The following is a 72,089-nucleotide window of genomic DNA, read 5'->3' as shown; positions in this document are numbered from 1 at the left end:
TAACTTACACAAAACATAAGGAAAATGAACAACCCACAAAAGCCCCAACTTTCTCCATGTTTTAAATCTGGAGGTAGTCACTGCAGCCTGCCGCAGTCTCTCAGTGACCTCACAAAGGACTGCTGTGATGTGTAACGCTCTGGGCTGCCATCCTAGTGCCTTGTATTTCAGGAAGGTCACAGGATGTGGTGACTGAGCCTGAGGAGTGTGGAGAGCCTGAAAGCACTCGGCTTCAGTCACACTTACTAATACATTTCCTCCCATCCCTCAGGCTGCCAGCTCTGATTTTTGTTCCTTTTTTCTCCAGCTCCCTGGAGTGCCCTTTTCCACATTTTCCCTTTCCACCTAAAATGTTTGATCAGATTTCACCATTAATATTTGTTTTTGTGCTTCTAGCAGTTGATGATGTTCAGGAATGTAGCTGTGGATTTCTCTTAGAGGAAGGGAAATGCATGGGTCTGAAACAGGGATTTGTACAGACATGTGATGTTGAAGAACTAGAGTCACCTCATCTCACTGGGTAAGATTCAGAATTTGAACTTAGAAATTCCTGCAATTACTTTAGTTTATTTTTAAATAACTAGTGGGCATTTGTGACCTCTTCTTCTGGGAAAATGGAATGCGTTTTGTAAAATGAGCAGTAACCAACATCAATGAAGACCTGCATCCTTGGCACAGTTCAGAAATGCTCTGTGTCTTTTTCTAAAAATTTGTATGATTTTTCTCTCTTCTTTAACTGAAGTACCAGGTGCAAATTTGTAGCTCTTACCCATGTGGTCTTTTTTTATATATATCTGCTTGGTTGAACTTTGCTTTATCAGTCAGATATGTTCTATTTATTGGGGAAAGGGCAACAACTCTGGATTGTTTTAAAGAATGAGTTGAGAGGACCTTGCCCGTGAGTGTGGGTAGCAGTCATTGGGTAGCCATCATACAGGATAGCTGCTGCTTAGTGAGGCACCAGCACCCCCGAAATATCCAGCTTGAGTATTACTTAACTGAAAAAATCTCTGTTAAAGGCCTGAAATTACACACTGAGCCTTTTCTGAGAGAACTTTCTTTTTACTCCAGATGCCTCTTATTACAAAAAGGTTAGGTGCTATTCTTTTTCTCCCATGTCATTATATTGTAGGTTATTGGGATCAAGGTTCTTCAGGTCTTTTTTAAAATTTTATTTATTTATACATTTCTTTATCCTCTACTTTGTAGCCTTAGTTCTCATTTGACCTACTACCTCTTGAATTTTTCTTATTTTATGTTCTTTACCCTTGATTGTACATATCCTTTATCCATTCTCTGAAATAATATATACTGATTTTCTAATTTCATTTTAGGTTTAGAAGAGTGAACAAAGACTATATGATATATTAACCCATTTTGGGTCATAGTCCCAGAATTTGCACACATGTATGTAAATATAGTACAGAATATTTAACATAGTTATATAACATTTAATAAAATTATAGTAATAACTTTATTATAATAAATGACAGTAATGTGATTATAATAATATGTGTAATATCTAGCTTATGATTTCTAACCCATTTAATGTCAATTTCATTGAAATATTCACAGAATTGAAAACTTGGGAATTAATGGGTTAAGAAATTTTTTATTCTTTTCTGTAACTGGAACATGCCTATACATTCTGTACATTTCTGCATGAAGGGCTCTATTAAGGAAGATCCAATAAAGCAAGTGCTTGAAAATTAGGATAATAGGCTAAAAGGGTTTCTGATTTCAGTAACAAGGAAGTGGCAGAATACTGGTTAAATCTAAAGGATAGGGTGGGACTGTAGCTCAGTGGCCAGGCACTTACCTAGGATGTGTGAGGCACTGGGTTTGATCTTTAGCAGCACATAAAAATAAACAAATAAAATAAAGGCCTGCTGTCCATCTACAACTACAAAAAAATTAAAAAATTAAAAAGACTAAAGGACAGACAAGAGAATTCAGGTTCAGAAAAAACAAGCCCTGGTTAGTCTAGTTTCCCATACTTTTAATGTCTAATGTGTACTGAAGGTTGATTATATCATATTGAATTAAACACAGCCTTAATTCTTTAACTTGTTTTTCTGTTATTGATGTGGTAACAGGGCAATCTTTTTTAAAAATTTTGGGGGGATTGGGGAGGTACCTGGGACTGAACCTGGGGCACTTTACCACTGAACTACATCCCCAGACCTTTAATTTTTTTTCAAGATGGAGCCCCACTAAGTTGCTGAGGGCCTTGCTACATTGTTGAGGCTAGTCTCAAACTTGTGATACTTCTGACTCAGCCTCCTGAGTCACTGGGAGTACAGACATGTGCCACCATAACCAGCTGGATGATCATTTTTTATTGAATCCCTCAGATGAATATGAAGAAAACAGAACTTTATGTCTCTCATCAAATGCCTCAGGTTTTTTTTTTACATTTATTTTTTATCTTTTTTCATATGGTTCAAACTTTGGGAATTTTTCAGGCATTTACTTCTTTTTGCTTTACATTCAGTTTTACTGTCTACACCTACATCGGGATATTAATGCCTTTTGGAGAGTAAAGCTCTATTTACCTTCTTATCTTGCAGACATACATTCCAGGAATCAGATGAAGAAGTTATAAAAAAATAACAGTAATATCACTTTTGAAAGTGAATTATTCTAAGGGGAAATAATGGAAATGTGTTGAAGCACAATCTGGATGTTTATGTTCTAGAGGTGATATGGAAGGCAAAAGTCAGTTTCAAACACAACAGGACAATAAGGAGGAAAAAATGCCTACTATGAACCAGGACATGACTCGTACTCAACACCAGAGACTCAATACAGCAGAGAGACTGAATGAGTTTAAAGACTGTGAAAAAACCTTCTTTTCTGCTCCAGACCACACTCAACATTAGTTAGTGCACACTGGTGAGAAATTCTGTGTAAGCATCCCGGGAAGACATTTCTTACTGATTCAGAATTTCAGACAGTTCACACTGGTAAGAAAACAAATGTGAAGAATGTGGCCAAGCTTTTAGTTTGCAATCAACTCTTACTGGTCAGAAGAGAATTCATACTGGGCAAAAACCTTTTAAGTGTAAAGAATGTGGGAAGGCCCTTAGTTGTGGCTCAGACCTTACTCGACATTGAAGAATTCATACTGGTGAAAAGCTCTATGAGTGTAATGAATGCAGAAAGGCATTTAGTCAGTGATCACATCTTGTTAACCATCAGAGAATTCACATTAGTGAAAAACCTTATGAATGCAAAGAATGTGGGAAAACTTTTACTCGTGGCTCATACCTATCTCAACATCAGAACATTCATGAAGATAAGAAATCCCATGAATATAAAAACTTTAAGAAAAGCCTTTAGTTCTGGAACAGAACATAGTCAACATCAGTTAATTCACACTGGTGAAAAATTCTGTGATGATAAGGAATGTCAGAGGATCTTTGTTCCTGACTCGGAACTTACTCAATCTCAGATACATCACTATCATGGGAAAACTTATACATGTAAAGAGTGTGGCAAGTGTTTTAGTTCATGTGCAAGTCTTAGTAGTCATAACAGAATTCATACTGTGGAGAGAGATTTAAAGTGTAAAGATTGGTTGCAGCTCAGACCTTACTCGCCATCAGAAGATTCATACTGGTGAAAAGCCCTATCAATGTAAAGAATGCAGAAAGTCCTTTAGTCAGCACTCACATCTTATTAACCATCAGAGAGTTCACACTGGTGAAAAGCCCTATCAATGTAAAGAATGCAGAAAGTCCTTTAGTCAGCACTCACATCTTATTAACCATCAGAGAGTTCACACTGGTGAAAAATCTTATGAATGTAAGGAGTGTGGGAAAGATTTTACTTGAAGTTCACACCTGATTCAACATACTGCATAGAAATCACATGAACATAAAGAATGTGGAAAGGTCTTTAGTTCTGTCTCAGACCATACTCAACATCAGTTAATTCACAGTGGTGAGAAATTATGTGAAAATAAAGAATGTGGAAAGACTTCTTTTCCTGCAGAGTTTACTGAACATCATACTTTTCACATTGGTAAGAAAAGATATGAATTTAAAGAATGTGGCAAGACTTTTAGTTTGAGATCAAGTCTTACTTGTCACAGGAGAATTCATTCTGGGGAGAAATCTTTAAAATGTAAGGAATGTGGGAAGGCCTTTAGGTTTCATTCACAGCTCAGTGTCCACAAGTGAGTTCATACTGGTGAGAAATCCTATCAGTGTAAGGAATGTGAGAAGGCCTTCAGCTGTGGCTCAGACCTTATTCGGCATCACAGAATTCATACAAGTGAAAAACCCTATGCATGTACTACTGTAGAGAAGCCTTTAGCCAAAGACCACATCTCTTCAAACATCAGAGAACCTACACTGGTGCAAAATGATGAACAAAAGACTGTAGGAAAGCATTTACTCTGGACTTACACCTAACACAACTAAAGAAAATTCATACTGGTAAGAAATCACATGAATATGAGGAATGTGGAAAAGCCTTTAGTGCTGCCTCAGACCAATCTCAACATCAATTGATTCCCAATGCTGAGAAATTCTGTGAAGAAAAGGAATGTGGGAAGACCTTGCTTCCAGATTCAGAACTTCCTCGACATCAAATTGTTCACAGTGGTAAGAAAACAAATGTAAAGAATGTGACAAGTCTTTTAATTTACATTCAAGTCTCCATGGTCACAAGAGAATTCACACTGGGGAGAAACCTTTCAAATGTAAGGAATGTGGGAAGGCCTTCAATTGTGGCTCAGAACTTTCTTGTCATCAGAGAATTCACACTGGTGAAAAGCCCCATGAATGTAGTGAATGCAAAAAGGCCTTTAGTCTGCAATCGCATCTTAATAACCATCGGAGAATTCACACTGTTGAAAAACCTTAAGAATGTAAGGAGTGTGGGAAAGCTTTTACTCATGGCTCACACCTAACTCAACATCAGAAAAGTCATACTAATGAGAAATTGTGTCCATGGAAGGAATGTGGAAAGGTCTTTAGTTCTGCCTCAGACTATATTCAACATCAGTTAATTCACACTGGTGAAAAATTATATGAAGAAAAAGAATGTGGGAAAACCTTTTTTCCTGACTTGGAACTTACTCAATGTCAGACTGTTTATACTGGTAAGAAAAGATATGAATGTAAAGAATGTGGCAAGACTTATTTTGAGATCAAGTCTTACTTGTCACAGGAGAATTCATACTGGGGAGAAACCTTTAAAATGTAAGGAATGTGGGAAGGCCTTTAGATTTCATTCACAGCTCAGTGTCCACAAGTGAGTTCATACTGGTGGGAAGTCCTATTGATGTAAGGAATGTGGGAAGGCCTTCAGCTGTGACTCAGACCTTACTCAACATCATAGAATTCATACTGGAGAAAAGCCCTATGGATGTAGTGAATGCAGAAAAGCATTTAGTCAAAGATCACATCTCATTAAACATCAGTGAATTCACAATGGTGCAAAACCATATGAATGTATGGAGTGTGGGAAAGCATTTACTCTTTGGTCACACCTAACCCAACATCAGAAAATTCATACTACTGCTTTCTGGCAGCTCCATCCTAGGGACACTACCTCAGCTGATGAAAGAACTATGTGGCTCAAACTTTTAGACTGTGGTTCTGAGCTTTACCCTACAGGAGTGGGCTTTACTCCATCCTTTCCAAAAGAAGCTCTACAGAGATGTAATGTGGGAAATCTTCAGGAACCTGGCCTCTTTAGAGATCAAATGGTGCACAGACTCTGAACATAAATAGGTAATCAAAATGTGGAAAAATATTCAATAGGACTGTAGATTCTATAATAAACAAGAAAACTTCATGAGTAAAAGCAGGTCAAAGCAATTTGTGTGGAGAAGTCCTCATTGGTCATTCGTGTGTTAATGTTCCCTTCAGAGCTCGTACTGGATAAAAATGATATGAATGTCAGGGATATGGAGAGAAACCATACAAAGGCAAGCAAAATGGGAATCACTCAGTTATCTCCAGTGCTTTCAAGGAATGAAAGAACACTTTGGAGTAACACCAAGAATGTATACAAGGTGAGAAAATACTTAGATAGTTCAGTTTTGTTCAAATATATGAAATGACTTACTACATAAAAACCCTATGTATGTGATCAATGTGGGAAAGGCTTCTGAGATCAGAGTTCCTTAACAAAACACAGACTTTCAGTGTAGAGTACACCTATCTAAGTAAACAATGTGGGAAAGCCTTCAGTCACTGCAGTGCCTTTCACAAGCATGAAAGAATTCACACTAGACAATAACCTGAAGCATAGAATGTATAAATGCTTCATTACCACAGATTTTCTACCAAGTGTGAGATTGCACGATGGAAAAAACTCATATCAGTGAAAGACGTGTGGAACATCTCTAGTCATATTGGTTCTGTTCACATATGTGAAAGAACAAAATACAGTCAGAGACCATGACTAGAAAAAGGTGTAAAACTCCTCATTTGGCCCATATATAAAAATGCACACTGGATCAAAGCCCTGAAAGTGTGAAAAATATAAGAAAGTTTTTGGATTTAAGAAACAGATTTATGGGTCCTATAAAAACTCCTCATGTAGGGGAAATACTAAGAAAAAATACTATGAAAAACTTGCTTCAATTGAAATAGTGTAGAATACTGCAGAAAATGCAAAACCTAAGATGAATGTATAAAAGTTACATATATGTTGTTTATCAATGATTCAATAAAAATTTTTACTCTTGAAAATAAATACCAAAGTCAGCTGTGGCAGTGTATGCCTGTAATCTCAGTGACTTGGGAGGCTATGACAGGAGGATCCTAAGTTGGAGGCCAGCCTCAGCAACTTAGCAAGACCCTTTCTTAAAATAAAGCATAAAAAGTGGCAGATGTGGCTTAGTGGTTAAGCAAGCACTCCATCCCATGATTCAGTCCCAGCTACCAAAAAAAAAAAAAAACGAAAAAATGAAAACAAATTAAAAAAAAAACAGGAAAAGAGACTAAATATTGAGATGTTAATAATTCTGTAAGTTTTGTTTAAGCAATACTGTATGATTTCAATGAGTCAACTTTTTAAGTTAAATCAGGTTTTTACATTACATATTAAGTTGTTTTCTCCTTTGATTTTGAACTTTGTTGAATCCATGGGTAAAACACAGTGTGTTCCTCATATGCCAGCATGAGAAATGAGCTGTTAAAAATGAGTTTATGTTAGCAGGGCCCAGTGGTGCACACTTGTAATCCCAGTGGCTCAGGAGGCTGAGGCAGGAGGATTTCAAGTTCAAATCCCATCTCAGCAACTTAGTGAGGCACTTAGCAACTCTGCAAGACCCTGTCTATAAAATACGAAAAAATGGAACTGGAGATGTGGTTCAGTGGTTAAGCACCCCTGGGCTCTACCTCTAGTACCAAAAAAAAAAAAAAAAAAAAGTTTATGTAGTTTTTGGTATTTTCCTACTTGGCTTTCTGTGCCAGGTTATTACATTTTATAAGACTATACTCCATCTGTCAGTTTTCTGAACTAAGGACACTTTTTATGTGAATTTTTTACTTTTTATACTTTTCTATGTAATTCTCTTCAAACCAGATTTCTGTACATCTTATTTAGAGTATCCTGTTTACAAACAACTTGTAGATTACCAAATATTATTTTAATTACTGAGAAGACATCTGCAGGTATCCCAACATAATCATAAATTAGATCAAGTATATTAGTTTCCTATGTTTTTTCTTTGAAATTTCTAGTAATTATCATGTGCATAACTTTACATGTTTTTCTCTCATGTAATTTTTTTCTTTTCACGCTCATAGTCTCATAACTTTCATTTTGACTGCAATTTATACTTCCCTAATAATGCCAAAATATGCTGGTGTGAGTGGTCTCTTAGAAGAAGAGACCATCAGTATGGTAACTTTTGTCACATAGGATATAATGACTTGTAAAACATCTGTGCACAGAACACTTTTAAAAAGAAGAAAATTCATATTGATGAGAAATCACATTAACATAAGGAATGTGGAAAAAACCTTGATTTGTGGCACAAGTTTTGCCCAACACCCATATGTTCATGTTGGAAGGAAACCCTACCAATGTGAGAAATGTGGGACAGCCTACATCCATAGCTCACACCTTATTCAACATCAGTAAATTCATACTGGTAGGAAACCTTATGAATGTAAGTGACATGGGAAGACTTATTTGGGTTTTGTATCTTGCTCTACATGAGAACATTTATGAGAGGAAACTCTGTAAGTGTAAGGAAAGTGGAAAGACCTTGCTTTATGGCTCAGATTTTAATCAACATCAGGAAATTCAGACCGGTGAGAGAAACTATGAATGCGAGGAATGAGGAAAGACCTTTTTTTCTTGACTCAGAATTTAATTAACATGATTTTCCATACCAGAATGAAATCATAAGAATGTGAAGAGTTTATGTGACAGAGAAAAAACCATACTGATGCAGAACCTTGTGAACAGAAGAAAAGTAACCACATCTTTAGTCACACTTCATAATTTACTGAGCAGAAAATTCACAATGGTTAGAATCACTCTGCGTGGACACACTGTGGGAACACCTATAATCATGACTCAAGGTTTGTTCAACAGCACAATATTTACACTGCTGAGAAGTATTATGAACATGAAGATTTAGAGACTGTATTTTCTCCAAGCTCTAACTTTATTATTGTATAAAAACTTATGAATAAAAAAAACTTATGAATAGCTTTATTTGTAACTCATTAATCAAAGTTGGTTAATTCCTTCCTTTGAGAAACATCAAAAGTGTAATATGGGAGACAGTTTGATGTGGTACACAATTCACCCATCTGCAGAGAATTCACAATGCAATCTATGTTTAGGAAAGGATATACTGATTCATCATTAGTTATGGAATATCAAGGTAAAAGTTTAAAGAGTTGTTCCATCTTGCTCATAAGGAACCTGCAAGACACCCCAAAGTGCAAGGAATAAAACCAAGAGTCAATAAGTGAGATGCCAACAAACTAAAAAGTTTCTATCCAGCAAAGGAAAAGATTAAGAGCATGAAGGAAGGGCCTACAGAATGGGAGAAAATCTTGGCCAACTATATCTCCAATAAGATATTAATATCCAGAATATACAAAAAACTTAAAAATGACACCAAATAAATAATCCAATCTATGAATGAGCAAAAGAACTAAACAGAAAATTATCAAAATAAGAAACACAAATGTCCAACAATGTTCAACATCTCTAGCAATCAGAGACATGCAGATCGAAACTGCACCATGATTTCATCTCACTCCAGTCTGTATGTCAGTGATCAGGAATATGAATAATGATAAATGCTGGCAAGCTTATGGGGAAAAGCTACATTTGTACATTGTTCTTGGGTTTTCAGACAAGTACAACCACTCTGGAAAGCAGTATGGAGATTTCTCAAAAAACTAGGAATGGAACCATCATATGACCCAGCTGTCCCACTCCCTGGTATTTCCCAAAACATCTATAATTGACATACTACAGCAATACAGTCACATCAGTATTTATAGCAGCACAATTCACAATAGCTAAATTGAGGAATCAACCCAGATGCCCATCAATAGATGAATGGATTAAGAAATTGCTAAATTATGGAATCAACCCAGATGCCTGTCAATAGATGAATGGATTAGGAAATTGTGGTATATTTATATGCAATGGAGTTCTACTCAGCCAGAAAAAAGAATGACATTATGGCATTTTCCAGTAAATGGCTGGAAATGGAGAATATCATGCTAAGTGAAATTAGCCAAATGCAAAGACTCATACGTCAATTGTTGTATCTATTGTGCTGGAGTTAGAGTAAAATAAAGGAAAGGGGAAGAGAAGGCTAGAGAACATAAGGAACCAGAGTAGAAATTCACTGAATTGGACAAAGGGAAATGAAGGGAAGGGAGGGGGAATGGAAGTGGGAAAGACAGTGGAATGAACTGGACATAAATTTCCTATGTTCATATGTGAGTACATGACCAGGGTAACTCCACATCATGGGAAGTTATTTCTTCCTCTGGTCCACACATGTGTGTTGGCTGACTTTTGGGAGAAAGCCCCTGAAACATGTTTTCCAGCTGCAGGTTCCAGACTCTGCCAGGGCCATTCTGCCTGCCTAGGTTGTGCAGCTGGGCCCCAGGGGTGCAACTCCTGGACCTTGCCTCCATCAGGGGTGGCTGTGAATGAGGAGAATATGCTAGGGACTGGACATTGTAGGTCAAGGCTTGAGACTTCTTAACTGTGTTCTGAATTCTGTTGGGCACAGTGGAATTCGCCCCTGTGTACCCTGAGTTCAGGTTGGAGCGGTAGAGGCACCTGAACTGTAGGTACTGTTTTTGTTCCTGTATGTGGTCTGTTTTGGCTCTGTGTCTCCATTTGGGTAGCTAGCAGTGGAATTCAATTTTAAAAATATCAGAGTTTTGTGAAAACACCTGATGAGAGGGAAAGAGAGGTATTCTTACCTCAAGAAGTTACCATTTCTAGATTGGGTCAGTAGAGAAGGCGTCTTGGGATACCTGAGCTAAAACAAACACTAAAAGTTGTCTTGTTTTTCTATATATTTTGGTATTTGCTGATGTGAGTAAAACATTCCAAAACAAAAATGAAAATTTAGAGTAAGGACTTAAATGAGTTTATTTCAAAGGGAAACTTCCTATTGCAAATATTAAAGGCAAAACATAGATGGCATGGAAGTTTGAAATCTCTATGATATGTCTTTAAGAGGAGAAAAATTTAGGTGAACTGACAGCAAAGATGAAATAATTACATTAGCAGCCTTGAGCATGGTAACAATGTCAGCAATCAAAATCCAGACTAAAGCAGTTCAACTGCATTGTTTAATCTCAAAAATGGTACAGTGAACATTTTCCTAACTTTACAACTCTGCACTAAATACCAAAGTCTGACAAGATTGTCCCAATAAATCACAAATCTCAGAAGAGATGCAATAATTCCAAACAAAATATTAGCAAGTTTAATGTCAATATTATGTAAAAGTAATCATAATAAATCATGACCACTGTGGTTTATTGTGGGAATACAAAGATGTTTTATGTTGGAAAAATGCTATTTGTTGTCTGGAAATACTGGTTAAAGTAAGTCTTGATTTTTTTTAGGGCTGTGAGTACTAGGATTGAACTCAGGGTCACTCAACCACTGGGCCATATCCCCAGCCCCAATTTGTATTTTAGTTAGAGACAGGCCTCATTGAGTTGTTTAGTGCTTCACCATTGCTGAGGCTGGCTTTGAACTCACAATCCTCCTGCCTTAGCCTCCCAAGCCATTGGGATTACAGGTGTGCACCATCATCATACCCAGTCAAAAGTCTTGAAGTCTTGATTCTTAAAAAAAAAAAAAAAAAAGAATGGGAGGTTATACTCTATGAAAGTATGAATAGCTAAAAGAAACAAATAAAAATAAGAACCAAATATAAATTGATAGATAAGTGAAAAGAAGTCTAGTAGGATAGAGGAATGGCAGAGGGGAAGGAAGACAGGAGGGAAAAGGAGAGGTTCATGAACTGAAATTGATTTCCATGCATGTATGAGTTGTCAGGATGAACCCAACTACTATGTAAAACTATAAAGCTCCAGTTTAAAAAAAAAGAAAATGCAAGACAAAGTACACTTGAGATACCACTTCCTACCAGTCAAATGGTCTAACATCCAAGAATGTATTAACATATTCCATGGTAGGAGCAAAGAAAGAATTCACACATATTTCCTATGTTAGGCTAGCATCTCAAAATTATATTCCTTCCTCCTCCTCTTTGTTGTTCAATGATTTATTATGAAATTTTAAACAGAAAAAGAATATTACAGTGAACAACCATATGCCTCCTGCCTACTCTCCCATTGGTATTTCGTGGTACATTCAGCTGGAATATCTACCAATTAGATTGCTGCAAACTTGCACTGCCGAAGAGTCTGAAATACCCACCTTGCCACTTTGAGGTTGCTATATGCATGCATTAATATTTATTTGTGGACATGGAATTACCAGAAGCATCCCAGAGGATTCCTTTATGCTCTTAACATATTCCTGCCTCCTTTTTGAGAATTAAGGTGACATTCTGTAGAAGTCATACCTATCCCCTGGTAGAAGCAACTAAGGCTTTAAAAATAGCAAAATTCAAACTTTTGGGAATGAAAATCAAATATATTACTGGCTGGCAAAGAAGACTTGCCTGATGTGATGTAATACAAGACCTATTCCCTCCTTTATTTTCCAGATCTACCTATTTAAGATTTTGGAGAAACAACAGCATTACTATACTGTACACTAATCTAAACCAGCTGTTTTCTGATGGCACTATAATTCTATAATTCTATAATTATAATTATAGAATAATATATAGAATTATAATATATATAAATAATAATAATAATATATATAAATATAATTATAGAATTATAGAATTATAGAATTATTGTTCTGTCATTCTACTAAAACTACATGTTTTCAGTTAATGGAATCCTTGGTGAGACAAGTACACATTATTGATGTGGATCCATTCTTTTGTTTATGTAGCTTTAAAATAATTTCCACAGAAGAACCGGATGTGGTGGTGCACACCTGTAATCTCAGCTGCTTTGGAGGCTGAGGCAAGAGGATCAAAAGTTCAAATTGATCAGCAACTAACTGAGGCCCTAAGCAATTTAGGAAGACCCTGTCTCAAAATAAAAAATGAAAAGAGCTGAGGATGTAACTCAGTGTTAAAGTGACCCTGAGATTAATCCCCAGTATAAAAAAAAAAATAGAACACACAATGTCTAAGACATCCACCAAGGCCAGGCACTGTTGTGCTCCATGCCTATAATCCCAAGAACTTTGGAGGCTGAGGCAAAAAGATTACAACTCAGAGACCAGTCTTGGCAACTTAGCTAGACCCTGTCTCAAAATGAAAAGGTCTGAGGATGTAGCTCAGTGGAAGAACACTCTGGTTCAATCCCCAGTACTAAAAAATGGAAAAAAAGAAGGAAAAAAAGGGACATCCAGTAAGTTCCTCAATAACAGATAGTAAAGCTAACGTCATTATCTGTTTAACTTTTGCTGGTTGGGCACTCAGCTGTAGTATCATTTCTTTGAAGGAAATTCATGTTGGTCCTGGGAATAATAACCATTTCTACCATTCTTTTAAACTGGAAACTGAATACAGTGGTGTATTCAGTAGTCCTATATCCTCAGTAGGGTAAGACAGGAGGATTTCTTGAGCCCAGGAATTCCCGGACACCCTAAACAACATAGCAAGATACTGACTCCAAAAAAACAACAACAACAAAAAAAAAAACTATTAACTATTTCCTGTCTTCTACTACTTTTGGTGTTGGTCTGTTCTTCTTTTTCTAGGGCTTTGAGCTGTAGTGTTAGGTCATTTATTTTTTGAGTTTTACTTCTTTTATTAAATGTGCTCCATGAAATAAATCTTCCTCTAAGTACTGCTTTCATAGTGTCCCAGAGATTTTGATATGTTTCTTTCTTCTCATTTACCTCTAAGAATTTTTTAATTTCCTTCCTAATATCTTCTGTTATCCATTCATCATATAATAGCATATTGTTTAATCTCCAGGTGTTGGAGTAATTTCTGTTTTTTACTCTTTCATTTATTTCTAACTTCAATCCATTATGATCTGATAGAATACAAGGTAGTGTCTCTATCTTCTTGTATTTGCTGACATTAGCTTTGTGGCATAATATATGGTCTATTTTAGAGAAGGATCCATGTGCTGCTGAGAAGAAAGTGTATTCGCTCTTGGTTGGATGGTATATTCTATATATGTCTGTTAAGTCTAAATTATTGATTGTGTTATTGAGATCTATGGTTTCTTTGTTCAATTTTTGTTTGGAAGATCTGTCCAGTGGTGAGAGAGGCGTGTTAAAATCACCTAGTATTATTGTGTTATGGTCTATTTGGTTTCTAAAATTGAGAAGGATTTGTTTAACATACATGGATGAGCCACTGTTTGGGGCATAGATGTTTATGATTGTTATATCTTGCTGATTTATGCTTCCCTTAAGCAGTATGAAATGTCCTTCTTTATCCCTTCTGACTAACATTGGCTTGAAGTCCACATTATCTGAAATGAGGATGGATACTCCAGCTTTTTTGCTGAGTCCATGTGCATGGTATGTTTTTCCCCATCCTTTCACCTTTAGTCTATGGGTATCTCTTTCTATGAGGTGAGTCTCTTGCAGGCAACATATTGTTGGATCTTTCTTTTTTATCCAATCTGCCAGTCTATGTCTTTTGATTGATGAATTCAGGCCATTAACATTCAGGGTTATTATTGAGATATGATTTGTATTCCCGGTCATTTGGTTCATATTTAAAATTTTATTTATTTATTTATTTCTTTTTTGACACATCTTGGTTCCTCCTTTATTTGACAGTTCCTTTAGGATAATTCCTCCCTTTGCTGATTTGCTTCTTTGTTTTTATCTCTTCCTCATGAAATATTTTGCTGAGAATGTTCTGTAATGCTGGCTTTCTTTTTGTAAATTCTTTTAGCTTTTGTTTATCATGGAATGATTTTATTTCATCATGAAATTTGAAGGTAAGTTTTGCTGGGCATAAGATTCTTGGTTGGCATCCATTTTCTTTCAGAGCTTGAAAAATGTTGTTCCAGGCCCTTCTAGCTTTTAGGGTCTGGATTGAAAAATCTGCTGATATTCATATTGGTTTCCCCCTGAATGTAATTTGGTTCTTTTCTCTCACAGCCTTTAAAATTCTGTCTTTATTTTGTATGTTAGGTATTTTCATTATAATGTGCCTTGGTGTGGGTCTGTTGTAATTTTGTGTATTTGGAGTCCTATAAGCCTCTTGGACTTGATTTTCCATTTCATTCTTCAGATTTGGGAAATTTTCTGATATTATTTCATTGAATAGATTGTTCATTCCTTTGGTGTGTTTCTCTAAGCCTTCCTCAATCCCAATAATTCTCAAATTTGGCCTTTTCATGATATCCCATAGTTCTTGCAGATTCTGTTCATGATTTCTTACCATCTTCTCTGTTTGTTCAACTTTGTTTTCGAGGTTAAATATTTTGTCTTCAATATCTGAAGTTGTGTCTTCCAGGTGTTCTATCCTATTGGTTATGCTTTCTATGGAGTTCTTAATTTGGTTTATTGTTTCCTGCATTTCAAGGATTTCTGTTTGTTTTTTTCAATATCTTTAACTCTTTATTGAAATGATCTTTTGCTTCCTGAATTTGCTCTGTTAACTGTTGATTGGTGCGATCATTCAATGCCTGCATTTGCTCTTTCATCTCTTCGTTTGCTTCTCTAATCATTTTAATTATGCACATTCTGAACTCCCTTTCTGTCATTTCTTCTGCCATGCTGTCATTGGATGTTATTGATGTAACATCTAGATTTGTTTGGGGCATTTTCTTCCCTTGTTTGCTCATATTGTTCAGGAATCAGTGGGTCATTAAGATATTGCAGATTTCCTCTATTGACTTATAATGTCCCTGAAGATTGCTAGTATATCCCCTCTTATCCTTCAGTAGCCTGAAGTCTTGGAGGAAGTTGATAATGTGGAGCTCCATGAAGAAGCTGCCTCTCTAGGGGTGGTGACCCTCAGGTGGTGTATATTCCCTGCTAGTGGGCAGAGGTGCCTCCACTTGTTGACCAATGGTCATCCAATGGGGAACTAGGCTGCGGGCTGAGGCAAGGCCTGTTTGTGCCTGTGTCTCTGGTTTTACTGTCCCTATGGGAAAACCTCACCCGGCAGGGAAGACTCACTTGGTGGGGACGTCTTGCTGGTCAGTTCCCCTCCTAGAGGTTCCCCTCAATCTACAACTACTGCCTGGGCTGGGCTATCTTCCTCTGCAATGTTCCCAGGGGCCCGGACCTACTTCCTGGGCCTGGGAGCCTCGCCCTTCGCAGGTGAGTCTCCTTAGGCTGCCTCTCCCAGAGAATCTGCCTGCAGTCCTGGAAACTTCGCTGCGCCCCTAGGCGTGTCTCTGTGCGGCTCTTCCAGCAAGAAGCCCCCTAGCTCCTGGGACCCTACTCTGCACCTAATCGCCTGGCTATGCGGCCCCTCCTCTGAGCCGCCACCTGGAGCCCCGTACAATAGCTCCGATACCCAGAGACCCGCCACGCACCTCCTCCTCCGGACAGCGGCCCGGTTTCTGACGCAGTCACTAGGAGTCCAAGCAACTCATTTTGCATCACCTCCTCCCGCCAACTGCCCGTAGCCCTAGGCAGTCACTCCAAGTCCAAGTGACCCGCCCTGTTCCTCCTCCTCCTTCTTGGGGTAGCCCCCTGGGTGTTCAGGAGCTGTGGCTCCGAGAGCAAGTGACTCACCACGCTCCTCCTCCAGGCAGGCCACTGGTGTTCAGGAGCGGTCGCTTTTAGTCCAATCAACTCACCACTCGCCTCCTCCTCTGGCAACCGCCTGTGGCTCTGATGCAGTCACTCCTAGACCAAGCGATCCGCCACACTTCTCCTCTTCCTCCGGGCAATCCCCCGGTGTTCAGAAGTGGTCGCTCTGAGTTCAAACAGCTCGCCACGCAGCTCCTCCTCTGGCAACTGCCTGTGGCTCTAATGCAGTCACTCCTAGGTCAAGTGACCCGCCGAGCTCCTCCTCTTCCTCCAGGCAACCCCCCAGTGTTCAGAAGCAGTCGCTCTGAGTTTAAACAGCTCACCATGCAGCTCCTCCTCTGGCAGCTGCCTGTGGCTCTGATGCAGTCACTCCTAGACCCAGCGACCAGCCATGCTTCCCCTCTTCCTCCGGGCAACCCCCCGGTGTTCAGAAGTGGTCGTTCTGAGTCCAAACAGCTCGCCACGCAGCTCCTCCTCAGGCAGCCGCCCGGAGCCCCAGTGGTTGCTCCGAGTCCAAGCTGAGAATTTTTGCATCGATGTTCATTAAGGATATTGGTCTGAAATTTTCTTTCCTCGATGTGTCTCTGTCTTGTTTAGGTATCAGGGTGATATTGGCTTCATAGAATGAGTTTGGGAGGATTCCCTCCTCTTCTATTTCATGTAATACTTTGAGGAGTATTGGAAAGAGCTCTTCTTTAAAGGTTTTTTAGAACTCAGCTGAGGACCCATCTGGTCCCAGACTTTTCTTTGTTGGTAGTCTTTTGATGACCTCTTCTATTTCATTGCTTGAAATTGATTTATTTAAGTTGTGTATATCCTCCTTGTTCAGTTTAAGTAATTCATATGTCTCTAGAAACTTGTTGATGTCTTTGAGGTTTTCTGTTTTGTTGGAGTATAGGTTTTCAAAGTAACTTCTAATTATGTTTTGTATTTCACTCTTGTCTGTTGTGATATTTCCTTGTTCATTCTGAATTTTAGTAATTTGAGATTTCTCCCTCTTTCTCTTTGTTAGTGTGGCTAAGGGTTTATAAATTTTGTTTATTTTTTCAAAGAACCAACTATTTATTTTGTTAATTTTTCTAATTGTTTCTTTTGTTTCAATTCCATTGATTTCGGCTCTGATTTTAACTATTTCCTGTCTTCTACTACATTTGGTGTTGGTCTGCTCTTCTTTTTCTAGGGCTTTGAGCTGTAGTGTTAAGTCGTTTATTGGTTGATTTCTACTTCTTTTGTTGAATGAGCCCCATGAAATAAATCTTCCTCTAAGTACTGCTTTTATAGTGTCCCAGAGATTTTGATAGGATGTGTCTTTGTTCTCGTTTACTTCTAAGAATTTTTTTATTTCCCTCCTGTTGTCTTCTGTTATCCATTCATCATATAATAGTGTATTATTTAATCTCCAGGTATTAGAGAAGTTTCTGTTTTTTATTCTGTCATTTATTTCTAATTTCAATCCATTATGATCTGATAGAGTATAAGGTAGTATCTCTATCTTCTTGTATTTGCTAACAGTAGCTTTGTGGCATAAAATATGGTCTATTTTAGAGAAGGATCCATGTGTTGCTGAGAAGAAAGTGTATTCATTCTTTGTTGGATGGTATATTCTATATATGTCTGTTAAGTCTAAATTGTTGTTTGTGTTTTTGAGATCTATGGTTTCTTTATTCAATTTTTGTTTTGAAGATCTATCCAGTGGTGAGAGAGGTTTGTAAAAATTGCCTAGTATTATTGTGTTGTGGTCTATTTCATTTCTGTAATTGAGAAGGATTTGTTTGACGTACATGGATGAGCCAATGTTTGGGGCATAGATATTCATGATTGTTATGTCTTGCTGATTTATGCTTCCCTTAAGCAGTATGTAATGTCCTTCTTTATCCCTTCTGACTAGTTTTGGCTTGAAGTCCACATTATCTGAAATGAGGATGGATACTCCAGCTTTTTTGCTGTGTCCATGTGCATGGTATGTTTTTTCCCATCCTTTCACCTTTAGTCTATGGGTATCTCTTTCTATGAGATGAATCTCTTGCAGGCAGCAAATTGTTGGATCTTTCTTTTTAATCCAATCTGCCAGTCTATGTCTTTTTATTGATGAGTTCAGTTTATTAATATTCAGGGTTACTATTGTGATATGATTTGTACTCCCAGTCATTTGACTCATTTTTGTTTTTTGACATGGTTTGGTTTCTCCTTTATTTGGCTATTCCTTTAGGCTAGTTCCTCCTGTTGCTGATTTGCATCATTGTTTTTCATCTCTTCCTAATGGAATATTTTGCTGAGAATATTCTGTAATGCTGGCTTTCTTTTTGTATATTCCTTTAGCTTTTGCTTATCATGGAAGGATCTTATTTCTTCATCAAATCTGAAAGTAAGTTTTGCTGGGTGTAAGATTCTTGGTTGGCATCCGTTTTCTTTCAGGGCTTGGTAAATGTTGTTCCAGGCCCTTCTAGCTTTTAGGGTCTGGATTGAAAAATCTGCTGATATTCTTATTGGTTTCCCCCTGAAAGTAATTTGATTCTTTTCTCTTGTGGCCTTTAAAATTTTGTCTTTATTTTGTATGTTAGGTATTTTCATAATAAATTGCCTTGGTGTAGGTCTGTTGTAATTTTGTATATTTGGAGTCCTATAAGCCTCTTGTACTTGGTTTTCCATTTCATTCTTCAGATTTGAGAAATTTTCTGATATTATTTCATTGAATAGATTGTTCATTCCTTTGGTTTGTTTCTCTAAGCCTTCCTCAATGCCAATAATTCTTAAATTTGTCCTTTTCATGATATCCCATAATTCTTGTAGATTCTGTTCATGATTTCTTACTATCTTCTCTGTTTGGTCAACTTTATTTTCAAGATTAAATATGTTTTCTTCAAAATATTTGTCTGAGGTTCTGTCTTCCATGCGTTCTGTCCTATTGGTTATGCTTTCTATGGAGTTTTTAACTTGGTTTATCATTTCCTTCATTTCATATCTCCAACTCTTTAATGAAATGATCTCTTGCTTCCTGTATTTGCTCTTTTAACTGTTGATTGGTGTGATCATTTAATGCCTGCATTTGCTCTTTCATCTCCTCCTTCAATGCCTGCATTTGCTCTTTCATCTCTTTTTCTTCTCTGATTGTTTTAATTATGTACATTCTGAACTCCCTTTCTGACATTACTTCTGCTGTGCTGTCATTGGGTTTTATTGATATAGTATCTAGGTTTGTTTGGGACATTTTCTTCCCTTGTTTTCTCATATTGGTCAGATATCAGTGGGACTCTGAGATAGTGCAGATTTCCTCTATTGACTTATAGTGTCCCTATAGATTTCCAGTATGTCACCTCCCAGCCTTCAGTAGCCTGAAGTCTTAGAGGAACTTGATAACGCAGTGCTTCCAAAGAAAGCTGCCCCTAGCCTACTACTGGTTCCAGGGCTTGGACCTGGCTCTGTGTGGAAAGGCTCTCACTGGGTGGTCTGCTCCGAGAAGCTGGCCCTGAAAGGAGCCTGCTGTCAGAGGGAGCAAGGCTGCTTGGTGAAGTCCCTGGCTGTCCCGTCCTGGTCCCTGAAGCTGCCTACAAGCCGGAGCTCGCCCTGGCTCAGGGACTTGGATCTGGTTCTGTGCAGAAAGGCTCTCACTGGAGGGCCTGCTCTGAGAAGCTGGCCGTGTGGGAGAAGCCCACTGCTGGAGGGAGCAGGGGTACCTGGGGAAGTCTCTAGCTGCACTGCCCTGCTCTGATAAGCTGCCCCTATCTGGGCCTGCCACCCAGGTCGAGCTTCACCTGTTGGGGGAGACTCACCCGTGACTCTATTTTAGTCCGAAGTCTCTCAATGCCTCCCTTTCTTGAATCCTGGGTTCTGGAGTGACAGGAGATGCAATCACCCTCTAGTCTGCCATCTTGGATCACCCCGTGGAAAGGCCCTGAGGCCGGAGGGGGCAGGGCCACCTGGAGAAGTCTCTGACTGCTATGTCCTGGTCCCAGAGGCTGCCTGCGGGTCAGAGCTCTCTGCTGGCTCCGGGACTTGTGGCTGGCTCTGTTAGAGAGACTCGCACTGGGCAGTCTGCTTTGAGAAGCTAGCCTTGAAAGGCGCCTTCCGACAGAGGGAGCAGGGCTGCTTCGGGAAGTCCCTGGCTGCCCTGTCCTGGTCTCTGAAGCTGCCTGTGGGCTGGAGCTCACTGTTGGCTCTGGGACTTGGAGCTGGTTCTGTGCAGAAAGGCTCTCACTGGGGGGCCTGCTGAAGCTTTAGAATTTTCACATAAAATGGCATCATGACTAGAACATGGAATTTTGAATCTTGGCTACTCTTTTCTGTGCAAAAATGAGGTGCTAAACAACTCAGTGAGACCCTGTCTCTAAATAAAATACAAAATTGGTTGGGGATGTGGCTCAGTGGTCTAGTGCCCCTGCGTTTAATCCCTGGTGCCCACCAAAAAAATAAATAAATTAAATAAAATAAAGGCATTCTATCCATCTAAAACTGTAATTCTTTAAAAAATATGAAAACCAGAAAACATTGCAACCCTGAAAGAAAATGTTTCAACCAACAATTCTTTATCTATATGATGAAGGGGGAAATAATAACATTTTCAGATTAAACTGAAAAATTCAATGCCAGTTGACTGTATTAAATTCTATAGAAAGTCTTTCCACATAAAAGAAAATGATACCAGATAAGTTTGTGTGATATAAAAGTGTGACAGGTACCAGAAATATGGGTAGATATCACACACACCACGCTCACACATCTTCTATATGCATACTTCTCCTAGTTTCTTTAAAAGTATATGACTGTGTTATATGACTGCTTAAAAACTGTTACATGGACCATGGATATAACTCACTGGTAAAGTGTTTGCCTACCATGTGTGAGGCCCTGGATTCAATCCCCAAAACTGCAAAATTAAATAGAATATTAAAAAATATTTTAACACTATAGTTTTGGGTTTAGGATTGTACAGGCATAATGTACATAACAATGCTAAAGAAGAGGAGAATGTAAACACACTCTTGCAAGATTCTTACACTATCTGAAGCAATTAAATAATTAATTAAATTGATTAAAGACACTTTGTAGTCCCTGGAAAAGCCACACCCAAAAATTCACATAAGCAGCCAATAAATATTTGGTTTTAAAAAAATGTATGCTGAAGACGGTACAGAGGATGGAAAACCAGATCAGACAGAAAATAAAAATCTGACAAAAATAAAATTTCCAGTCATGTACAATTAATTAGAACAAATAAAAAAATAAATAAAATAAAATAAAATTTCTATATCTATAGTAACACTGGGTACAAATGCACTAAAAGCTGCAATCAAAATGTAGAGATCATCAAACTGAATAAAAAAGAACCAATGCACTGTGGATGTAGCTTAGTTGGTAGAGTGCTTGCCTGGCATGCACAAAGCCATGGGTTGAATCCCCAGCATCACAAACAAACAAGAAAAAAAAAAACCTTACAACCTTACAGTGTCACAAAAGACCTTTTTATTTTTTTTTAATTTTTTTAATTTATTATTATTTTTTTTTACTTTTCATTAACAATTATTTTAATTATATAAATTTATGGACTACAGTGGATAATTTGTTATACCTATAGAGTATACAATGATCAAACCAGAGTAGTTAACATTTTCAACTTCTTAAATATTTTTAATAAATTTTTATTATCATAATAATTATACCGATTTATGAGGTTCAATGTGATATTTCAGTACATGTGTATAATATGTACTGATTAAATCAGGGTAATGAATGTTTCCATCTCCTTATCATTACTTGGTGATTGGGGCCTTTGACCTCTTCTCTTCCAGTTCTTCATAAAATATTTAATAGGTTATTATGAACTGTAGTTACCCTAGTATAGAACATTAGAACTTATGGCAAGGTTGATTTTATTCTGGGGTCTCTTTTTTTATTATTATTATTGTATACAAATGGGATACATGTTGTTTCTCTATTTGTACATGGAGTCAAGGCATACCATTTGTGTAATCATATGTTAACATAGGGCAATGATGTTTGATTCATTATTTTTTTTTCCCTTCCCCCCCACCCCTCCCACCCCTCTTTTCCCTCTATACAGTCCTTCTTTCCTTCATACAAAAGACCTTTTTAAAATACAAAGACACATAAATAGATTGAAATGAAAAACAAGGGACAAAAGTATGCCGGGCAGAGAATAATCATAAAAAGTTAACTGTTATTTAATATCAGACAATATACTCTAAAACAAAGAATATTAATAAAAACAGAAAACTGCAAAATGATGAAAATCAATGCAGTAACCAGTTATAATCATTATTAATGTATATGTGCCTCATAGTGAAATTTCAAAGTAGGACTGGGGGTTTAGCTCAGTGGTAGAGCACTTGCCTAGCATGTGTAAGGTCCTGGGTTCAATCCCCAGCACAGGGGAAAAAAATCCTTTTTTCAAACTATATGAATCAAAATTTGAGACATTATTAGAGATAATCAGATAAATTTAAAATGATAAAGAATACTCTTTGAAATAATGGTCAAAAACTTAGACATAATCAACAATATAAATTATCTCAATATCATCAACATGACCTAACTAGCATTTATAGAACCCTACACCAACAACTGCAGAATGTACATACTGTGTTTTTTTTTTTGTGGATTTTTTTATAACTATTTTATTTAGTGTTGAATGTGGTGGTAAGGATTGAACCCAGTGCCTCACATGCTAGGTAAGTGCTCTACCATTAAGCCACAATCCCAGCCCAGAAAATACTTTTTATTTTTAAGTGCTCTTAGGATGTCCACCAAAACAGACATGTGCTGTGTCATAAAATTACTCTCAACAGATTTTGAAAACTGAAAACAAGTATATGTTCCCTCAACAATGCAATTAAATTAAAAACCAATAATAATAAAATATCTAGAAAATTCCAGATATCTAGAAATCAAGCAACTCACTTCTAAACTACCTGTAGGTTAAAGAATAAAATAAATGAGATGATTCTCTGAACTAAATGACAATGAAAACATATCAAAGTTTGTAGGAGTCAGCTAGGCAAGGTTTTGAAAGAGATGGATAGCTATACATTATTGAACCAGAAAAGAAGGTCTATACTATTATCTTAAGTTTTACATCAAGAAAGTAGGATAAAAAGAGCAAATCAAGCACAAAGTAGAAGGGGACAAAAAGATAAAAATGAAAATTTCTGAAACAATAAATTTGAGGGCTCACTTCAACCACACACATATTAAAATTGGAATAATCCAGAGAAGATGAGCATGGCCCCTGGGCAAGGATGACATGCACATTGTGAAGTGTTCCATATTTTAAGAAAAGAAAATTAATTTGAAGCTGTTTGTTATGGTACTGTATCCTTGAAATCCCAACTAATTGGGAGGCTGAGGCAGGTGTGTCAAGTTCCAGGTCAGTGCAAACAACTTATCAAAGTCCTGTTTCACAATTAAAAACTCAGTAGTAGATTGCTTACCTAGCATGTATAAGGTCCTGGGTTCAATCCATAGTACCACCAAATATATCAATTAAATCAAAAGTTGGTTCTTTACAAAGATACACAAATTTAATAAATCTCTAGCTAAAACAAATTAAGTGGATACATTGATTGAAATATACAAGAACCCCTGAGTTCATTCCCTGGTGCCTCCCCCTAAAAATTTTAAGTTGATATAAAAAGAAACAGAAAGAAAATAATCATGTATCTATTAAGTAAATAGAATCTGAAATTTAAAATCTTACCTCAAGGAAAACCTCACTGGTAAATTCTCTCAAATATTAAGAAAAGAATACCAATTCTAATAAACTTTAAAAATATATATTTTTAGTTGTAGTTGGACACAATACCTTTATTGTATTTTTTTGTGATGTTGAGGATCAAATCCAGGACCTCACATGTGCTAGGTGAGCACTGTGCCACTGAGCCACAACCCCAACCCCTCTAATAAACTTTCAATAAAACAGAGAAGGGATAACTCTGAACTCATTTTATGAAGTTACTATTACTCTCATATCAAAACCAGACTAAGACTTAAAGAAAGTACCAATCAAAATTCCTCATGAACACTGATAAAAATTCTTAGCAAAACATTAGTAAATCAAACTCAATAATACATCAAAAAATATATAATATGATAAAATAAAGTTTACTTCAAAAATGAAAGGCTTATTCAACTTTCAAAAATCAATCAATACAATACATCATATTAACAAACTAAAGAAGAAATGCTGTAATATCTCCTAAAGCAAGGGTCTGAAATTTTTTTCTTCAAAAGTCAAACAAATATATATTTATAGGCTTGTACACCACACAATCTAAGTATTCAGTTCTATTGATAATCTGAAAACATCAAGAGACAATATGTAAATTAGGTGGGTATGGCTGTTTTCTAATAAAACTTTATTTACATGAATTCTATTTACAAAGAAAAAACTTGACCACTGAAGGTGTCATTTTGTGACTTCTTTTTTTAAAATTAAAAAAAATATTTTAGTTGTTGATGAACCTTTATTTTATTCATTTATTTATATGTGGTGCTGAGAATTGAACCCAGTGCCTCACACATGCTAGGTAAGTGCTCACCACTGAGCCACAACCCCAGTCCTAATTTTGTGACATCTGAGCTAAATAAAAACATAATATTCATGAGACAAAATTCAACTCATCCATGATAAAAACTCAACAAAATAGGAACAGAAGGGAAATTGGTCACCTGATAAAATTAACATGATACTATGTGATGAAAGTGAACACTTCCCGTCCAATGCAAGGAACAGGGAAAGAATGTTCACTTTCACAACATCTATTCAACATTGTACCAATGGTCCTAGCAATTGCAATAAGGCAAAAAGAAGAAGAAAAGAGACAAATAAGAGAGAACTAGGGAAAGATGGAAGGATGAAAGAAGGGGAGGAAGGATCAAAAGCATTCCATTTAAAAAGGAAGAGTAAAAGTGTCTTTACTCATAGATGACATGACCTACACATGGAAAATTCTAAGAATCTAGAAAAAAAGCTATAATTCATAAATGAATTAAGCAAAGTGACAGGAAACAAGGACAATACACAAATAGTATTCTCACTATACTAGTAGGGAACAACTGAAGGTCAAAATTTAAAATTCAATTCCATTTAGAATAGCATATAAAAACATGACAACATAAATATAAATACTACAGATAAATGTACCAAAACATATGCAAGATATCTGTATCCTGTTTTATATTTTTTTTACAAGATACACAGTCAGGTATGGCCAAAAGAAAATACAGAAGAGAGGGTCAGAAAAAAAGAAAACAAAGCTTATTACATTTACAAGTTCCAGAGAGACATAATTGGGCATTATAAATTCCTAATATTGAAATACAGTTCCCTTTGGGCAGGGCTCTGGGGAGGTATGTGATACAACTGATTAGGTAATGTTTTATTTGTAAAACCAGAGTGCTGGCACATGAGTATGTATTTTATTATTATTCACAGCTTGCTATAATCTGGAGAAGTGGAGATATTCAGTTATTCTTAGCATAAGAGGAAACAGCATCCAAAAGATTTAATGCCAATGTGGTAGGTATAGTTTTTAAGATCTGTAGGAAAGAAAAAAGACTAGGAACCTGGAAATCATTATAGAGAAGACAAAGACAAGTAAGGGAGGATTTCAGGAGGAAGGAAGAGATCCTCCCTCAGAAAAGTTCCTCCCTCAACTGAAGATTATATTCTGCAAGGAAGGCAATGCCAGAAAGCCTCACCAGTGGCCTAGGAGGCCTGCAGAGGAGCTTCTTCCCAGGATCTGAGAAATGCCTCTTCCTGCCCTATCTGCCAAGCAGTGTGCTGTCCCATCTATCCCATGCTCACACTCACCTGGACAGAGGCCTGGCAAATGTTTTCTCTCCTCTCTCCAGGGCTCTTCCCCTTGCTCCAGCTGAGTAATGAGTTTCAGTTTAGAAAGTGGAATTTTTTTTCTTTCTTTTTTTAATTTTTATTTTTATTTATTATTGTAAACAAATGGGATACATGTTGTTTCTCTGTTTGTACATGGTGTTAAGGCATACCATTTGTGTAATCATAAATTTACATAGGCTATTGTTGTTTGATTCATTCTGTCATTTTTTCCCTTCCCCCCCACCCCTCCCATCCCTCTTTTCCCGCTATACAGTCCTTCCTTCCTCCATTCTTGCCCCCCTCCCTAACCCTCACTCTAACCCTAACACTAAACCCTCCCACTCCCCATTATGTGTCATCATCCACTTATTAGCGATATCATTCATCCTTTGCTTTTTTGAGATTGGCTTATCTCACTTAGCATGATATTCTCCAGTTTCATCCATTTGCCTGCAAATGCCATAATTTTATCATTCTTTATGGCTGAGTAATATTCCATTGTATATATATATACCACATTTTCTTTATCCATTCGTCAATTGAAGGACATCTAGGTTGGTTTCACAATCTGGCTTTTGTGAACTGAGCAGCTATGAACATTGATGTGGCTGTATCTCTGTAGTATGCTGATTTTAAGTCCTTTGGGTATAGGCCAAGGAGTGGGATAGCTGGGTCAAATGGTGGTTCCATTCCAAGTTTTCTAAGGAGTCTCCACACTGCTTTCCAGAGTGGCTGCACTAATTTGCAGCCCCACCAGCAATGTATGAGTGTACCTTTCTCCCCACATCCTGACCAACACCTGTTGTTGCTTGTATTCTTGATAATCGCCATTCTAATTGGGGTGAGATGGAATCTTAGGGTGGTTTTGATTTGCATTTCTCTTATTACTAGAGATGTTGAACATTTTTCCATATGTTTGTTGATTGCTTGTAGATCTTCTTCTGTGAAGTGTCTATTCATTTCCTTAGCCCATTCAACAAATGGTGCTGGGAGAATTGGAAATCCATATGCAACAGAATGAAACTAAACCCATATCTCTCACCATGCACAAAACTAAACTCAAAATGGATTAAGGATCTCGGAATCAGACAAGAGACCTTGCATCTCATAGAAGAAAAAGTAGGTCCAGAGCTTCAATATGTCGGCTTAGGACCAGACTTCCTCAACAGGACTCCCATAGCACAAGAAATAAAAGCAAGAATCAATAACTGGGATAGATTCAAACTAAAAAGCTTTCTCTCAGCAAAGGAAACTATCAGCAATGCGAAGAAAGAGCCTACAGAGTGGGAGAAAATCTTTGCCAATCATACTTCAGATAGAGCACTAATCTCCAGAATCTATATAGAACTCAAAAAACTCTACACCAAGAATGCAAATAATCCAATCGACAAATGGAATTTTTGTTTATAGGAAAGAAAACAAAGAGAACTCATGAGGTTACAAAAGACCCATGAATAGTGAATTCTCCAGAGCAGAAGGATTGAGTAAGGAAAGGGAACTCCAGTCAGAAATGAATCATATTTGGGGGATGAATATCTCCTGTGTTTAGAGAAAGAGAAGGTAAAATGAGAGCCCCAGCCTCTCTTTTCCAGAAAAAGAGGGCTGGAAATGCAGTGTCATACATAACATGAGTAAATCAAGCTATCTGTTTCAACTCTGTTAAATCCAGATTTACTAAAAGAAAAAAGATGAATTACTGTTTTTAAGCCCAACCCAAAGGTATAACCTTTCTCATGACAAGTGGAAAATATCCTGTGGGGCAAATTGTAGTGCTAAGGGATGCCATACTTACTTACTGATACCAGGTGGCTATAGGTCTCCAGCATCACTTCCCTGTGTAGGATCCTCTGAGCAGGGCTTAACAACCTCCATTCCTCTTGGGTGAAGTGCACAGTCACTGTCCCTGAACACCACGAAAGCCTTCAACACAAAACATCCCTGCTTATACAGAAGCCCACCTTGCCTGCAGCTTAGAATGAGAGGGCAAAAGGCTCCTGAAAGAGAACTACTCAGCTAGAGAAATACTCAGTCACCCAAAGTAAAATTCTAACAATAAACTGTGTTCAAATGGCAGTCATCTCTCTCCTCTCTCATGTCTCAATTTCCTTATAAGATGGATATTATAATAGTATTTACCTTACAGGGTCATCATCCAAATTAATTGAAATTGCTACTGGCAAACATCCTATAACTCTGAGGGGAACTAGCCTAGATGAGGCTGACATGTATTTTTACACCTTCCCTAAAGAAGGGATGGAATCTGCTGGTTTATCTGTTTTATGTTTCAGATGTGATATTAGATTATGCTACTTAATTTATATTAATGAAAGAATTATATATGGAAGTTTTATAAAATAATATTCAGATAAAGAGGCTAAAGCTGGTTTCAAGATTGAGGTAGCTTTCCTAAATTTTGTCAAGAGACCCACTTAGGAAAAATTAATTGTACATAAAAATTTTTTTGAAGTTCTAACAACTATTATTAACAATTACTAAATCTTCCAAACTGCTTTCCATATATAAGCTCAGAGGTATACATATTTTGCACATACACAATTATATTGTTCATTTTAAGGCTTATAACATTGTTTTAGATTGCTCACAATTAGTATTCTTTTACGAAATTACTTTTAATGTCAGATTTGTGTCATGTAGTTCATTTATCCAAAACCCTATTTTGGACATTTGGATTAGTTTTCCTACCTTAAAAACAAGGTTATTAAAGATATTCATACACATATCTTTATACATAGTGATTATCTTTCCATATATCCCTTAAAATACAATTGCTAGATCAATGACATAAAGTCTGAGATTTTTAAATAATTTATTGAATCACTATCCTGACAGATACTACCAATTCTAATATAATAGTTTAATTTATTTTAGAATAATAAGGTCATTACCTATAAAACAAACAGGTCATCAGACTAATTTTCTATGTCTGTACTGAGTGCATTTCATAGCTTTGTAACTCAGCCTATTATTAGAGACAAAATCAAATCATATATTTGGTGGAAGTTGGACCTTTCTTCTTTTATTGTAATGCCTTTTCAACTTAACAACATTGGCTTTAATAATAGGTAGCTTTTGTTAATCTTCCTGGCCAAATACAAATATTTATTAAGTCACTTCTTATGGTTTAAATATTTGTGCAATGCTAGATTATTGTCTACAATTTAAGGTTGACAATGCTCTAGTTTATAGCAATCCCTTTTTACAATTAAAAAAAAAACAAGAAGGGAGAAAACAGATACCTATGTAAACCCACTTAGCTTAAAAAATATTGTCTAAAAATTATGATATTAGGAGTTTCACCACTGCTGAGTGACAAATGGAGCAATAGAATGCAACAGATTTTACAATAAGGAGATCTTAAATCTCCAACCACAATATTTATATTCAGCTCTTGGAGCTCTCAGGTAAATGAAATATATAGGAAATCTGTTGGGTCCATTTCCCAGATCCACCTTTATTATATCCAACCATGTGAACTGGAGAATCAATTCCAATATTTACTGATAATATTTATATGATGGAAGGTTTTGAAGATATTCACATTACACCCATCCATGTGACAGGATTTGACTATACTGGCTATGGTATATATATATACTGACTATACTGGAAACTTATCTTTATGCTGGTCTTATGATAGACTCTCTAACTGTCTAGATGTAACCTTTAAGAAAAAGACAGCATAAGGAATACCTAGGTCAGCCAATTATACTTAGGGAACTTAGGATTGTATGTTCAAACAGTTATTGTAATGGGATTTTCTTATATAAGGTCAGATATTTCTATGAGATACCCACCAATTTCTTAATTGCTCTGTGATAGAATCTGGCACCTTTCTTAAATGGATAAAATATACAAATATCTTGCCAATGCTACATATTATCTCTAAAGGTGATGGATATGTTTTCTGATTGACTTTGAAAAATTGATGAAAGACCGTTATAATGAAGTATTTCCTTTAGAATATACAAAGCCAACAAGGTCTAATGTGGCAACATTGCCACTAAATGTTTCACTTTTAATTCTTCTTGAAAATAATTTACAAACAGCCATACTTAATCTAAACCCTCAATGCTATGAAAGATCTAAGGAACTAGGCAAATAATTAAGTTGTTTAAAACTATTTTCAGTATACAAAATAAAATTAAATGTACAATCATTCTGATTTTTGAAATTCCATGTAATTAGGACTATTCCCTATTATTTGGATATTACTTTGCACTACTGGTAATCATGTAATAAAGACCAAATTGAAATATAATGAACTGACTGATACTACACTAGAAAGATGGATAATTCACATCTATATTCTAACAGTTATTTCTTTGATGATAATTTGGTTCATATATATTTTATGTATTCCTCTAGGTTTCTATCTATTCCCACATTCATTATATCTAGGGGCATGATTCCTTCTGTTTAGATGCTATGGTCCCTGAAAGTTAAGTATTAATAGAATAATTAGGATTAAATTAAGTGCTTTTACAGTTACTATTTCAAATATCAGGGATGAGCCTTTTGCTGTCAAATTTAAACAAAGGCTTAAATACCATGGTGAGTTTAAGCATGTGTGTTGTTGCAACTAAATATCATACTTCCCAATGGGACTAAGAGATAAATAAGAAGAATCTAATGGACATTTGACATAGCAGTAATAATTGCCTGGATTTTGTAAAATTGTGTCACCACATCCAGGATATTCAAAAGATAGAATTGATCTCACGGACTCTATGTTCCTTGTAGATCAGATACTTCCTAAAATGAATGGTATTGGAATGATATGTTTGCTACTAATTCTTTTTGTGTCTTGATAATAGGTTGCCATACACTCAGAACCAAGAGCTGGGACCTTGGAGCAGCCCTCCAAACCAACAACTGGGACCTTGGAACTGCTCTCAGAACCAAGATTCAAAGCCTCAAGATAATTGCCCTTTATTTTCATTTCAAAATATTAAAAGGGTGGAGATGTGGGAAACTATCCTTATTTAGCAGAATCAGACTAGGCTGAGCCATGGGATGCAAAGACCTGTCTTCTAGCGGCTGCCAGGAAGCATGTAGTGCTGCATTGGAGAACTTCCCTGTCTCCTTCTGGAATTTGCACCCTAAGACAATGGCTTCCCTAACTCCACCCTATTCTGTCCATCACAGAAGAAACTCCTCCCAGTCCTTGCCCCCTTCACCTGTATAAATAGAGGAGAGTTGTGTGACTCCATGTTGTTGTAAGAAGCCAGAGCTGGTATGGCCAGACCCATCCTGTCCCCTCTCATAAGAAAAGAGTATTGACTCTTGTGTGTTCATTTAGTAGATAAGTTTTTTGGGTAATAGAAAAACTTCCAACATCCTCCTCTGGCAGTTAACCCTTTCCTCCTCCACATGGGACATGGCAGAGAGGATCCCCACACTGGAGATTCAATCTGGGCCAAATAATGGAATACTCAGCCCTCAAAACCTCTTTGGAAGGGAATTTTAGTTGTTATTTTATCCACTCCAACTGTAGGAAAGGCTATAGAGATAGGCTCCTGGATTCATTATGCCCGGCTCAAGCCTGGAATCATGGATTGGGAGTGCATTCCAGACCCTGCTGCACCTCTTAATCTGACCATCTGGAAGAAGGAAGCCCTGGAGAGCTTGAGTATCAGAAGGACAACAGCCATGCTCTGGTCACTCTGGAAGCTGACTAGCCTGCACACTGCCTAAGCTTGAGGAAACTACTTCAGTGACTCTGCTTCAGTGACTCAGGGACTGGCTGATCAACACATGGTGGAAGATAAACTTATCACCAAGTAAAAGACCCTTTCATCCTCTAAGATAGTTATACTGGAGTGCAGTGCCAACCCTTACTTCAAGCCCTATATAATGGTTCTCTGGTTTTTGCTAGAGGTCTACTTTTGGTAAAAAAATTTGTTTATACTTTTTTTACCTTGCTTATGTAGGTTTTCTCAGGTTTGTTTGGTGCTATTAGTTTGACTTTGTTAACTTACACTGTTTAACCCAGGCTAAACCAAACGTTGGTCTATCACTTGGTTTGGTTTCCTTTTTAGTCTTAGGGGGCTCTATCCCACTCCTGCCCCAATGATGGAAATCATGTAAACCATGTGTTGAATAAATTTATAATAATCAAGGGGTGATAAAAGACATATTTAGGACCTGCCTCACCAGATGGATGCTATAATTGAATGACTATTTGTCTCTGGAATAGACCTAGGGATTACCTTGTGTGAGGATGTAGGGCCAAGGAGAAAGAGGTCCATTGGTAAAGGAGTTGATCTAGGAGGCCAAAAAATTTGGGATGAAGATGAATGGCCACCCCAGAGGATTATTGTCACTTATGGTCCTGCTACCTGGGCACAGAATGGCAGTTGGGGCTAAAGAACACCTATTTATATGCTACACAGGATTCTTCACCTAAACACTGTACTGAAAATTATTACTAATCAGAATGCCACAGTCTTTGACCTCCTAGCCACATGACAGACCCAGATGCAAGCAGCTATCCATCAAAATTGCTTGGCATTAGATTACCTACTGGTTGAGGAAGGGGGAGTATGTGGAAAGTTCAACAGTTCAGACTGTTGCATCCAAACAGAAGACAATGAACAGGCAGTTCAATACATAGCCAACAATAAAAGAAAATTAGCTCATGTGCCAGTTCAAACTTGGAAGAGCATTAAAGCTTGAAATCCAAGCTCACTATTTGGAGTATGGTTTTCAATTCTTGGAAGATTTAAAAGCTTAATTGGTATAGTGTATATTCTGATATTAATTTGTTTGTTACTCCCATATTTGGCTCCCCTGTGCATTAAAACTATTGGGTCCACTATTGAAGCAGCCATTGAAAGAAGAACAACAACCAAGGTTTTGGCAATATATAAGGTTTTAAGTCAAGAAGATGGTAATGATGCACTTTAACTTAAAACATTAAATCATGGGAGGCATCATTACAGGGGGGGAATTATAGTGGCACACCCTCCTTCACCAAAGAATTAAGTTTCTCCAGAGACCCTCACCATAACTGTTGCTAATAAAATATCAGCAGAAATTTCTGCAAAAGAGCTCAAATGTGGCCCAACTTCCTATTTTGTGTTGCTCTGTCATGTGAGAGTTAAGTTTGGCTTGGAAATTCATGGTGTTACTGAAACCAGAATTGAGGACAGGCAGTTAGTGTAGAATAGGGAATCTGGTTAGATGGAGGAGTGCAGGTCATCAGAGTCTGGGAGGTTGTAGACCACTCCTGGAAGATTGGAATGTCAAGTGTCTCCAGAGCCCTTTTGATCACCAACATTATCTGCCTATACTACCCCTGCCAAAAGCTGCAGACCAGGAATTGCTAATTAATGTCCCCTGGGATGGACCCTACCTCCATTTGGCCCTTCCCCTGCCCACCTGTTTCTCACTTTTTTGGCATGTCACCAGCATATTCTGGGCCTAGTCACATAGGCATTAAGGAGAAAGATAAGGAGGGATAGAACATGAGAAAAAAGGAGACCCTAATCTATAAAAGATGCAAGGCATGCTCACTTCTTGGGATTCTAGAACATCAGTCATGGCCCACTTCTCCCTCCTTGGAGAAGTCTGTGTTACTATCTTTAAGTAAAACCTGCTTAATATGCTTGCCTTGGTGTGCTTCCTGGTATCATACTTCAACATCTGAGACAGCAGAACTTGTCACCAATAAATGGTGGTATAATTACTTCTGCTTTTGTGATAACATGTGTAAAAATCTCTGCAGAGGGCATTGTGGTTGGTAGTTTCCTCTTTCTTGGATGCCAGGTTTGCAGGAAGAAAAAACTTGTAAAAACCTCTGACTAATCTAAAATTGGGACATACTTTTATGTATACTTCTGCAAAAATATAGATCTCCCCCACTGGGTATTAAGTCAAAAGAGTTTCTAGACTCTGGGTTCAGAGGAAATTTTAGGTACAAGCCATTCTGAACCAGCTGCAGCCAACAGAAATCCTTCCTGCTACTTTCTCAGGTGTTCAGCCTCATTTGTCCTACATCACCAGAGGCCTCCCAAGTGAAGGCTGTACATTATGAAGCCCAGACTGCACTACATAAAATTCCTGGGGACACCTGGTTAATGAACTGCCTGCAGTTTCCAGAGGCCTCCATAGTGAGGTCTTTAGTACCAAGGCAAGCATATGGCCTACAGTTCTCACGGCCTTTGCAGTAGGTGCATGCAGGAAATTTACTGGACTACATTACCTGGAATCCTCAAGGGAAACTTCATCTTCCAGGACCTGCAGTAGTAGTGAGGGCTGCTGGGTAGAGAACTGAACTACACTACCTAGAACTCTTGGAAGTACCCAAGTGCCTGTGTTGCCTCCAACTGTCAGAGGCCTCCACAGTGAAGGCTATGGTGGGAGAAGGCAAGACTACACTACCCAGAATCCTTGGGGGCCTGCAGCTCCCATACACCTTCCTGTTGAGGGCTACATGAGTAGGCTTTGTATTGCCCAAACTCCTCAGGGATGCCTAGGCAGGCTTGTGGTGTGTAGATCCCAGGAGCCTTGATGGTGAGGTCCACTTAGGTAGGATGGACTGCACTACCCAGAATAATCAATGGCCCACAACTCTCAGAGATCTCTGAGGTCAGGTCTGCCTGAGTAGAAAGGAGTATAATACTCAGAATTTCTGGGGACTCAGAGCTCTTAGTAGCCACTGTAGTGTGGAACATAGCACCAGGCTCCTATGTCCTTGATCCTTGGAGGCCTGTAGCTCCCAGAATCCTCTATAATGAGGACTGAATGGGCAGAAAACCAGACTGTCCAGAATCCCTAGGGGTGCCTGGATGACTGTGTAGCCTGCAACTCACAGAGACCTCTGCAGCAGGGCTGCATTGTGGAATACTGGGTTGCACTACCCAGAATCCTGGGTGTAGGAGGATGAATGTGCTACTTGCAGCCCCCATATTCTTCTGGGGTGAGGGCTGTATGTGTAGAACACCAGACCCCACTGTCAGGGTCCTCCAGGTCTTCTAATCCAGCATGTGGCACACAGTTCCCATGGTCCACCATGGTCCACCATGGCAAAGGTTGCCTGGGAAGAACTCCAGACTTCACTGCCAGGGTCCTCCAGGGTGCCTGGGCCTGCATGTGGCACATGGCTCCCATGGTCCTGCAGGGCAAGGACTACATGGGCAGAGCACCAGATTACACTGTCCAGAATCCCTGGGAAATCTCAAGGAATGAGTGGCCTGCAGGTCCCAGAGGCATCCATGGTGAGAGTTGAGCAGGCAGGACAGACTGAATTATTTAGAACGTTCCAGGGCAGGTGGGTGCAGCCTGCAGCTCCCAGAGGCTGCTGGGGCCTTAGTCTGAGCTCAGGTTCTCCAAACCCCCTGCAGTGGTCACCATGAGATGGGCTTGACAGATTTTCTTAAAACCCATCATTCTAAAATGAAGCAGTCCCTGGCTAAATCACTCAGTCTCAAAGACTACACTTCCCAGAGGCCTCTCTGGTGGTCCATTTCTTGCCTTCTTGGGTGCAAGAGTGAAGCATCCAGGGGCTCCCTCCTGCTGTGCAAGTCTGTGCTTGTTGTCTGACTGCAGCTGCACTTGACCTGGTGGAGTGCAGAGGCTGGGGTCTCAGGGAGGTGGTCTCCCTTTTCTTCTTGTGTGTCACATCTCTATGGATGCCTGGGGCTCTTCCTCCTTAGAGCAGCCTGAGGGAGACAACTGCCTCAGGGACTCTTTTGGGTCAGATCTGTAGGGATGCCTCGAGTGCCCTTCTCCTCAGACCAGTCTCAGGGAGATGCCCTAGAAACTTCTGAATGAAAAGGTGGGAGGTGATGAAAAGGTGAGAGGGTTAGGAGAGAGCCCCATCCTGGACCTGAGAGCTGAGGACACCCAGGCTGTGAACCCCGTTTCTCTTTCACTCTTTCATCCAGGTTCACTGTGCAGAAGTTCTTCTCCCTCAGACTGTGATGTGGCAGGGAGTGAGGAGGAACACTGAGGGAGGGTCCTGAGCTTAACGGGAGGGGGCCCCAGCACACCCCCTTACTTGTTTTCTTAATGTTCATTTTCTCTTGCAGTGTTAAAGTAGAAGAAAAAAATAATAAAAATTAAAAGTAAATGTGTTAAGTCCACAAAGTTATTTAAGTAAAAGTATTACTTTTAACACAGTCAGAATTTATTAAAAATTTATTTCAAGTCTTTCATGAAACTAATCTCAATACCACATTTTTCTTTGGTTGATAAAGTTAGAGTCAAATTTGCAGTACATGTTTATTTTCTCTCTTGTAAAAAATATTTTTATTAGAAGACTTTAGTTATATTGAATATATTCATTCTTAGCATATATATATATATATATATATATATATATATATATATGTACTTAATAGTGGAGTCCCTTTGTATGCATACATGCATGGAATATAATTTTCTCCATTTCATCCCCAGTACTTCTACTTTATTTTCTTCCTCTCTATCCTTCTCCCATCCTCTACTGGCCTTCATATTATGTATATATTGTTTTAGTAAATTGGTGATTTATGGATATATGTGAAGATAGAATTCACTGTGGTCTATTCATATATGCACATAGCATCATTTGGTCAGTTTTCTTCCTCAGAACTCAAAACTTCCTCCCTTTCCCATCCATTCTTTCTCCTCCTCCTCTATCCCCTCTATCTACTCCAGTAACCTCTCTTATACCCTCTTGGCACCATACCCTTTTTATATTTTTTTATTTCTCTCTAGTTACTGCATATGAGCTAAAACATTTGACCCCTGACTTTCTGAGTCTGACTTATTTCACTTAGCATGATATTCTCCAGTTCCATCCACTTAGCAGCAAATGCTGCAATTTCATTCTTTATGGCTAAGTAAACTACATTTTGTACACACCACATTTTCTTTATCCATTCCTTTGTTGATGAACACCTGGGCTGGTTCCATGATGTGGCTATGGTGAATTGTGCTGCTACAATAATGATGTGACCATATCACTATAGTATGCTGATTTTACTTCTCTTGGATAAATATCAAGAAGTGAAATAACTGGTTCATATGGTGATTTCATTCCTAGGGTTTTGAGAAATCTCCACACTACTTTCCAGAGTGGTTGTACTAGTCTGCAGTCCCACCAAAAATACGTGAGTGTACCTTTCCCCCACACCCTCCCCAGCACTCATTATTTGTAATTTTGATGTTTGCCATTCTAACAGGAGTGTGATGAAATCTCAGTGTAGTTTTTGTTTGCATTTCCCTGATTGGCAGGGATATTGAACAGTTTTTCCTATATTTGTTGTCTATTTCTATTTATACTTTTGAAAATTATCAGTTTAGTTCTTTTTACTCATTTATTGAGTTACTAATTTTGTTGTTGTTAAGTGTTTGAGGTTCTTTATCTATTCTGGGTATTAATCCCTTGTTGGAAGAGTAGCTGGAAAAGATTTTATCCCATTCCAAAGGTCTCTTCTTATCTCCTGTTTCCTTTGCTGTGCAGAAGCTTTATAATTTGAAGCCATTCCTCTTCTTGAGTCTCTATTTTATTTTTTAACCTGTGTGGGTCTTGTTAAGAAAGTCAGTGCCTGTGCCAATATGTTGGAGAGTCAGGTTTCTGTGAGCCCAATCTAGCTTTTCCACTAACTTACACCTTCATTTTATAAATTCTTTATGTTGAATTGATTGATCTATAACAAATGAGACTTTAAAGTTTAGTTTTCTTAAAACAAGATGCATTTATTTTCATTATTAAAAGCTGCAACATTTGTTGTATGATCCCTGGAACTGTAAAACAGCTATTATTTTAACTTACAAAATTGAGAGAAGTATTTTAAATGTCAAAATATCATGCTGAATGTGATTGAGTATATAAGCACCAAAAATCTAAAAAGTTTACAAAAACTATTTAAACACATAAGGTGGATTTACTTATGAATGATATTCAGTTGGAGGGAAGAAATAGTACCCCAAAGGTTATCAATAGTTATGAAATATCCAGAATACATTCAACTTACAGAAAAATAACACTAGTGCTTATAGGTTGTTTTTATACACAATAGCTAAAATTTAAATTCAAAATTTAAGTGCTGCCTTATAATGTGAAAGGCAGTTTGATCGTTAAATTTGTTTATGTTCCAGTTTAAGATACTTCATACATAATAGGTATTTAATGCCCTAGAAAAATTAAAGCAAAATAAAATAAAACTAAGTAATTTAGTAAACATCTTAAAGAAAAAGTTAGATACCCTATATTTTTATGTAGAATTGGGAATAAAATCATTTTAGGTCAAATAAAATTGTTTAAAAAATGTTATCATTCTACTGGGTAATTAGGACTTTTCTAAACATGCCACTGTAGCTTTGGGCAATAATTGCCATTATGAAGTTAGGTTAAGTAAATATAAAATTAATTTCTCAGTGTATAAATCCAAAGTTTCATGATACTAAACATGCCCCTTTTCAAACCACTTGGTATATGCCAATAACAAGGAAAATATATACCTGTGTTGCTCTAAATATACTGTTTTAGCTGTCCTAAGTGACCTAATTAGATCAGGGAGGGGACTTGGCCTGGTTCTTCAGGTTTGTGGAGTTTCCACCTCCAGCTTCACTCTACTAGCTTATACAAGATCAAGTTTTTGACATCACTAACACAAATTTCATAAGGTGTGGTCCTGAAGACCACCTACATTTACATATTGACTTTTTGCTGTGTGCATTAAAGAATTTGTTGTGCTTTTCACAAATCTGATATAAGTTTTCATATCCAACACTTTATTTCTTGGTTTCTTTGGAAGAGAAAATAAAGAATAAGAGTTACATCAGGAGAAATGGACTATAAGGTGATTTTGCACACACAACTAGCCAAATCTCTTTTGACTTTAAAAGATAATGTTATCACAAGGCCAGATACATACCTATACATATATTTATAAACAAAATCCCCTTCATAAAGGCCATATTACTCCATGATCAATTTTCACAGTGACCACATATATATCAATATGTTGTTCACAATCTGATCAGTAATTCACTGGTTATGCTTTTAGAATTGATATGTGTCATTATCATAGCAGTCTAAATGCTGTACTTCCAAGGAAATGTTCAGTGATTTGCCCATGAGGACTACTTACAAAGACAGCTATTTACGTTAGCAACACAATAATCCTGACATCACACACCAAGATGACTGCATGCTCTTAAAATATTTACAGGTAGTTTGTTCTTTGAGTGTCTCATTAATACTGAAAGTGCACTTCCTTCAATTTTCTCCATATTTCCTTCAGTCTTGTTTCTGGGGAATGCATCCTTCCATTTCTACAACTTCAGGCAATCCTTCATATTTATTTGTATCCTTATTGTTCTTTATGTGCACTTCAAAGGAGTTTTTTGTCTTAACGCCCTTCCCACCACAGAAGACCCAGTTGTATCTAAATCTAAGACTAGTTATAGACGTGCTGCCCAATTCAGCAGTGAGCCATCCTGCCTCATCATTGAGTTTCGTTGCTCCATCATCATATGTTCCCATTAATACTATTCTATTCTTTATGACCTTCAGAAACTCAATAAATGGTGCAACATCTGCTCCCCACATGTCAAAATACTTAGTGTCTAATACTTCTCCTGTTTTCCCATTTGCCAAGGCAAGTTGATCCCTCTTCCAACACTATTCTTCACACTACAGGCAGCTGTGTCCAATGCCAATCTTGCAAAGAGATTTCCTAAACTTGTATCCATTTTTATTTCAAATACTTGAGAAATATCATAAAATGCCAGTAAAAACACTGCCACGGCTACCAAATTTGCAATACCTGCTACCCGCATGTTTAGTTTTTCAGGCTTTGAAACTTTTCATTAAAGGTGCTCCTGCCGAGCCCGCCTTCTGGTCTCCCTGAGATCAGTCCCTCCGGAGGCCAATGGGAGCCACCTTCTGTGCTTGCCTCAGCTTCCTCCTGGACTCCTCTGGCTTCCCCTCACCTGCTGCCAGTGGCCAAGAGGAAGTCAGCTTGCCTCCGGGCCTCCTCCCATGCTTCCCCCATGGCTACCAATCTATATTTTAGATTTTAAGAGTTCTGCAGTTCTGCCAAATATATCATTTTCCATGAACATTGAAATGATTTAAAATGATGATGAAAGTAGAATAAAAGTAAATGAGCTTTATAATTGTAATACAAAGCTGCTCCCCCTGTCCTTTCCTTTGCATCACAACCTAGTTTGTCAGTCTGAAAACTGCAATCCCCACCCTTTCCGTTGCATCACAACCTAGCTTGTCAGTCTGAAAGCTCCTCTCCCTGCCCTTTCCTGTGCAGCCATTTTCCCTACCTCCCAACTACTTGTCAGTCTGTGAACATCCTAGCTAGCTATTGGTTCATCAGTCAGCTTTCAAGTATCCTTCTCCATTATTGGTTCCCTGTTAGCCCAGTGGAATTCAACTGCTTAAGGCTAACTTCCCACCATCTTTTCTCTTGTTTTCTCTCTCCTCCTCACTTTTCCACTCTCTCTAGTGTGCACCCTTTTCTTTTCCTCTCTTTTCTTCTCATTTTCTCTCTTACCCTGCAGGGAGACAATGTTTGCTTAATAAACTCCCTTATGTGATTTCCCATGTCCAGCGTGGTTTTTGTGGGAATTTCTTACAATATTAACAATGCGCTCTCTCTCTCTCTCTCTCTCTCTCTCTCTCTCTCTCTCTCTCTCTCTCAGTACTGAGACTTGAACCCAGGACTTCATGCATCCTAAGTAAGCCCTCCACCACTGAACATCCCCAATTCTTTTTTATTTTGAGACACAGTCTTGCTAGGTTGCCCAGGCTGGCCTCAATCCTCCTTCCTCTGCCTCCCTAGTAGCTGTTATTTTAGGTGTCAGCCACCATGCCTGGCTCCTCTCCTCTTAGCATTGTGTAATGAATACCTGCAACTGTCACAGCACTTTCAGGCCAGCAGGTACAAAGCAGGTGATAGTGGCTGGCCCAGGGAACTACTGCCCCCAGATTCAGGGTGGCTGCTCAGGCATGTTGTGGCTCCACCCAGCTCCAGCTCATTTCCCTTGGGTGGAATATCATGATGGAATGCTGGAGATTGAAGGACTCTGAACTAGGGATCATCAAGACTGCTGCTCCTCACTCTCTGTGGTCCCTCTGACCTTCCACCAGACACCCCTCCCCCTCCAGGCCCACCTCTTCTGACCTGCCCCTCCCATCCTCCTCCAGGCCCACCTCTTCCAGGTCCATCTTTTCTGACCCCACCTCTCCTCTAGGCCCACCCCTTCTCTAGGCCTCCACTCCTGCTGGGCTAGGATAAGCAGGCTGTCACCTCAGTAAGCTAATTGGCAATATGTTTATAATGGGACACAACACAATGTCTGTTGTACAAATATTAATGCCCTACATTGAATGAAATACCTTGATTGTATTAGGCTTTGATATACTATAAACTAAATTTAGCAAAGTCACCTCTTTCTCTTTCCTCTAGATCATGAACATTTGAAATAAAATCAGAATTTGTGAAAGGTCGGGTAACACTTAGTTGTGAGCCCTGGTGATACCGGGGTCTTTTCCAGTGGGAGATCTCTAAGCAACAGTCCAAGCTTTTTTATGCTAATTGATTGATTTGTAATTTCCTTATTTTAGTGTCATTTTGCAATATCTGTATTTATAAGAAAATTCCCCATGTCTTCCCGGTTCCCAGTTCTGTGCAGTAGGTTCCTATTCAACTTTTAATTTTTCCTCTTTTTGGTTTTCTACAAAATTCTTAATCCTGTGAACTCTGGCTATCTTTCATCAGCAATATTTTAAAGATATACTTCTAACTTACTTTGTTTTTGATTGAGAGAATTGTCTTGTTTGAAATTTCCCATGGTAATATTAAATGATTTTAATTAATTTCTGCTTATTAAGATGTCTTAGGGGGCTGGATGTGGAGCTCAGTGGCAAGAGCACTTGCTTAGCACATGAGAGGCCTTTGGATCCCAACACCTGCCTACCCTACCCCACATGCAGAAGATGTCTTTCATAGAACCCAAGCATCAGAAGTTCCCAGAGGTATGATATTAAAAGATTATGTATTTACATATATGCATATACACCACAATACACTGCTTCCAAATTTTGGTCAAATGATTCTAAGCAAAAATTTCAAATCAGTTTTAGAAGATAGAAACAGAATGGTGATATTTTTAATGCCAACTATTGATATTGCATACTTAAAACCACTATAGATGAAATTTCTTCAGGACTCAAATCATTAAAGTATATGAGAGCAGTCCTAGCTGCTTTTTGTAAGTCTAGACATTTACTAAGAGTAAACTTTTTAAACAAACATGTTTTTTCTTCTTTTCAAATTTAGGAAGCATATGCATGTGTCTTATTAAAGCTGTTCATCAGAAAGTTTATCTTATTCCTTGCAAGCAAGGGGATGGGACTTCTAATGAGCATGATGCTTCATATATTTTCAGGAATAATTGTTGGAGAACTCTATTAAGTGTTTTGTCTTTGTTCAAACTATTGTTTAAAATGTACCAACATGCTTTTGATTTCAGAAATTTGAATTTCTTCTTTTGAGATTATGTTTTTTATTAGTACTTAGGGTTATTTAATGTGGGAAGTGCCATGATTATATTTTATTCTCATGTCAGTGCCCCTATGTGTTTATAAGATCACTTGTAGAAGGGAGTTGAGTATATCTTATATTTGTTGTGTTCACTAGAAAATTACATACACTTTTTACCCTATTTCAAAGGGTTATCATATTTGAATTAGTAGAAGCAGAGATTAGACATATTACTATTGTGAGTTGAACAAAGTACAGACTTAGTTTAATCCTTTTGAGGAGGCTGACATAATGTCTTCTGCCCTGTTCTACACCTGCTGTGGTTGTCTATGATCAGATGTCTGGCCTGGAGAATTTTTTGACACTGGAGACTTAACCCAAGGTCTTGCACATGGTAGGCAAGCACTTAGCTACATACATCCCCAGCCCTTTTTGAAATTTTATTTTGAGGCAGGGTCTTGCTAAATAGCCCAAGGAGTCCTCAAATTTGCAATCCTCCTGCCTTAGTCTCTCAAGTGGCAGAGATTACAGATGTGTGTCAAAGTGTCTGACTTGTCCTGCAGGATTTTGATGTTAGGATCTTATGTTTCCAACATATTCATAATTTCCTAAGATAGACTATATTCATTTTCTTGTTACTAGTCAATAAATCCTTCTTGCTGTCTTGATAGTCTGCTTAATGTGAACATACTTTACAATGTGACACTGCTGTTCATGATAGTCTAGCTGTGCAAGCTGTGGTAGTTCATAATAGTAAGGAGTGTATTTTGATTTTGATAGTCTGAACTATGTTTCCAGTCAACATGTTTCCTAGGAGTAGTGCTTATTTATTTTCTATTTGATTACACAAATAAGACACAAATTCTTTTTCTTTTTTTTGTGGTACTAAGAATTGAACTCAGGGTCCCCTGCATGCTGGGCAAGCACTCTTCCACTAAGCTCCATAGATCCTTTAGTTATCATTAGCAACATGACAAGGTATAGTGATAATAAAATCACTTAGAAATTTAACTAAATTTGGAGCCATTCAAGAGTTTGGGCATCCAGTTCTTTGTGGCTTCTAGAAGGTACAGTGTTTTCCTACATCACAGCAGAATCTTAGGTCACTCCTGGACAGAGCTGCCACCTGGGCTCCTCCTCACATCTCACCACTTCCTGCAGGGCATCATGGAAGAAATGAATGCTGGTGTCCTTTTAAACTCTTCTGCTTGTGAGGCATCACTTATGGTGGTTGCAATTTCCATTTACCTTTTTCTTTTATTTGACTATTTGTCCCAAACAAATATTTGATTCTATTACTGCTAAAGGGTATACATAGAAACAAAAAAGACAAAGATTCTTTGGGATAAAGGATCCAAATTCACAGTGAGTCAATTTACCATTGTAACCTTTTTTTTTTTTTTACAAAGTCACTCTTTTGAGAAAATTTAGCCATAAACTGAAATAGTCTCTAAAATGTTATTTTTTTCTCTAAAGTGATCAGGTTTTTAGAAGACTCAGGACCTAGTGAAAGCATAAAAAATATTAAGTTTGCACATATGTTATTACTTCAACATAAAACATGTAAAACAGGTACATATCTTGAATAAAATATTTGAATTATTCAATTTTATATCATAATAAATTTAATTTTATGTTCATAATAAAATATAGAACTGAGTGTCAGCTACCTGTAAATAACTGTATAAATAATTAAACAAGTAGATGTTTGAAAAAATATAACCATGTCTTAAGGTTTTATTTGAGAGTAATTTTAGTTTTATGCAGAAATTGCAAAGAAAATGCAGAGATTTCCCATGTAGCCTCCACCTGGTTTTTCCCTTGTTATGACATATGTGCACTAGCTCAGATGTGTTAACATCTTAGATGATGTGTCATAAACAACAAATACTGGTATGCTACTGCTAACTGAAGTCATCTTTCCTTTGGATTTTCAGTTCTGCCACTTCCTGTCCCTGGACTCCATCCAGGACCCCACATGACATCATGTCTCCATAACTCCTCTTAGGCTGACAATTTCTCTGAGGTTCCTTGTTCCAGTGACCTTGACACTGTTGAGGAAGATGGTTCTCCATTGGAGTTTCCTTGTTTTTCTCATATTTAGACTGGGATTGTGGGGCTGGGGGAAGCAGGTCACGGAGGTAGAGAGCTGCTCTGTTATTTTATTCCGTCAAGATGAATGTCATTTCAGTTCTGACTGTGCTTAACTGACTGAGGCAGTGCCTTTCAGGTTTCTCACTATGAAGCCACTGTTCTCTGCATGCCACATTGTCTGTGGTTCCTGTAGGAAGTCACTATGCAGTGCCCACACTTATGGAGCAGGCAGTTAGCTCCACCTCCTTGGTGTACAGTGTCTGCCTCAATCATCTGGAATTCTTCTGCACAAGAGGTTTCTGGGCAACCCCATTTGTTTGTGTGTTCATTCCAGTCTGGACATCTGGATAGTTACTTTAAGTTGTTTGTTATCCAATTCTATAGTATTTTATTGCTCAATTTGTTCCTACTTTAGCCATTGGGAGTTCTCTCCATTGGGAGTTCTTTCCATTGTCTCCTGTTGTCTTTTAACATAATTTTTGTTTTTGTCCCAAATTCTTTTCTTTATGATACTTGAAGATTACACTGACTCATATATTTACTGCCTCAGTCCTAATATTGGCCACTTCTTCAAAGAACCCTGGCCCCTTTTATTAGAAAGTGATATTAAAACCTTCCATCTGGCAGCTGAATGTGCTCATTGCACCTTGACCCTCACACCTGACAATGCAAAGAAGTGTCTGTGTATTATAATCTATACCCCCCTGTTAAGGTTTGGGTGTGAGGTGTCCCCCAGAACTCATGTGAGAGACAATGCTAGAAGATTCAGAGGAGAAATGATTGGGTTCTAAGAGTCTTAACCCAAACAGTGAATTAATCCCCTGATAGGGGTTAACTGAGTAGTGACTGAAGTGGTGGGGTGTGATTGGAGGAGGTGGGACTTGGGGGCATGACTTTGGGGTATATATTTTGTATCTGGAGAGTATATACTCTCTATGCTTCCTGATCAACATGTGAGTTGTTTCCCTCTGTCACACTCTTCTGCCATGAAGTTCTGCCTCACCTCCAGCACTAAGGAATGGAGGAGGCCTCCTATGGACTAAGACCTCTGAAACTGTGAGCCCTCTAATTATCCTTTCTTCCTCTACAGTTGTTCTGGTTCAGTCCTTTAGTCACAGCATCAGAAAAGCTGACTTACTGCCCCCTCCAATTACAAGTATGTTTATGGGAACTGTGTTTTTTACTAAGATAAACATGAGTTTATACTGATCTGCAGTCAGTGGATTCTGATCCATTATTACAGAGCTCATTCTTCCCCCCTTGCTTATCTGTAACTTCTTACCTAAGCAATGAGAAACCTGGGTCCTAACTTCTGCCATGTAATTAGTTCATTGGTTATGAGCAATTAATTAATTATTGTTCCAGATTACAGGTTGCAGGATAAAAAGGAACACACATTTGTTTTCTGTCCTCAGATCCTGGTGCAGAGCTTCTAAAACTTTCATATTTCCCAAATAATAAGGTTATTAAGATCATTTTTTGTCCTGACATTTGTCCTTTGACTTTGATTCCTTACACAGAGATCCTAAATCCTCTAGAATCTTCTGAGTGGCAGGAGAATCTTGTGCTCCAGCAAGGACTCTTGGCAGGCTCTAGGGCAGCTTCAGGTTGTAGGATGGTCATGAGAAAGACCAAGCAATGATTAACAGCTTGGAAATTTCATTCCCCCCACCTCATTCTTTGGGGAAAGGAGCTAGAGATTGAGTTAATAATCCATCATACCTACATCATTTCATCCATTTTTCCACCAGAGTCTCTGAAAAAAGTGACTTAGGGAGTTTCTGATTTGCTGAAGAGCTGCATGCACAGGAAGGGTGGTGTGCCTTAACTCCATGTGGATAGAGGCTCCTGCACTAGGGACCCTTCTGAACCTCATCTCGTGCACCTCCTCACCTGACTGTAAGTTTGTCTTTTCTAGAATGCCATAAAAGGTGGGCCATACAGTGTGTAGCCTCTTCAGCCTGGCTTATTTCACTTAGCAGCATGACAGCAAGGATTCTTCTGTGTCTCTGTGTAGGTTAGTGGTTCATTCCTTTTTATTCTGTGTTGATTGTGCATTCAGCTATGGAAGGACATTCTGATTTTTTTATCTCATCAGCATCAGCAGAGCTTCTGTGCATAGTTAAATACTGTTTTTTTTTGGACATGATTTTTCAAAGTACTTGTTTAGATGCAGGGAATTTATAGGCAAACTTTTGGGTCATAGATTAGACTTCTTTGCTTTCAAAAGAACTGGCACACTCTCCTCTAAAGTGGCTGTGCCATGTCTTCTCCCAGAAATACCTGAGAGTGCTGGTGTCCTACATCCTGCAGTTGCCATTTCTAGAGTGTAGTAGTTCTAATAGCTGTGCCATGCTACCTCAGTAGTGTTTTAATTTGTGAGTTCCTAATGATATGTAACACTGAGCATTATTTTGTATAACTATTTGCCATCTTTTAATTTTATTTGGTCAAGTGTCTGTTCAGATTTTTACCAATTTTATCTGGGTTTTTAGTTGTTGGCTTTAACAATTCTCAGTATATTTTGAGTAAAAATTTCATTTCAGAAATGTGTTTTGTAAATAATGTGTATGTATGTGACTTGTCTATTTGTTCTCTTTCTCATGGAGTATAAAATTTAATTTTTTGTTTGTAGTGCTAGAGATTTACCCCAGGTCCTCACACATGCTAGGCAAATGTTCTACCACTGAGCTACAACCCAGCCCTTTTAAAAGCTTCCAGTATGGCCTCAAATTTACAATCCTTCTGCCTCAGTCTTTTGAGTAATTGGGATTATAGGCATACAACACCATACTTGATAAAAATTTAATTTTATAAAGTCCATGTTATCAATATTTTTCTTCAGTCCATTGGCTTTTGGTAGTATGTGTTAGCTCATTACCAAGGGCTGGGAATGCAGGTCAGTATTAGAGAGCTTGTCCAGCATATGTGCAGGCCCATATTAGATTCCCCCAGTACCAGAACACACACACACACCCTCATCCCTAAATCTAAGATTACATAGATTCTCCTCTATTTTATGCTAGAAATTTTATAGTTTTCTCAAATTTTGTTTATGGATTATATTATGAATCAATTTTTATAGGATTTTCAGTTTGTGTATATATTGAGTTCATTCAATATAGTTTTCAAAACCTTGTTCAATCACCCCTATTTGAAAAATCATGGAATGCATTTCATTTCAGTTTGAATTTCCAAAATCATGACTTTGAGTAAACTAAATACAGTATTGAATTTTGTCCATTTCTCAGGAGTGCCAGGAGGGGATGCACATGCACCTCTGAACTGTAGCATCCTGTGCTGAGATCCAGCGGCTATCAGTAGGTGCACACAACCTCCTCAGACCTGGCTGTGTAATAGTATGGATATGGTGGTGACATAATGACAATGTGTTATCCATATGCAGCCTTTAATGCTAATGCATTATCCATAGTCACCTTTGATACTAATGTGTCCACATGTGGCCTCTGATACCAGTACAGTGTCCATAGTATGGCCTTGAACACTAATACAACAGCTGTCATATGCTCTTTAATGTTAATCCAATGTCTGCACTATGACTTGGAATACTAATATAAAATCTACACTGTAGTATCTAGCACCAATTTAATAGCTGCCTTTTGGCATTTAATATTAATATCCATACTGTCAATATAATATCCACATGTTGACATCTAACACAAATAGGAGCCACATTCAACCTGTGGCCTCTAATACTAATATGCCTGAATTTTGGAAATTAATGTTAATGTAATGTCCACACTGTGGCCTCAAATGATACTGAGATAATATTCACAATATGGTATCTAACATTATACTTTTACCTCTAGTAAAATAATACCTATAATGTGTTCTCTGATACTAACATTATAACTACTTTGTAACTTCAAAGTAAGTATAATAACCACATTGTGGCCTATAACACTAATATCATAGCTGCCTTGTGACATTTCATACTAATATGATATTCATACTCAGGCATCTAAGACTAATTAATATAAGAGCTACTCTGTAAACTTTCATGCCAATATTATATCCATACTGTAGCATCTGAAAGTCTTTCATATTAATATATTCATACTATAGCATAGATTTCCTGAGGTCTTTCATGTTAATATATTCATACTATAGCATCTAAAACTAATAAAATAGCTGCCCTGTGACCTTTAATATTATCCATACTCTAGTGTCTAAACTTAACACAATAGCTTCCCTTTGGACTTTCATACTAATGATATCCATATTATACCATCTAAAAACTAATATATTAGTTATACTGATATGATATACATATTATAACATGGAAAATGGCATCTAAGACTAATAGCTGCTCTGTGGCCTTTCACACTAATATGATATCCATACTATAGCATCTAATGCTAATACAATATTTACCCAGTGGATTTTAGTACTAATGTAATCTCCACAGTACAGCAGCTAAACCCAATATAATAGCTGCCTTATGACCTTTCATAATAATATGATATCTATACTATACAATCTAAAACTAATGTAATAGCTGAATTTTGGTCTTTAGTACTAATATGATATGCAATCTATAGCATTTTAAACTCCTAACAGCTGCTCTGTGGCCTTTATACTAATATATTTATACTATAAAATATAAATTCAATATAATACCTAACTTTAGTATTTAATATTAATATAATATTTATTAGTGTAGCATCTAGAACTAATAAAATAGCTGCCATGTAGCCTATAATGCACATATGGTATCTATTCCAGAGTATCTAAAACTAGTATAATAGCTTCCCTGTAGTCTTTAACATTAACATAATATTACTACTGTGTCCTCTGAAACTAATGTAATAACTGTTTTGTGGCCTTTTAATACCAATGCTGTTTCCAAACCATACCATCAGAAACTGATATAACTGCCCTATGGCCTTTCACACTAATACAATATGCATACTGTGGCCTCTAAAACTAGTATAATAGCTTTCATGTGGCCTTCAATACTAATATGAGATGCACTATGGTACCTAAAATATTTTAATAGATTCCCTATAGTCTTTAATACTAATGATATCGATTCTGTAAAATCTAAAACTAACACAATAAGGGTTCTGTGATCTTTAATATTAAAGAAATCAAAGATGTCCATTCTGTGCCATCCAAATCTCATATAATAGGTGTCCTATGGCTTAAAAGTTGTTATAATATCTATTCTGTAGCATCTAAAATTAATATAATAGCTGCCTTATGGCCTTTATATTAACAAGATATTCATACTATAGCATTCAATACTAATATAATAGATGCCTTGTGGTTTTTTATAGTAATATTACATGCATAACACACCATTTCAATCTAATATGATAACTGCCCTGTGGACTTTTACATTAATGTATATATATACTATTATGTATATTATGTATATACTATTATGTACATAATATACTATTACATTAATAGTAAAGAACACAGGGCATCTATTAGATTAGATGAGATGAGACAGTATGTATATTACATGATATATATAATATATATTACATATATATATCATCTTAAACCAATATATGTCCTTTGCCTTTAATACTAATATGATGTTCATACTATAGCATCTAATGTGAATATAGTAGCTATCCTGAGGCCTTTAATACTAATATGATAACCATAATATAGCCTTTAAAACTAAACTGATACAATAGCTTACCAATGACCTTTAATATTGATGTAATAGCTATACAACAGAATCTTATACTAATGTATTAGCTGCCTGTGACCTTTTATGCTAATTGGATATCTGTACTATAGCATCTCAAGCTAACATAATAGATGCCCTATCTTCTTTAATATTAATGTAATATCCATATGATAGCATGTCTAATATAATAGGTGCCTTGTGGCCTTAAATATTAATATAATATCTATAACCCAGCTTCTTAAATTAATACCACTCATGTCCTGTGTTCTTAGTACTAATATTATATCCATACAATAAGATCTAAAACTAGTATAATAGATACCTTGTGATCTTTAATACTAATATACTGCCACTTCTATAGCCTCTAAACATAATATAATAGTTGCCTGTTGCCTTTAATATTAGTATGATAAATATATTGTGTACTTTAATACACTATCTTTCCTGTGGTCTTTGATACTGATGTAATATCTATAATATAGCACCTAAAATTAATATAATAGCTACCTCATGGCTGTCAATATAGCCTCTATGCCATATAATCCAAAGTAATATAACAATTGTCCTATAGCCTTTTGTAGTAAAATTAAATACATACTATAGCATCTCAAGCACATAGAACAGTTGCTCTATGCCCATTAATGGTAATATCTATATTATAGCATCTTAAACTAATATGTGTATGTCCTTGAACTTTAATATTAATGTAATATTCATACTATAATATCTAAACCTGATATAAAATGTGATCTTTGTCTTTATTTAATGTATATTCATACTAAAGCTTAAACTAATGTGTGTCCCATGACCTTCAATACTAATATGATATGCATATTATAGCATCCAATACTAATATGATAGCTGCCCTTCAGGCTTTAGTATTGATATAACATGTATACTATACAGTGTGAAAGTAAAATAATAGATGTCCTGTGGCCTTTAATGCTAATGTAATATTTATACTATACCATGTAAAACTAATGTAATAACTTCCCTGTGTCCTTTAATATTAATGTAATATTCATAGAATAACATCTAAAACTAATATGATAGCTGCACTTTAGACTTAATGTTAATAAAATATCCATTCTGTGTCCTCTAAATCTAATATAACAACTTCCCTATGGCCTTTATTACCCATATGATATCCATACTACAGCATGAAAAACTGATAAAATTGCTACTTTGCCCCTTTAATATTAATATGATTTACATATTTTAGCACAAAAACCTGATATAAGAGCCAATCTGAGACCTTTAATACTAATATTATATCCATACTATACTTCTAAAACTAATATAATAATGGCCCTATGACCCTTAAAATTAATGTTATCCCTACCGTGTCCTCTAAAACTAGGTGTAATAGTTGCCCTGTGTCCTTTATACTAATATTATAATCATCTTATAGCAAATTAAAAGAGTACATGCCTGCAGCCTCTTAGATGAATATCATATTCATACTATAGCTTCTAATACTGATACAATAGCTACCCTGTTGCCTCTATTACTAATGTAATATCCATACTATAGCTTGGAAAACTGATAAAACAGATCTCTGTAGCCTCTAATATTAACATATGCATATTGTCACATCTAATACTAATAAAACAGCTGTGCTGTAGCCTTTAATACCAAAATCATGTCCTTACTGTAGCATCTAAAATAAACACAATAGCTGCCCTGCAGCCTTCAATATTGATGTAATATCCATACAATAGCATCTTAAGTTAACATAATGTATAACCTGTGGCTTTTAATACTAATAAGATAGCCATACATTAGCACCTAAAACTGATAAAACAGCTGCCTTTGACCTTTAATATCCATGTAATAGATATTATGTATCAATTACAATGTAATTTTCATTATGTAATTACCTAATAATTGCATTATGTAATTAATTAATTGTATAATATAAATGCAATATTTACACCCTGCTATCATATTTTGCTATCTAAAATTAATGCAATAGCTGACATGTGACCTTTCAAACTAATATTGTATCCAGCTGACATCTGACGTTTGAGTAAAAGTAATATTAATACAATAACATCTTAACCTGATGTAATAGTTGAATTTGGCCTTTAGTAACATTTTAACATGTATAGTGCAGAATCTTCTATGAATATTTTAGCTGCCCTGTGGTCTTTAACATTAATGTAAAATCCATGTATAGCATTTGATCTGATGAAATATCTGCCCTGTAGACTTAAACATTAAAGTAATATAATTACTATTAAAGTATTATAATAACTGTCATGAATTTAATGTTAATATTATATTCATATTGTAGCTTCATAAACTAATATAATAGCTGCATGTGACCTTAAATATTGGTGTAATATTTATACTATATGCTGTTCTTTTTTTTTTTTTTTTTTTTTTGTACATGGGATTGAACCAGTGAGCAACATCCTGAGTCCTTTTTTATCTTATTTTTTTGAGACAGGGTCTTGCTAAGGCTGGCTTTGAACTTGTGATCCTCCTGCCTCAGCCTCCCAAATCACTGGGGTTAGAAGTGTGTGCCACTGTGCCTGGTTAAACTATATGCTTATAAAACTAATATGAGTTGCTCTGTGACCTTTAATACTAATATAATTTATAAACTATAACATATAATAGTGATGATAGCTGCCCCATGGCCTTTAATAGTAATATGATATTCATACCACAGTATCTAGAACTAATAGCTGCCTTGTGGCCTTTTAATACTATATACTATCCATATTGATAAAATAGCTGCCCTGTGGATTTTATAACCAATGTAATATCTATAAAGTAGCCTCTCAAGTTAATATAATAGCTGCCCTGTGGCATTTAATATTAATATCATATCCAAACTGTGACTTCTAAAACTAATATTATAACTCTTCTGTGGTCTTTAATACTAATAACACATCAAAACTGTGTCTTCCTAAACATGAAATATTAGCTGCCCTGTGGTCTTTAAATACCTTGTGATAGGCATACTATAGCCATCTACATAGTCTCCATACTATAGCAATTAAAGTTGATATAATAGATTGCCTGTGGCCTTAATTATTAACATGATAGCCATACTATAATGTATAAAACTCATAAAACACCTGCCCTGTGGCTGTTGGTACTAATAAATATCCACATTATAACAGTGAATACTAATAAAATATCAGCTGTCTTCCTTCAGTACTATACAATATCCACAGTTTAGGACCTAAAACTAGTATAGTAACTGCTATGTGGTCTTTAGTATTAATATGATAACTATATTGTGTCCTCAGAAACTAACATAATAGCTGCTCTGTGTCCTTTGATATTCATGTAATGTTCATAATGTAATATCTAAAAATAATATAATTGCTCCCTGGACCATCAATACTTACATGATATACATGCTATAGCATCTACAATGAATAAAATAGCAGTCCACTGAAATTTAATACTAATATAGTATCTGTACTTTGTCATCCTAAGTAATATCATAGCTGCATTGTTTTCTTTAATATTAATATAATATTCATGGCAAAACCTATAAAACTAATACTATAGCTGCTCCATGAACTTTATTATTAATAAACTATCCATACTTTAGCAATTAAGAGAGATATAAGAGCTAAACTGTGATTGTTAATATTGATGTAATATCTGCACAGTAACATGTAAAACTAATGTAATAACTGTCCTGTGGTTTTAATATCATTAAGACATCCATAGTATACCAGGTAAAATTAATATACTGGCTTCCCTGTGGCCTTTAATATTAATATAATATACATGATATAGCATCCCAAACTGATATAATAGCTGCCCTGCAGCCATTTCCACTAAAATGATAGTCCATGTTTCATGCACAGTGTGCCTAAGTATTAATGTCATATCCATACTATAAGAAACTAATATATGACCTTTGACCTTTAGTACTAATAAGATATCCATAGTAAGCATCTAACACTAGTGCAACAGTGGCCATGTGGCCTTTAATAAGAATATAGTACAAATATCCACACTTTAGCAAGTAAAATTAATGTAATAACATTGTCATTGTGATACCTGGTTTTGATGTGAATATGTAGCATGTAAAATTAATATAGTTTCTTTGTGGAATTTAATGTTGATATGATATTCATTTATAACATTCAAATCTAATATGAGTGTCTTGTAGTTTTGTAGAAAATGATAATCCATTTTACAAGACTTGTGGTCTTAGTATTAATGTTCTAGCCATAATGTAGCATCAAAAACTGATAAATGAGCTTCACTGCGGCCTTAATGCTGATATGACAGCCATACAATAGTATGAAAAGCTGATTAAGGCTGCCTTATGACCTTCAAAGTGATATTTTACCCACAATATAGCATGAAAAACTAATAATGCAGCTGCCTCATGGAATTTAGTACTGATATGGTATTCAAGTTAGAGTATTGAAAACTGACAAGGTAGCTGCTTTGTGACTTTTGTAACTAATATCATATTGATAATGAGGCAGTGAAAATAATATAGTGGTTTCAAATATTAATAAAATACCCATATCACAGCATCTAAAACTATTGTGATACCTGAATATTGCCCTTTATACTCATATGATATCCATGTTATAGTATCTAAAGTTAATATAATACTTGCCCTGTGGTCCTTAATACTAATATATCCATACTACTGTACCATAAACTAATGTAACAGCTATTACATACTGTGATCTCTAAATTTATTATTATGGCTCTCCTGTGGTCTTTAATATTAATACAATATCCAAACTACAGGATCTAAACTAATATAATACCTTCCCTGTGACTTTGATATTGACATAATGCTGATATTTTAGCAAGTAACACTAATTTAACAGCTTATCCTGGTTGTAATAGTACTTTGATATCAATATGAAGCAAGTGAAATTAATACAATAGCTTTCTTTAGGTATTTAATATTAATATAATATTCATGTTATAGCATGCAAATCTAAGAAAAGAGATGTCTTGTAGACATTTATATTAAAATAACAAACCATTTAAAGGACTGTGTTCTTTAGTACTAATGTTATATCCAGAGAATAGTATCAAAAACCAATAAAATAGCTGCATTGTGACCCTTCATACTGAGATGTTATTCAAATTATAGAATGTAAAAATGATACAGTTGCCCTACAGACTTCAATACTCTTACAAAATTCACATTATGGCATCAAAAATGGATAAGCTTGCTGCCCTGTGACCTTCAATACTGATATAGTATTCATATTATAACTAAATAATAAAACTAAAAATGTGGCTACCTTGTGAACTTTGGTACTGAAAACAAAATCCATATTACAAACCTGTGGTATTTAGTTATTAAGGTCATATTAATTATATAGCATCACAAAATAACATAGTATATACAGTATGGCCTTTAAAGCAAATATGTTAACTATGATAGCATTTATTACTAATGTAATCACTCCTTAGAGGTCTTTCATAATAATATAATGTCCACATAGAGCTTCAATTTTTACATAATAACTGTTCTGTGATGTCAAAACTACTATGACATCTGTATTTGAAAACGAAGTTGATATTACAGCTGCCCTAAGACTTCTAATATTAATAAATTAGCCACATAATGGCATTTACAACTAATAAAATGGATGCATTGTGGCCTTCAATAATGTAGATGTCCATTTTATAGTATCAAAGTGATAACTGCCTCGTGGCCTTAAAACTAACATGATATCCATATTATAATATCAAAACTTGATAAAATTGCTGCCTTTTGACCTTTCGTATTGAGGGGTCATCCATGTAATGGCATGTAAAAATGATATTAGCAGCACTTTGGACTTCATTTCTCATATGAAATCCACATTATAGCACTCCAACTGATAAAATAGCTGCCTTATGGCCCTCAATACTGATATGCTATCCATATTTTAGCTTTAAAAATGGATAATGAGGCTGCCTCTAGTCTCCTGTACTAAAAATAAAATCCATGTGATGTTCTCTGAGGTCTTTAGTTCCTAATGTCATACTTATCCATACAACATCATGAAATCACATGATATATGCAGTGGGGTCTTTAATGCTAATATGATAACCAGGTTAGCATATCACACTTATTGCTAATAAAACTGCTTCCTGTAGGCCTTTAGTAAAAATACAATATCCATGTGCATCTTCAATTCTTATATAACTGTCCTGTGATATTAATACTACTATGACATCTGTCTTTGAAAAACAAATTGATAGTATACTGCTCTGTGACTTTTAATATTAATAAATATCCATGTAATGACATTTCAACCTAATATTACAGATCCTGTGACCTTTAATACTTACAGAATAGCCATTGTGAGGCATCAGAAAATGATAAAATAGCTGACTTTTCCAATTTAAGACTGAAAAGTTATCCAAATTATACCAGCAAAGAGTGATGAAATTCATATATTTGGCCTTTAAAACTGATGTGACATCCATGTTGTTCCATCAAAATTTATAAAATACCTTCCTTATGTCCTACAGTACTGTTAGGCTATTCCTATGACACCATGAGCAATTCATGAAACAGGTGACTTGTGGCCTCTAATATGACATGGCATCCATAATAGAGCATGAAAAAGTGATAGCATAGCTGCCCTAGAGCCCTTAGTAGTGGGATTTATCCACATGAGAACACAACAAAGTACTGCTTTGTGGCCTTCATTGGTGATTTGTAATTTTTAGGACAGCATGAAAAACTGATCAATTAGCTGCCTTGTTGTGTTTAATTCTGATCAGATATTCATATTATGGATAGCATCACTGATTAAAATGTACTTGCTTTGTGGCCTTGAAAACTGATACAATATCATATAATAGCATCAAAAACTGATAAAATAGGTTCCATGTGTCCTCTATCCCTAACCAGATGTCCTCATTTCATCATGACAAATGAATGTGTTGGGTGCTACATGGCTTTTTAAATTAATATGATCTTCAAAATGCAGCATCTAAAACTTCTTTGTGGCCTTTCCAACTAATAGGATATCACTAATGTAGTTTTTAAAAGTCATAAAATGGTTCCCTTATGGTGTCCAATATTAATAAAGTATCCATATTGTAGTAACTTAAGCTACTATAATACCTGCTCCATGGCATTCTGACTCTTATGAAATCTGTATCAGAGCATCTAAAGTTAACAAAAGAGATACACTTTTGCCCTGTACACTAATATTATATGCATACTATAGCATGCAAAAGTAATATAATAGCTATTGTAGCTATAATGGCTAAAATATTAATATTAACATTATATCCATACTGTGGACTTTGAATGCAATATTTTAGCTCTCCTATAGTCTTAATTTCCATGTAGTAATAATCTATGCTACAGAATGTAACTAATAATGAGAGGTACCTTGTGGCCCTAATATTGATGTAATATCCATACTATAGGAAGATATGCTACCATAATGATTTATCCCCTTTTGAATTCAATTAGATATCATTTGATAATATGCAAAATTAATATCATAGCTTCCCTTAAAGTTAACATAACATCCATGCTACAGCACCCAAATATAAAATGAGAGTTGTCTTGAAGACATTTGTACTAACATAATAAACTAATTTACATGCCTTGTGGTCTTTAGTATTAATGTTATATCTATAGTATAGCATCAAAAGCCAGTAAAACAGCTGCATTGTGGCCTTTAGTTCTGACAAGGTGAGCATCATATAGCATCCAAAAACGATAAAATAGCTGCCTTGTGACCTTGAATACTGATAAGATGTCCATAATATTATGTGAAAAACTAACAATCCCCTTCCTTGTGGCCTTCAATAGTGATACTTTATCCATAATCTGCATGAAAAACTCATCAAATGGATTCCTTGTGGCCTTAACACTAACATTCTATTCTTAACATAGCATCAAAACTTGATAAAATTGCTGCCTTGTGGTCTTTCATATTGAGATGTTATCCAAATGATAGCATATAAAATGATATAATAGCTGGTGTGTGGACTTCAATACTCATACACTCATTATAGCAGTCCAACTGAGGGTTTCTGCCTTGTGACCCTCAATACTGATATGGTATCTATATTATAGCTTCAAAAACTGATAGTGCACCTGCCTTGTAGGTCTTTTGTACTGAGTGGAAAATGGGTATGTAACATATCCATAGTACAACATCGTGATAAAATGTACTACATAAAGTGTAACATTTAATGCTCATATGATAACCCCATTATATCACTCATTACTAATGCAATCTCTCCTTGGAGTTCCTTAGTAAAAATAGAATATCCATGTAGAACTTCAATTCCCATTAATGTTACTCTGACATCTTTATTTGGAAACCAAATTTGATATTACAACTTTCTGTAGCTTTTAATAGTAATCATCCATAAAATTGCATCGTAAACTAATATAACAGAGGCATTGTTGCCTTCTATACTGATAAGATATCTATTTTCTAGCATCAAAACTGATAAAATAGCTGCCTTTGGACTTCAAATCTGAAAATATATCCAAAGTATAGCATCAAATGTGATAAAATTGATGCACTTTGCCCTCTAAATACTGATATAATATCCATGTTATAGCATCAAAAACTGATAAAATAGCTTCCCTGTGTCCTTTAGTACCATTGTTCTATTCCTATGAAACAGGTCCCTTTTGGCCTTCAATATGACACAACATCCACAACAGAGCATGAAAAGTGATGGAGAAGCTGCCACTGGCCTTTGGTAATGAAGAGTTTTCCATAAGATAACATGAGACACTAACAAAGTCCTGCCTTGTAGCCTCCAGTGTTGATATGCTATCCATCACATAGCATGAAATACTGATCAATTAGCTGACAAGTGGTGTTTAATTCTGATGAATATCCCTGTTATACCTTTAAACACTGATTACAGTATACTGACCTTGTGGCCTTGAAAACTGACATGATGTTGTAACTATCCCATCAAAACCTCACAAAATAGCTGCCACAGGTCCTCTAACCCTAGTCAGACATCCTGACTTTGTCATGGAAAATATATTTGTAGGTGCTACAGTGCCTTCTACATTAACATGATCTTCAGAATACAACACCCAAAATTGACTCAATAGCTTCTTTATGGCCTTTATAGTTAATAGGAGATCACTAATAGAGTTTTTAAGAGTCACATAAAGGTTTCCTTGTGGTGTCCAATATTAATGCAATATACACATTACAGCATCCTAAACAAGTACAGTACCTGCCATGTGGCCTTTATACTCCCATGAAATCTATCCCATAGCATCTAAAGTTAACATAAAAGATGTGATTTGAACTTTAATACTAATGAGATATCCATACTCTAGCATTGAAATGTAATATAGTAGCTACAAGGGGGCATTGAACATTAATGTCATAGTCATACTAACTAGTGGTGTTTAGTTCTGATCATATATCCATATTATAGGTATACTGTGTCCTCTGAATGCAATATTATAACTCACCTGAGGCCTTAACATTAAAAAAAATATCCATACAAGAAATTTAAACTAATAAAGACAGGAGCCCTATGACCCTCATGTTGATATGATATCCAAATGATAGAGGGTAAAACTAATATATTAAATTCCCCTCATTTTAATATAATCGGGTATTTTATTGTTGCAAGTGAAATTAATGCTCATGTTGTATGATCGAAATCTAATTTAAAGATGCCTTCTAGATTTTGTGCTAAGATGATCCAGGTCTTTTGGTTTTATTATTAATGTTATATCCATAGTATAGCATCAAAAACTGATAAAATAGCTGTATTGTAGACTTCAGTTCTCATAAGATATGCATATTATAGCATCAACTATTGATAAAATAACTTAATTGGGGTCTTTAATGCTGACAGTATATTCCTATTATACCATGAGAAACTGGTAAGATAGCTGCATTGTGACCTTGAATACTGATACAATATTTGTAATATAATGTGAAAAATTTAAAATTAACTGCCTTGTGGAATGGATGCTTTATCCATATGTAGCATGAAACATTGATAAAATGGCTTCTCTGTGACATTAATACTAACACAATATCTGTATTACAGCATCTGCCTTGTTGCCTTTCATATTGAGATGTTACCCATACTATTGCATATAAAAATGATATAATAGTTGCCCTGTGGACTTTAATACTTATACAATATACACATTATTGCACCAAAAACTGGCAAAGTAGCTGCCTTGTAGCCCTCAATACTGATATGCTATCTATATTATAGCTTTAAAAATTTATATGTGCCTGCTTCTTTTATACCAAAAAGAAAATCCATGTTACATTCTCTATTCTCTTTAGTTAATAATGTCATATTAATTTGCACAGCAACACAAACTCACATGATATACACATTATGGTCTTTAATGCTCATACTGTAACCTTATGATATCATTTATTACTGATATAATCATTCCCTGAGGCCTTTAGTACAAATATAAAATCCATGTAGAGCTTTAATTCTCATATAATAACTGCCCTCTGACATTAATGCTACTATGACATATATTCTTGAAAACTGAAAGTGATATTATAGTTGCCCTGTGGCCTTTCACATTAATCAATTCTCCATATCATGGCATTTAAATCTAATATAACAGGTACTCTTTTGCCTTCAATACTGATAAAGTATCCATTTTATATTGTCAAGACAGAGCTATTAGCTGCCTTGGGCTTTAAATCTGAAAAGTTATCCAAATTATAGCATCAAGAGTGATAAAAGTGATATTTTGACCTTTAATATTAATTTGATGTTCATGTTGTAGCATAAAAATGGATGAAATAGCTTCCTGTGTAACTTAGTACGGGTATGCTATTCTTATAATACCATGAAAAATTCATGGAACAGATCCTATGGCTATCACATGATATGACATCGATAATAGAGCATGAAAAACTGACAGAGTAACTGCCATAGAGCCTTTGGTAGTGATATTTACTCATAATATAACCCAAGGAACTGACAAATTGCTGCCTTTGGCCTTCATTGATGCTATAGTAAGTAATCCATATTATAGCATAAAAAATGATAAATTATCTGCATTGTGGTGTTATATAATAGTTATAATAGTTAACTCATAAACATTTGTACTAAAATGATAATCCATTTTTTTGGCCTGTAGTCTTTAGTATTAATGTTATATCTATAGTATAAATATGGCCTTTAGTACTCACAAGGTATCTATATTATATAATCAAATGTAATAAAAGACGAGCATTGTGGCCTTTAATCCTGACATGATACCCATATTTTAGCATTAAGATCTGGCAAAATAGCTGCTTTGTGACCTTTAATACTGATAAGATGTCCATATTATAGCATCAAAAACTGATTAAATAGCTGCATGTAGCCTTTAAAACTACTGTATTTCTATTAGAGTGTCTAATATTGATTTGATAGTTGCTCTGTGTTCTTTAATATTGATATGATATAATATTTACACTGTAGCATCTAAGTTAATATAATAGCTGTACTGTGGGCTTAATACTAAATAATATACATACTGTAGCATCTAAAGCAAATACAAAAATTACCAATATGACATCATAATAATAATAGCATATTATCTGAAACTCATATAATAACTTCCCCCAGGCTTTTAGTACAAATAAGATATACAGCCTGTATCACTTAAAATTGATTTAGTATCTGCCCTGTGGCCTCTACTACTAATACAATATACTTTCTATAACAATGAAAACTGATACATATCTATCTGGTGGCCATTAGTACTAATATGATATCCTTATTATATCATCTAAAACTGATAACATAGCTGCCCCATGGTCATTAGTATTAGTAAGAAATCCATAGTATTAGTAAGAAATCCATAGTATTACATGTAAAACTGATATGTTAGCATCTATGGCCTTTAATACTGATATAATAATCACAGTAGAGCATTTAAATCTGATAAAATTCATGTCCTGTGTCATTTAATATTAATGTAGCATCATAGCATCCATACTATAGCATCTAAAACTAATACGATCTTGGCCCTGTGAATTTAATATTAAAACGATACCATATCTCAGCATCTAAATCTAATACATAGGATAATACATAGGTACCCTGGGACTCTTTTTTTTTTATAAATGGAGATTCTTTATTCTCCTGATGCTCATGCTAAATATGAAACTCCATTTTACAAAACTTGCAAAGGGGATATTAGGGAATTCAAATCTTTGATATAAGAATGGCTTGTTGTTAAATATTTAGGCAATTATTTGATTCTAGGTTCAATATGGAATGAATAACCATGTTTTTGTTTTCCAGTAAGCACCTTCAAAACTTTGTTGTAAGTGAACATTTACTAACAAGACAAAATAGAAGTTATAAACAAATTTCTTAGCAGATGCTCTTGAAATCGACCATATCACAACCTGAAAATGCAGCAAGTACTTAAAGAACTTTATCACTTTATAACTAGTCAATTTTCATCCTGAAGCAGTTCTCTTCTTTAATCATTTAGACTTTGCCAATTGAGTTGTTCTACAACAAGAAAAACCAATTTCTGTGTTAGCTATATTCTCTAATACATTTAACATATACTTTCACTCTGTACAAAGTGGCTTTTTCTTGACATAGATATCAAAAAGAATCTTTAACAAATTTCATCTTTTCAAACAACATACCAAATACACAACAAATACTTGTAAACCTTTCAGGTAGCAATAACAAATCTTTGTTCTATGGCTGACATCTCCTGCTTCACAGGAATATTGATCATTTTAACTCTCAAGGAGCAACCCAAGAACCCCAGCAAGCTGCTTGCTGTCCCTAATTTTTATTAGACTTAAAACAAAATATGCATACAACAATAATCTAAAAAGTATAAAGATTTCACTTGTCTTAATTAATTCTTATGTATCTGAAACCATGTAATTTATACTTTCATACAGAAAGATGTTTGTTTCTCTTCTAACAAAAGAAAAATCTCAGTTCATGTGTGTTGGATTATTAATCAAAAGAGTGTTAATGAAGAAAAATAAGATTTATCAAAATAGGAAGTAATGTTAAGCTCTCCTCCAATGAAAACTTCAAAACATTGCCAACCTGAAGTTCTCAGCACAAGGCGTTATATTTCAAGTCCCATGGGGGCAATTATCTATAATGAGATTAATAAAATTAAACTCCTTCAGGCTGGCACTGTTTCATATGGGTAAGTAAACATCTTTCTGATAGACTCAATGAAGAGTTTGAGGCTTGGATTGTTACATGATGTAAACAATATGAAATTAAAAATTTTTAATAATATCTACAGCATTATAAAGTTAGAAAATAAAAGAATCATTAATCAATTCTTTTTCTAGGTTGTATGTCTAGTAGCTTTCATATTTGAGGACTATAAGAGCACATAGCATTGTTTTGTGTTATGAGATACTTTCTCAGAAGGCCAAAAAATAAAATCAGATATCTGAAGATGCATATTTTACTATTATGTTTAAATCATCTTTCCTGATATATGAATAATTAGAAATAGATTTGCCTTCCCTCGATTTTTATCCAGGAGATTGAGGAGTCTTATAATTTTGATGGTTTAAATAAACAAAAATCAAAACAAGGCAACAGTCAACGAGACTATAACAGTTATGGGAACTGAGTCAAAAGTAAAACCAAATGAGCCAATGCATCTCCTCTTAAAATTCTCTTCCTCATAGTTACCCAATTGTCCCTAATGTGAATTCTGATTTTGTACCAGGTAGTGGTTTTTTAAGAAGCTGAAATAGAACAAAGAAAATCCTTTGTCCTTTTTTTCTTGACAGTTCTTTTTTACACACATATTGTATATACAACTCTTAAAATAGCTGCACAATTTTATTTCTCATTGTTAGAGAAGTGCAGTCCAGGCAGACCATGACTCTCAATATATTAAAAATATTAACTAAAACCCAACCTGTTTCATACTTTTCTAATAGTCAAGCTGGCTGGATAAAAAGGGACTGGAGAAAGAACAGGCAGTTGTAAGATGGGATTAATTCTTCACAAACACATTACTTAAAAATCCTTATCCCTTTATGGTGTCCCTAAAATCTCACCTTTAAAGTTGGAAATAACACATTGCTAACATAGAGACAAATCTGTTGCAACATGCATATGTCAACTGCCCACTCAACCAACTACAACCCTGAGGATTTTTCTGGCCCAGTGGAAAGAGGAAACACTAAGATAATCTGTTATAGAGTTGCTTCTCCAGTTTACAACTTCATGTGTTTTTCCAGATGTTTCTTGGACATGCACATATGACACTGTCACTTCATGATTCTACTTTCCACAAGTAGATCTCTTCTCCAGTCTTTTATCCAAACAAAGCCACTGTCATCCATCCAAGGGTTTTCCAAGGTAAACCAAAGTCACTTCTGTGTTGCCATTTACAGCAGAAACTGCTGGATATGAGCAGGACTTTGGAAGTTCTCTAAAGGCAACCGCCAAGAATTCATATCCAAGTTCAAAAGCTAAAGTTTTATCTTCCATGTCCAAGATGACTCGAATTCTTTCTCCTATCTGGTATTTTGGTGCATTGTTGCATTGTGGAAAACTGCCACTGACGTCCCCATTATGTAGTAGGTTATTGTCCACCAGATTCCAGCCCCAGCTCTGTTCATCACTGCCCAGTAATGCCACATAACCTTGGCACTGCTTGGGGGCTCGTTTTGTGGCAATTCCAATCACTGCCACAGTGCCCAGAGGGCCCTCCCACCACACTTCCCACGCATGGTGACCCTCACTGAAACCAATCTTGGTCCTTGCACCATCAGTGCTCTGAGCGATATGGTTTTGATGCAAAGTAAAGCCATTCTTCTTAATATAGACGTTCCTGGAGCAGTCAATAGTGCTGAAGGCATGCTGGAAAGCACGTACCTTGGCCTTGTAGCTGGGTAGGTTGCAGAGGATGTGCGTGCGCAGAGCCTCTTCTGCCAAGCTGCGGGCGCACAGGCTCCGCCACACCGCGCTGTTCTCATCGCCCTGTAGGCAATGGTACCAGTGCTTGCACACCAGGGTGCAGCTCTGCAGCTCCAACAGCTCCAGGTAGGAAAACACCAACTCCAGGACCCGACTGGGCAGCCAGGCCCGGATCCCTGCGGACCCGGAGTCATCGCCCGCGCCGCCACCGCTACAGCCTGCACCCACCAAGGCTGCCCCAGCCCCAAGGCCCGGCGCCGCCATCACCTCACCAGCCCGCCAGAGGGCTGCCGCCTACGCCGCTTCCCCCCACCTCCCCCCCCCCCAGTCTCTTCACGGGAGGCCAAGCCTTGCCTTGAGACCAGAGCCTACCCTGGGACTCTTAATACTAATATGATATCAATACTGTGACCCTGTGGCCTTTAATAATAATATCGTATCCATGCCATAGAATTGAAACTCATAATTACTGCTCTGTGGCCTTTAATACTATATGATAGCCATAATGTAGCATTGAAAACTGGTTTAATAGCCATGCTATGACATTTCATGGTAATATGATATCCATGTATAGCATCCAAAACTAATGAAATAGCTGCCTGTGACCTTCATTACTTACATGCTTTTCAGACTACAGTATTTAGAAACTAATGAAAGAACTTTCATGTGACCTTTACTACTAGTAAAACATCCATACTATAGTAACTAAAACTAATAAAGTGGCTACTTTCTGGGCCACATCCTATCAGAATTAAACTGATACATTAACTTCCCTGTGACCTTTAATATTAATATGCTATACATACTATGGCATGTAAAACTAATATAATATCTGCACTGCAGACTGCAATACTGATGTCCATTGTATATCATCTGGGTTCCAGAGCAACCTCAGAGAACCTGGGCCCTGTGTCACCACCTCAGGTGAGAAGGATCCTGAGTGGACACCAATTCTGTGTGGCCAGCTCTCAAGAAAACTGTGTTAAGGAGGGTCAAAGACCATTAGGGATGACCAAGACTTACAGTGGATGGGGCAGAGAGTCACCCACATGAGGACCGGAACACCCTGATTTTCATGGGTATTGTACTGGTGTTTGCAGGCCTGGAATTCCTTGAGCTCCAACCTGGGTCTGCACAACACCACCAGAATCTCAACTGCCAGAACTCCAGTACACACTGGATCCAAAGACTTGGAGATAAGGAGGGCAACAGCCAGGCCTCACTTACCTGAATAACCCCTTCAGAGTCAGTCTGAAGCCTCCCTACCTCACCTCCTGAAGCCATGGTGATGCCTAGGTCAGTTTGTCCACCCTCAGCAACCATCCATTCTTTATTCTAGAGTAGTTACCTCCCAGCAGAACATATAACAGACTCGCTTCTTGGAGACATGAAGGCCCAGTCAGCAACTTCCCGATCCCCCAAGTAGGGCCTGCAAAGGCACTGGAGAGCAAAACAGGCCAGGGAGGAAATTGTGGTTGTCCCCAGTCTGCCCAGCAGTCCCTGGCATCTCACTGACTCTCCTCACCACCGGCCTCCCCTCTTCCTCCTCTTGGGGAGGGAAGTGTGTAGTCTCCCCACTTGCTGCTGCCCTGGGGATAGACTGGGGTCCCTCAGACTTACCAGTACCTCCTTACTAACAAAGATGGCCTCTTCTGCAACCATGCCCCTCACTCCACCCAACATGGGGATGTAGCCTGGGATGACTGGAATCTGCAGCCAGCTCCCAAACAAGGTCGACCCTCAACCAAGGACAATTGTTAGGATTGCATTTGTCCCATCATCCCAGAGGTGGGACATATCTAAAAATTTAAATTGAAGAAGAAATAAAACCCTTGTGATAAATTCAAAATGTCATTTGAGTTTTTATTATGTTCACAGAATTGGAAACTTCTTTGGTTAAAGGCAATTTCCAACCTTCACTGCATGTGGAGAAATCAATGCCGAGCTCAGCCTTCAGCCAGTATGCACTCCTCTTCTCTCCAAGAGCTGGGGAATTCTCTGATCATGAGGACCAACCAGTGAGGCACTTCAGGTGTCAGCAGTGACAGACAGGGGAGTCCACTGAGCTCATGGTTGGTGGGAGCATAAAACCTCCCCTAGCACACTGTCAGTGAACACCAAGAGCTGATGTTCAGGTCCCTAGCTTCAGCCATGATGCACAGATGGGTGGTTGGGGTGTGGGCTTATGTGTGTGCAGGTGCCCTCTGAACACACCTCCGGGAGGCAGCACTTCCTGGGACGTTGACAGCAGATTCCCTCAGGATGGCTTCCCAATGCACCCACTCAGGGACACAGCCCCACCTAATCTAGCTCCAGCAGGGAGACAGAAACTGTTCCCAGCGTCAGACACAGTCTCTAATGGGAAAAATTCTCTATCTCTAGTGGCCCTTGGTGAGTCTTTCATCAGGTACAAAGTCCCTTTAGCCTGTGACCTAGCAATGAGCTCAGTGTGAGGTTCAGCAAGCCATGCACAATATTGTGGGTTCATTTATTGTAAGCCAATGGGCACACAGAGAGTATCCAGGGCTTGTGAAACAAGTCAGTAACATCGTGACCTTGTCTTGGATCATATAGGATTCTCTAAGGGACAGAGGCCAACACTGTGGGAGGGTTTGTGGACACCATTCTTTAGGTAGTTTATTATTAGGGGTAAATACAGGAGCACAGCAAGGAGTATCTTGCACCAATTGTGCTTTAGAGCAGAAGGCTTGGCTGTGGGTCAGGGGAACACAAACATGTCAACTGCACTTTGTCTTGAAGTTCCTGTCCTGGTCTGCCTGGTCTGGAAGCCCCAGGGCCATTTGTGCTGGAGAGGGGCAAGTGGATCCAAAGCAATCCTATGTCCAGCAGGCCTGGTTGCTCTGGCATCCTTTACAGATTCCACAAATGAACAAATCATATTCAAAGAATAGCAAAGCAAATGAGAAACAGGAGTGTCTAATGACTTAAACATTAGAATGAAGTCAAAGTGGAAGTAATAAACATCACTTTAATCTGGAATATAAATGGTTTCAATTCTCCAATTAAAAGACACATGCTGACAGAATGCATTAGAAAATAAAACCCAACTATGTATTGTTTGCAAGGGATGAACTTAACAGGCAAGGAGAGTCACAGGCTGAAAATGAAAGAATGGAAATTTATATACCATGTGAAGGGAACCCCAAAGGAGCAGGAGTACCTACTCTCCTATCTGACAAGTATACTTCAAAGCAATATTAAACACAAGAGTCAAGGAAGGTCATTTCATACAGTACAGGGAAAAATACAACCCAAAGATATAATGATGAGAAATATTTATGGCTCACACATGGGTGTAACTAATTACCTAAAAGAGACTTGGCTTGAATCACAGCCTCAGACAGATCCCAGTTCAATACCAGTGGGTAATTTTAGCACATGTCTTTCACCAATAACTGGGCATCCAGAAATAATACAGGAAAGACATTCTGCACCTGAAAAATATAGTAAATCAACAGGATTTAACAGACATCTAAAAAATATTTCATTGAAAAAATGCTGAAAACACTGACTTCTCAGAAGTTCAGTGAATCTTCTCCAAAGCAGACCGTATTTTAGGTCATAAGGCAACACTTAGGAAATATGAAAATATTGATGGAATTTCTTATATATTATCACATCATAATGGTATGAAATTACAATTTAACATGAATAAACAACTTTGGAACTTTTAATTAATAAATGGGTTATATAAGAAATCAAAGAAGAAATTTAAACATTCTTAGACTCAATTGAGATTAATTACACAACATATCAGACCCTCTGGCACATTGTGGTGGCAGTTCAAAAAGGAAAGTTCATAGCCCTGACTGCCTACATAAGAAAATATAAGGATTTCAAATGAGTAAGCTGATCATACATTTCATTTTGTAAAACAAAAACCAACCTATCCAAAACCAACAGAATGAAGTAAATAATTAAGATCATGACCAAAATCAAACAAATTGAGCATAAAAAAATTAAAGGATAGATGAAACAAAGAGGTGATTTTTGATAAGATAAAATTGACAATCCCTTAGCCAATCTAACCAAAAGAAAAAGTGAAGACTCAAAGTCAATGAAAGTAGAGAGAGAAAAGGAGAAATCATCATGGACATAATAGAAAACCAGTGGATCATTGGGGAGTTTTGAAAACATGTACTCCACAAAACTGGAAAACCTAGGACAAATGGATCCACCTTTAAGAATTGAATCAAGAGGACACAGGAAACCTAAAGAAACCACCAGTTCTTAATGGGATAGTAACAGTAACAAGAAACCTTTCAACAAAGGAAAACCCAGGACCAGATGGAATCTCATCTGAATTCTACCAGAGCTTTGAAGAACTAATCCCAGTGCTCCTCAAATTATTTCATAAACTAGAAAGGGATGAGAGTCTTCCAAATTCATTCTATGAAGCCAGGGCTACACTTAAACCCAAATCAATTAAGAAAGCATCAAGGAAGGAAAACCATAGAACAATATCCCTAATGAACCTAGATACAAAAATACTTAATAAAGTGTTAGAGAATTACATTTAGCAACATATTAATAATATTGTACACATTTACCAAGTTGGTGTTATCCCAGGTTTGCCAGGATCCTTTAGTGTAAAAATACCAATAAATGTAATTCATCAAATAAGCAGAATTAATAACAAAAATCAGTCACCTCAAAATATGCAAAGAAATCCTTCAACAAAGCTCAGCATTCACTCATGATAAAAACCCTGATGAACATAGGGACAGAAAGCAAATCCCTCAACATAATAAAGGCTATACTGAACACACCCAAAGCCAACCACATAGTAAATGGGGAAAAACTAAATGATTTCCTTTGAAATTCAGAACAAGACAAGGATTTCTACTCTCCTCACTCCTATTAAATATGCTGCTAGAAATTCTATCCAGAGTAAGTAGACAAAAGAAGAAAAGAATAGGGATAAAAACAGGCAAGGAAGACATAATATTATCACTGCTTGCAAAAAGCTGCTGGAGCTAAATTTGAAAAATTTCAGCAAAGTATCAGTTTCCAAAATCAACATACTACAATATTTTCTGCCTACTAACAAGGAATCTACTGTGGAAAATAATCACATACACAATACAGCCAATAAATAGAGAGAGAAAGAAAGGAAAGAAGGAAGAAAGGAAGGAAGGAAGGAAGGAAGGAAGGAAGGAAGGAAGGAAGGAAGGAAGGAAAGAAGAGAAAGAAAGAAAGAAAGAAAGAAGAAAGAAAGAAAAGAAACAAAGAAAAATAACGAACAAACTAGGAATAAATCTCACCAAAGAGGTGAAAGATCTCAACATTTAAAACTATAGAACATTGAGGAAATAAACTGAAGAAGACACAACAAAATGGAAAGGCCTCCCTTGTTCAGAGAAAAGTGTAATTGGTATTGTTAAAATGGTCATAATACCGAAACAATATACAGTTTCAAGGCAATCCCTAGAAAAAACACTCCTAAGCTGCATGTGGACAAATAAAAGACCTTGAATAGCTAAAGCCATTCCAAGTTGAAAAAGCAATTCCAAGTTGAAAAAGCAATGCTGCAGGCACCACCATATCTGATGCAAATTACACTAGTGTCATGTGCATTAAATCTACATGGTACTGACTTAAAAACAGGCACCCACAGCAATGGCCCAGATAGAAGACACACAGAAAAACCCACACATCAATAGTGATCTGGTCCTTGACACAGGGGCCAAAAGCAGATATTGGAGAAAAAGCAGCCTTTGTAATCAGTGAAGCTGGAATCTGGTAATCCAAATGTAGAAAAATGAGATTAGAACTGGATCTCTCATCTTGCACCAGAATCAACTCAAAATGGATCCAAGTCCTTTGTATCAGACCAAAAACTATGTGACTCACACAAAATACCTAGGGTCAACACTCTAGCTTCTAGGCATAGACACAACTTTCTCAGTGGAACACCTAAAAGTGCAGGAAATAATGCCAAAAGTCAATAAATGGGATGGCTTCAAATTAAGAAGCTTCTGCATAGTAATCAACTGAGACTATGAAGAAAGAGCATGAAAGATGGGAGAAAAACTCTGCTAGCTACTCTTCTGATAGAAGAGTAATATCTAGACTGTATAATGTACTTAAAGACTTAGCATAAGAACCCCAATGAGTCATTAATAATTGGAAAACTGAATTAATCACTTCTCAAAAGAAATACTGATAACCAGTAAACATGAAAAATAGTTCAACATCATTTTTAATTATGGAATTGCAAATCAAAATTACACTGAAATTTCTTCTTGCTCCAGTTAGAAAGGTAGTTATCAAGAAAACAATTATCTGACTTCATTGGTGCATGCCTATAATTCCAGAAGCTGGGGAATTCAGGTAGGAGGATGGTGAGTTCAAAGCCACCCTAAGCAAAAATGAGGTTCTAGCAACTGAGTGAGGCCCTGCCTCTAAGTAAAATACAAAATAGCATCACGGTTGAAGCTAACTATTCAAATGCCGCTGAGTTAAATTGCTGGTAACCACCCCCCAAAAAATACAATAATTACAAATGATGGATGGAGAGGCTGTGGGGCTAAAGGACAGTTTTGTAGTGGTGGGATTGTAAATTAGTAAAAGCATTGACAAAGTTTCTCAAAAGACCAGGCATAGAACCACCATATGATCCAGCTGTAAATACTTCCAGATTTATGCTCAAAATTAAATTCAATTTACTGTAGCAATACACGCATACCCATGTTTATAGTAGCACAATTCTCAATAGCCACACCTTGGAAGGAGCCTCGGTGTCTTTCTACCAATGGATGAAGACAGAGAAAATGTGGAG

The 72,089-nt window shown here is 36.7% G+C and overlaps 1 protein-coding gene, 1 non-coding gene and 1 pseudogene across 2 annotated transcripts; 1 reads left to right on the top strand and 2 right to left on the bottom strand.

Annotated features, from left to right (window-relative positions):
• The first annotated feature begins 23,480 nt into the window (after positions 1–23,480).
• LOC124967670 (U6 spliceosomal RNA) lies at positions 23,481–23,586 on the top strand. The gene has a single exon (XR_007105590.1). It is a non-coding gene; the product is annotated as a U6 spliceosomal RNA (small nuclear RNA).
• A 15,812-nt stretch (positions 23,587–39,398) lies between these two features.
• On the bottom strand, positions 39,399–39,940 carry LOC124966417 (protein FAM3C-like; annotated as a pseudogene).
• Positions 39,941–64,702: 24,762 nt separating this feature from the next.
• Positions 64,703–65,551, bottom strand: LOC124966398 (F-box/SPRY domain-containing protein 1-like). Its single transcript, XM_047527640.1, has one exon. It carries the CDS (start codon positions 65,549–65,551, stop codon positions 64,703–64,705), a length of 849 nt encoding a protein of 282 aa, XP_047383596.1.
• Positions 65,552–72,089: the final 6,538 nt, after the last annotated feature.

This window comes from Sciurus carolinensis, chromosome 16 (assembly GCF_902686445.1).
Source record: "Sciurus carolinensis chromosome 16, mSciCar1.2, whole genome shotgun sequence".
NCBI lineage: Eukaryota > Metazoa > Chordata > Mammalia > Rodentia > Sciuridae > Sciurus > Sciurus carolinensis.
This window is presented reverse-complemented; position numbering and strand designations above follow the sequence as displayed.

Bases quoted from the DNA above. Each gene is read 5' to 3' on its own strand.
- LOC124966398 (XM_047527640.1), bottom strand. From the start codon at position 65,551: ATGGCGGCGCCGGGCCTTGGGGCTGGGGCAGCCTTGGTGGGTGCAGGC.